The sequence below is a fragment of the Malus sylvestris genome, chromosome 5 (assembly GCF_916048215.2).
Source record: "Malus sylvestris chromosome 5, drMalSylv7.2, whole genome shotgun sequence".
In the NCBI taxonomy this organism is placed as follows: domain Eukaryota; kingdom Viridiplantae; phylum Streptophyta; class Magnoliopsida; order Rosales; family Rosaceae; genus Malus; species Malus sylvestris.
In genome coordinates, this window is record NC_062264.1 from 5,397,418 (window position 1) to 5,469,506 (window position 72,089).

Sequence of the window (72,089 nt, forward strand, 5' to 3'; positions counted from 1 at the left end):
CGCTTTTGCCCATCTTGGACACGCGTCGATCATCGTCGTTTCTTTGTTTTGGGTGTGTTTTCTCCATTGTTCTTTCCGTTTCCATTTCTTTCTTTTACAGATTTATGGTTTTAAAAAAAAAGGAAAAAAAAGAGATGAATCTGGAGGGAAGTGGGGAATGCACTGAGCAAGTGCTTGGAATTTTTTTTTTAATTGAGTTGTAAATTTTGCAGATTTTAAATAAATGAGTCTCGGTAATTTGTTTTAGTTTTTATCTGAACAACATGTGCACTTACATGTATGTGTGGGTTAACTAAATTGATGCATATCTTGCCAGTTAGCATTATGTATTTGAAGGATTTTTTTTTTAAATAAATCCTTTATTAAACACGTTTAAACAATTGGTCTTTGGTTCTATATGTTTGATAAAAATTGGGTGGAAGGAGTAACCAATTTGATTGAAGTGTGTTATCACCATTCTGTTATATGCTTAAATGAATTGGGTTAGAACTTACCCTGTGGTTGTTTATCGATAGCAGCATTCTTCCAGTTGTGTTGGTTGTCAAGAAGGCAACCTACGCAACACAAAAAGAAATAAAATATTGTAACACATGTAATAAGCTATTGAGAAGAATTAAGTACCAGAGTTTACTATTTTATTCCAATTTTATTCATCTGAGGTTTGATTTCAGGATTATGTGTTTTATGTTTAGTTGTACTATTCACTATTCTAAGGAAAACTAATGAAAATGGCTTGAAAACTTTGAGTTTTAATGATAAGGACAAAATAAAGGGTAAAGTGAATAGTACCATGTTTGACTTTTTAGTGTAAAAATGTGGTTTTTCGTTAAAGTAAACAGTACCGTGAGTTTTTCGTTAAAACTCCCTAAAATCTATACATGTCATGTGTTATGCTGTTGTTGTATTCCATTCAAATCAATGCAGTTTATCTTGGTACATCTTTTCTCTACAACAATAATTTGGGATTTTAGTTTAAATTATCACTAATTCATTTTTTATTTGGCATTGAATTTTTGTTAATATGAACGGCTGGTGGCTATGACATGGAGGAAAATGATTCAAGAGCTTATGATCTTGCTGCACTTAAGTGTTGGGATTCTTCAACTCATAAACTTTATGGTAGGGTTCTAACAATTGGAGTTTTATGAGTTTGAGCTTTGTAGTAGCTGAAGTTTCATTTTCTTGGTCTTTTGGCAGTTTGATAATTACACTATACAACTTGAGTAGATGAAGAATATGAGTCAGCATGAATATGTTGCGCATCTGCGAAGATAGCAATTTTATTTGTTAAAAGAAAATAGTTCATAGGAGAATTCAATACATGAATGAATATATGATTTCTTATCGTCGCATACACTCGGTTGCGAGAGTTTGACTTTGACCGTTCTTTTTCCTCCTTAGCTTCTCTTTCCGTCATTGACAGCGGAGTTTGTACGGATCCCGAAGAGCTCTCTGCATTGTTGATCCCACATGCGTCTATCCTTTCCAAGGTATGAAGTTCACCATCCCATGTATTAGTTTGTTTCAGATTTTTTTTTTTTTTTTTTTTTTTGTATTTTTTGAGTTTTTAGGTGCATGTTCCGTAATCAAGATTCAAAGATAATATGCCACCAATCACAGCACTCTGAATTCTCTCTGTGTAACTCTGCTGCTGCACCAGCTGTTGCTCTCAGAAAAGTTGATGCAAGTGAGCTTTGGTTTTTATTTTCCGTTTTGCTGTGAACTTTCTTTGATTTATGTGATTTGATCGGTGATCTCCATCATGAATTTATGTTTGATTGTTTGAATTTTGATACGTTGAAGAGCAAGAGCTCATGAATCCCGTACTTTAATTGCTTTTTTCAACGTCTGTTCATCTTATTAAATTCAAAATGATCAGTTTAGTCCCGTTAGAATATGTAATATTTCTTTGTGCAAAATATATGTACTTTGGTTGGTGGGGCATTTGGAATGCTTATCAGTTATTTACTAAAGGTGGTTTAAAGGAACTAAAACTTCTTGGGATGCCTGTTTTAAAAGCATACTGCCCAGTGAAATGGCAACGGTCATGTAGATGCTTGAATTACATTGGACAGTGATGCGTTTCTCTTTGAGGCTAACTGTGTAATAAAAGCTTTTCATCTCTCTTCTCTTGACAGTTCTCATTCCTTACTATATGTTTAGGCACTAAGAGAATCTCATCCGTATGCAGGAACCATTTGAATGTTACTATATGTGAGATATCGAAGCTGGTCTTGGTTTGAAGAGGAACCACTTGATTGCTTTCTCTCTTCTTTTCTTTTTTCACATAAACAGAGAGGCACCAGGCCAAGCAACAGCAGAGAGCATCCCCACAAGCCCAGGGAGCCGAAGACCAGATAAACAGGATACAAATAGACGCCAACCATACAAGATTCCAACATCGTCCCATCTACCCAAGCAAAAAAACAACCCACCCATTACAGCGGAGGACACGGGAGACCGTCCTTGTTCAAAACACCCACGAGCGAAGATGGAGGTCTAACAACCCAGCAGAAGCCGCACATCTCCGAAGGTATATTTCTGGCGACAAAATCCGCCGCCCTATTTGTTGTCTCTCTTTTTGGCTGAAAATGACCACGATTTAAGTGGGGTTCAGTCATTCAGTATTACGGTTTGGTGGTATTCCTCTTTACTTGGAAGTGAGAAGTCTTAGGTTTGAATCTTGTGGATGGCGAATTCGATACGAAATTAGGTTGCTTATTGTATTGCTTAATCGAACTCCCCCTAGTGTATTTTTACATCGATGTACTTAAAAAAAAAAATTGGAGTTCAAGGCATTGGGCTTCATATAGCTCTTTGTTTTGCCCAAACGTTTAGTGAAGATGAGATATTAAATAAGTATGATACTAACTGGTTTTATACATGGTTTCTTTTTTGCTTAAAATGTTTAAAAAAAAAAATTAATTAATTAAAGATTACATTTCATAGATTATGTGAAATAGACAATGATGGGAGTACGATTCTCTCCCCTCCTAGTCTCCCTCCCCTTCCCTCTCATCATATTTGAACTGTTACGGTTAAGTCATGTCAACGTTTTGTGTTAATTTTTTAATAGCCAGAAAAAGACAAAAAACAATATGTGAGAAAAGGAGAAGGAAAATGATAAGAATATGAGAAGAGAGAATCCTCCTCCACAATGTTGATGCTTCTCTCTCTCAATGTGGTAAGAAATCTGTGGATAATAGTGCACTCAACTTGGATGAAAGCCCATTAAAGATAATTTTCTCATTGATTTTTTTTGTGGGCATCCCGGCGGCAAAGAGCTCATTTGAAGTCTTCCTGTGAATTTTTTTTCTTTTTTTTTTAGCAACGCAGTTGGTGAAGATCAAGGTATTAAATATCGGTAATATCGGAAATATCGGTAGTCCAGAAACATGAAAATATCGATGGAAATATCGGGATATTATCGATATCGATAAAAATAATATGGAAACCACGGAAATTGTAAGAAAAACTTGGAAATTTTTATTGAAACTTTGCAGGATATTTATTTAGTCAATTATCTATTAGTTTATCACAAAAAATTGTAAGGAAATGCATTGCATGATTGATTTAACTAATTTAAGTTGATTATATAGCGAGCTGGCAAACATTGTGAGTGTAGAAAATATGTAGTAATTAATGAAAGAAGTTTAAACACACCATAATCATTTATATATAATGAATTAGTACAATATTTTACACTTTATATACATGAGTGACTTAGTACCACATAGAGTTCCTAAGAGGTTCAAAATTTTCACTATCTTCATCATCTCTATGTGTAGAGTAAGTGTATTTTAGCATATTTTCACAAAAACATAAATGATATGGTGGTCAAGGTGTTGAAGGAGTAAAATGGGAGGGGTTCGAATCCCTTGGTGTTTTTTTAAATATAGAAATTTATCTTAGATAATAAATATTAGCTTGCAAGCCTTGCAGACATCTTAACGACCATATAAATATTACAGACTGAATATGTAATCACAAACACATCTGTAACGAGTTGGATAAGGCCCAGGTGAGTGGTTGACAAAGGGAGGGGTTCGAATCCCTCTATGCTCAAGATTGAGACTTTTCAGCATTTTTCAAGTATTTTTGGGTTTCATCTCGCGATATTATCGATAATGTTCTAAAAAACGCTAGGCGCTAGTTGGGCGGCGAGCTGGGGCCTAGCACCTAGGCGGATTTACGTAAAATTACTATATATGTTATAAAATATGAGTATATTTGTAATATTTTAGGGTTTTTTATGTTGATTTTGTATCATTTACTCAGTTTACATATTTAATTCATTATTGGACTTTGCTTTTTTTTTTTATTCAAATATTGGTCTTTGCCCTTCAATTAATAACAGCCTTGTTTTCTTATAAAAAATAAATTTATTCTCTAATGCTACAGACGAGGCAAAGAAAAGCATTGTTTCCTTGTTTCTACAAATCTCTACCCACTTTTATTTTTTTTGGACAAAGGTAATTCATTACCACCAAAGCACACAATATACAACAAAAAGCAGAGGCCCAATACAAATAAAGCACAAAACTAAAATATGGACCTTAAAACAAAAACCCAACCCGTTGAGCCCAAAACAAAAACACAAAAACAAAAAAACCCTAGCAACTTTGAAGCCTTCAGATCCGCGGACCTTGAATGAACACCTCTTGCAGCCACCAAAGCATCAACCAAACGAAGCCTCCTAGACGGAAAAGAAGAAGGTTCCACCCTCCACCAAACCGCAAAATTCAAACCCACAGCTTAATATCTTATCAGCCGGTGACCCTTTACACACAAACCCAGAAAATCTCTCTTTCTCTCTCTCTCTCTCTCTCTCTCTCTCTCTCTCTTTAGTTTTTCCAGAAACCTCTAGCAAGGCTAGATTCAGATGCAAACGCAAGTCGCGATGCAGGTGCAGCGGAGAGTTTGATGCAGGTGCAGCTCTCTCTCTTTAGTTTTACCAAAAACCTCTAGCAAGGCCAGATTCAGATGCAGACACAAGTTGCGATGCAGGTCGTCGCCATCGTCGTCGGTGGTCAGGTCAACTCCCGGTCCGTCACCTTCTTACCTCTTCGATTGATTCATGCATATGAATTGTGGTTGTGTTTTCAATCGCTCTGTAGCTTAGATCTTGATCTTAATCGTGTTTTTGCAAGGTTTTTGGGACGAAATCAGCACACCCATTTCCGGCGTTCTTCTCTGATTCGCACGTATCCAAAATATCGCAATAATTTCGGAAATATCGCGATATTATCGATAATATCGATAATATCGCGATATTTTTCCGAAAACCCGTCGGATACCTATTAAAATATCGGACCCGTGAAAAACCGATAATATCGGCGAAATATCGCCGATATTATCGGCATTTTGTTCCTTGGTGAAGACTGCATGAAAAAGTCAAAGAGGGTTTCAAATGCAGTTGCACTTACTGTGATATGGTACATTGATCAAGTCATTGAAATCTCCTTATTTTATATTTGGGTAAACTGCCATTTGATCTCTTAAACTATTATTTCAGTTGAAATTGACTCACTGAACTTGGTAAATTAATCCCCTGAATTATTTGAAATAAGCAAATTTACCCATTGTCGGTAGATTCCATCCACTATTTCGTCAAATTCAAAGGAAAATTAGTCTTTTCTTCATCAATTCTTACTTGTCAACTATAACCATCAATAAACTTATGACATTTGAAAACAATATAATGTGTAATGACAATTTGAGATGGTTCGTTATGTAAACGTTTTTTTTTTTATGTTTTCTCATTATTCTATATGTTTTTGAATTATTCTGTGTTCATGTGTCAAAATTTTATTGGTGGTTATAGCTGACAAGTAACAATTGATGATGAAATGACTAATTTGCCCTTTTATTTGATGGAATTGATTCCACAATCTAACGGTAAGGGGTTAATTGACTGATTTTAAATAGTCTAAGGCGTTAATTTACCAAAAAATAGTTTAGGAGGTCAATCAATTGGGGTGATAGTTCGGAGGGTCAAACCGTAATTTATCATTTTTATTTGGTAGTTGTTGCAGCACTGATATCATATTCAAAATTTTGTGTTATCTGCTGCTTTTTTAATCTCAATATCCCTTTTTTTATCTTTCTTTTGTTTATAATCCTTTTTTGCTGAATTATTGCTCTTCGAATTGTTTTGAGGATACCTAATTGCCCAAATTGTTGAAATTTGGTAATTTAGTGAGCTTTTATCTGCATTTTTGGTTTGATTTTTATTTCAGCTTAATCGAATTTGTAAGAAGTATCTTGGCATAACACAATTTTTATATGAATTCAAGAATAGTAAAGGAGAGAAAGGAGGTTGTTGTGTTTGGTGTAAAATTAATTTGTTTGTATTCAACGATGAAGTACAACTTTTTTCTTACATATTAGACCGAATTGGTTTGAGCATGATTCAAGTCTCAGTATAACCAGATATTTGTTTGTTCACACAAAAATTTTGTGCATACCTTCATGCGGTTTTATATAGAAATTACTGGATTTATTCATCCTGAATTCACTTTTGTATAATTCCACCTACATGCCATGTTTTTAGTCAGTGGATTTTGTTAAAAGTGTTACATGTAAAGATTGGATACGTTGAGGAGTCATTTTTCTGCATCTGGTGAAGAGGAATTACAATAAATCATGAAAGTGGCCATGATGTTTGAGGAAAATTTTTTACTTCTGACAAAAGCCAGGTACTTATCTAAAACATATTTAATTACTTACATACCTTGATTATCTCTCTGTTTGGGTTATGAATATCAATGGATTATAAGTTTACATGCTTTTTTTTTTTTACAGTGAAATTAGCTACAGTTCTCTAAACATGCTTACAGTGGAAACCGTGATTCAGAACAGAGTGCATAAGTCTTTACAAGCTATCCTACCGGTAATAGAGCTACGTCCTTTATCTCTGCTGCCTGCTTTTTAACATGGAGAAAAATTGAATTTGTACGTTAGAATTAGCGTTCTTCTTGATGTTCAACTGTCTGGAAAGAGTTCTTGAATTGTATTATGGAATTAGTTTTTTTTTTATTCAGAACAAAAGGTCAATAATTCCCTTCCTACATTCCACATGTATGCAAGTAGTATTGCTTATTGTATATAATTTTACATGTTTTATATGATTTTAAAAAGAATTACCCTATAACCTCCTCCACCCCTCCCCCCTTCTCTCCCCTCTCTCTTTCTGATCCTAGGCCTATGCTTATGTGGTTATATATGAAAACTTTCTGATAGGCACTAAATTCAGACATGCAAGATTGTGTGATCAGACCTCAAAAAAAGAGCTAGAGCAGGGATTTAGACCAAGGAGACCAAGGCATGGCCATGAAAGCCCCAAAGGAGAAACTTGAGGTATGTGTCGATAAAAACTTTTGTATATAACAATTCACCAAATGTTTTCAATGTAAATTGCATCACGGGCGCTACGCACCCCTAAATGTGTATTGTGTTAAAAAAAATTCATTGTAATTGTCAAGATATATTTTAAACGTATTGTACAAAGAGGAACTTTTTCCTTACCATGCACGTCTTAAAAAGTTGTCATGTTTTTCGTTTTAACTTTGCGTAAAGTAATGATTTAAATATTATTCATGCAATTGTCAAACAACGTGGGATTTTGGATGCAAGTTCCTACCTAAAGTCCATGAACAATAGTAAGTAGATGTAAATAAAAAAAGAGTAGATGAAAACATTAAGTACTCGTAGCAAAATACAAAACAACTTAAATGTCAAAATATAAAACCTACATTGCAATATGTACATTATTCACGATACCCATAAAATCTATATGTCACTGTTTCTTTTGAAAAAAAAGTTTACATATTGACATCAATGCTGCAATTTCTACCCATTTGTTCATGATTGATGCTTCAGATTTTCATTGCCAATCTATATGCCCGTACTTCTGTGCATGCGAGAGGCCTTTTTTTTTTGGGAACTTTAACGAAAAGCACCCGGTACTGTTCACTTTAACGAAAAACCACATTTTTACACTAAAAAGTCAATCATGGTACTATTCACTTTACCCTTTATTTTGTCCTTATCATTAAAACTCAAAGTTTTCAAGCCCTTTTCATTAGTTTTCCTTTTTTTTTTTATCACTGGCCCAACAATCTTTTATGTATGTCAAAACCACATATGTCATGTAGTAGCCTTGTATTACACATTTCTAACGCATCCTTCATTTGGTATATGGAACCATACAAACATTATTACAATAAATATATATATATATATACACACCACACACACACACTTCACCAATTTCACATAAAATAAAACTCTGTAAAAAAATTAACTTATAAAAAAACCTGAAAGCTAAAATTATATTCAAGACCTAATATCAATCGGCAACAATTAATTGACTACTCTCTTTCATGACATGCTTCAACTGGAACAAAGGTTCTAGGCAATTGCATCTTTTATCTGCATGCCTATGTTTCTCCAAAGAGAAGTGAAGAAAAGCTTTGGTCATCATTGAATATCTGTAACTGTAACAGAAACAAAACAATCAGAAGCATGTCATTCAAATTCTCGATTGTTACTAAGACAATTAATGAGGATGGAATTAGAAGCATGTCATTACATTTGTAGACTGTCATTCCAATGTGGATGTCAAGTAGACTCTATTAATATTGAACCTATCAGATGAGAAATTAAACAAAAGAAAAATCAAAAGTTTCTTAACAGAACATGCTTAGGGATGGGTAATAGGTTGCTGATAAAAAGAAAAAAAGGACAAATTTTATCCACACATCACTATACTATAAAAGAAGAAAAGAAAATGATCACAAAGTATTGTTTTCTTGGCAATTTCGTGAACAGAAAGAAGCAGGATACATAAGGGCAAAACAATCTTCTTACTTCTACATAAAAGCAAAAGAACAACTATTATATTAGTATGGCCGGGGAACAAATCCAATTGGAAGTTTATACGTGACTAAAATTATAAGCAAAGTTTGGAATTCACAAAAATTGCTGGGCAAATACTAAGACTTCCATTTCAAAAAGTTACGACAAATAACTTTGATAAATTAACTACAACTAAATTCAGATCACATATCTGAAAAATCAAGAACTCCATCCTTTCTTATGTGCGATACCGAAAATTGGAAATAGTATGAGAACCTGCAATTGGTGTAATGAAGAATTCACACACCTTTTGACGAACGGGGGTGGAAGTTTACAACATCATTTGACTTCATTTCTACTGCAGACTCGATTAAGCACAAACACAAAAATTCAAAATAAAAATTGATTTGAAAAATAGATAACTTTGTACGGCACAACCCATAAGAAAATAGATATGAATTAAGAAATGGATTTGGAGGCTTTACTCGATGACCTAATTAAGAACTAAAAAGATATTGCAAGCTTTTCTTCACGTCTCACGTAGCCTGCTATGAAGTAGAGCTTTTAGCATGGGTGATGTGAACAAAGGAATCATGCACACTCCAAGTTGATATAAAATTCATTGAATCTAACTAACTAATGTCGTCAATGTACCATACTAATTAGTAAGTTAATAAACTACCATTTGAGAATAAATGATTCAACTGTTGTCATCCAACATTCTGAAAACCTATCAATGGAAGATAAATTTTCCAGAGCTTGAAGTGATTTTTCAAAGTCAAATCCTTCTTCGTAAATCTGCAAAGAAACAAAGAGAATGAAAAGAGTGAATCGGCACATTTGTACAAATTAAAGTCGATTGCAAGATTCGTGCAATCAGAAACTGAAATATCCAATAATATAAGAAAATAACAAAGGAGTTGTAACGCAATAATGGAAGTAACTAATATCCAGCCATTCCCAATCAATCAAGAACTAAACTAAACAACCCAAACAATGAAAGAATCAAATTGAAAAATATCTCATACATGAATAGGACGGAAGAGAGGTGTGAGGTTAAGAATCCTCTGAAATTTTGGAGAAATACCTTTTTAGACTGTCGTTGCAACTTCGTCCGCGTCGTGGTCGGGACTCAGCGGCTCTACCTCTGTAAAACTGAAGAAAAAAAAATACAATAGATGTCAACGGCCATGCCATGTGCTATTAACATGTTATGCATATGAGAGCTTCACATCAGAATTACCAGTGGAACAATTACCAAACGGCTGTGAACAATGAGCCGGTGTAAATACTCCTCTTATATAGGCTAAATGAATAATGAGATTGTTGTAAAACCCAAATAAAAGGAGTTTATAAAGGGACCAATTAGGACAATTTGGGAGAGAGGACTCGATTGTTGCCTGTGAATTGATATGATAAAAAAGACAGAGACAATAGAAACGAAAATACCACTCAAACACCCAATGGCATTGGGATATATCCTTTGTAAATGGGTTGAAAGCCTCATCACCTCTTTATGCTGCAACTCAAAAAAGCACGATCAAATCTTGGAATTGAGTAGCAATAAAAGAATCTAGGAGACTAAAAAAGTTCCCAAATAAATTAAAACTGCAAAAAAAAAAAAAAAAATTTGAATACATGAGATGATTGAAGAACTAATGGAGGAAGAAAATGAATGGAGTTTTACGCTGGCCAAAGGTTAAGAGGGAGGAGCGGAGTTTGATGCAAACTGGCACGGGAAGTTGTGAAACAGTGGGAACATGTTGTAGCAGTTGTGAAAGAGTGAGAATTGTTATCAAACTACCCTTTGGGATGATGAGTTTGGTTTTTTTTACCAGTTTGTCCTTATTTTCTGATTTTTTTTGGGTTGGATTGTGAAGAACATAAGGATATTGTTGGTATTTTGGAATGTTTCACCAAACTGAGGCTCTCACTTTATATATATAGATACAGTTTTCAATCCCGCAGCATCGCACAGACATAAATTTCTAGTTAGGTTCTATTTCCCTATAGCTAGGCACTTTTGGTATGGAGAAGAGCAAGTCATTCCCTGAATACACTGCAGCTTACTCCGGCGAGTTCGACTTCTGTGAGCAGTTGAACTCGTACAACTTCAACGGGCCAACCCAGAAGGGAAGCGGTTTCGCAACATCAACTAATCCAGAACTCCAGAGGTAGAAGAGAGTCGACTCATACAACGTGTTTACTATGGAAGGTGAGGTTAAAACACGTCTAAGAAACAGCTTTAAGTGGATCAAGAACAGGTTCGTCACCGATGTTCTTTAAGATGGATGAATTCGAAATCCATAACATAAGCCTTTCTTGTAGTCACAAGCTACTTGTTCTTTCTTGGTTGTACACGGTTGGTTTCATCTGTCATGGTTATTATTGGTTGTACACGGTTGGTTTCGTCTCTCAATGCAAAATTGCACTAAGACTACGGTGATATTATGTTGGTGGCGGCCTTAGGATGCGGCTATTTGAACTGTAATACGTTTTTGTAATAATAGATCCATCTAATTTGACATGGCAAAGAATTAAATCGCAAGGGTATATTATGGGAAAGTCATGCTAACAGACCCTCACCCTTTTGATCGCTTAGTAACCTGGAGTTATTAATTAAAGCTAGAAGCAAAGATGTACTTGGTTTTCTACAAATGTCATGTTCAGTATTGTGGTTTCGGTTTTATCAATGTAATCATGTTTGTTCTCAATTTTAGTCGAATTTCTAATTTCCGTCAATTGGACTAATAGAATTAGGCAAGGGGAATCACTACAACCAAAAACCTCGCCAGACGAAAAAAATTTGTCCGCTCAAAGCTGATTTTATCATCGTAGCCTTTAACCAACGGGGGTTCACCGTGAAAGATTAATCGGGCAAAACCTGTTGCACGAAGCCTAAAACGACGAAAATACAAGTCCATCGGGCAAAACAAAGTTAGCATGACTAATATACTCGTCGGGCAAACGTGCGTTGACTGAATTGACCTGACGAAATCTTCTTGCCTGACAAGAGCATCTCGTTTACCAACAAAATATTAAATAATGTAAGAAACTTGACGCGACGAAAGACCAACTCTAAGAAACCAAAAATTAAAAATAATATAAATTTTGTGTGACCGGCCAACAAATCGGAGTTAAAACGACTATTAAATCGTGATTTTTCATTCTAACCGTCGAATGATTTCATCCCATTACCTAACATCTAAATGTTTTTTTGGGCAATTTTTCGCCTAGAAGATCTCAAAGTATATGCAAACATGTTTGACGGTTGGATCATGGAAACTAGTTTTGTAGAATGCGTGTCCTATCAAAAGAATAGATTCCAAAACATTTACAGTTTAGTCTATACTTCCATTAAGTAGAATGTAGGCTTTTGTTGTATCCACATGTTTGATTGATGAACATCTTTTTTCATTGTATTATTCTAGGGTTGAGGATTGTATTTGTAAAAATCAACAAAATCAAAGCTCAAATGACTGTTAATGTCACGCCCGAATCTCGACATACTTCCAGGATAGACAAGTGACGTCACCAAATACCCGTAACTCAACATACCCCGCCTCCGAAATATGTACAAAGTATAATTCAAAATCCAGATGCATAATAATTTTTCGTACACTTTATGGCTGCATCTAACCTCTTCGTTAGACTGCCTACGTACCCTCAATATGGATCAAGACATTCTTAGTTCAACTTCACTATAACTCGACATATAACACTGTCTGTTCAAGCCAAAATGCATAACATTCCTCAATCAAACATTTGGACTTGACAAGCATGAATTATTCGATTCAAACTACATAACAACCCGCATGACAATCAAGGTTTCTATTTCATCCATCATATAAATCATTATGTTTCAACATAAAATCGCTATTCATATCATGTAATATATCAAAGAATCAACAAAGCACAATAGTATCCTCTAGTCGCATTGATCACTGATCTAATCATATTAATAACAACCATATTCAACATCCTTCCACAATCATCTCAAGTAAAACCATTCCATGATATCAAGGAGGCACAATATTAACATTTAATTATGTTAATCAATCAATCAGATCACACCTCAATGCACAAAATTAATAAAGGACTTTTACATAATTCCCTGCCTGGATTTCAAGTAATAACTTGATAATTCTAATTTATATTCACAAGATCTATTGTGGGTAATTCCCATTCACTCGAATCCAGGGTACAAATCTAACTTATGGAAATGAGCAAGAGTAGAGATTCCAGACCACTTAACGGAATCCAAATCAGGATACGATTCCTGACCATTACTCAACGGAATCGCGGAGTATGAGGGATTCCAGACCATCTTTTAACGAAATCCGAGTGGATACAATTCCGGACCATCACTCAACGGAATCGCGGAGTACAATGCATAACAACCACTAAATGAAACCCAGGTTGGATACGACTCCGAACCATCACTCAACGGAATCGCGGAGTACAATGCATAACAACCACTAAATGAAACCCAGGTTGGATACGACTCCGAACCATCACTCAACGGAATCGCAGAGTAGGAGGGATTCCAGACCATCTCTCAACGGAATCCGAGTGGATACGATTCCGGACCATCACTCAACGAAATTGCGAAAGACCAACAACCATATATACAACGGCTCAAGAAATGAGACAAGCACAAGTTACTTAATTTACAAAAGCTCAACCAAGGGAAATAAGGCACAAATACTAAATTTAGAACGAATCAACGAAGCGGGAGATGAAACCATATCAAAGCAACAAATCCCCATCACCACAGGTTGCTAGTCCTCACATTTCATCAAAACATGCCAATCAAACCAATCAAACCATATTTCAATACATACATGTCAAATCTCATTTCATAAACTTAAATCAATGGCTAAGCATTAAAAATAACAATTCAATAGAAAACATATTTATAAAACCTAGTCATATCCACATAGGATAACAATTACGAAAACAGAGTAATCACCAATATCACATATATTAAAGTCACCCACCTAAGGTCCACACTAACGCACTCTAGCATGGAATTCAAGGCATCAAGCTCTATCACCGCCAAAAACAAAGCACAAGTCCACATTTAGATTTCTCTCGATAAATTCACATACCCAAAACTCTCATAAGTCTCCCACAATGACTTTTAATGAGAATCAAACCGTCGATCAAAGGTATGGTCCATGATCTTACATCACTTGCTCCGTAAGATCCAACCACTAGATTTTCACTAGTTAGTTCCTAACGTCCTTAAACAATATCTACAATAGCATACTTAAATTTGATGTCAATTCAATGGTAAGATCGTCAATTACTAGAATATTCAAGTGGTGGACCTTATCAAAATTATACTCAACCAACAGCATTTCATAAATCGAATGTCACACATCGGAAAATTCGATTTTTTCCAAAAATTCTCAAATTATACAAGAATGAAGGTCTCAACAAGTAGAGCAAACTTTATACTTGTAGCCGAGTTCAATTTGGTCGGGAAGGCCCTCAAATTGGCTCGCACCCGTCGAAAATCCTAAGGTGGGTGTTCTTCAATTCGGCTTCCTTGGTGTTCCAACACCCCAACCACCAGTTGGGTCTTATTCCTGGGTCCAAGGGAATTTGATTGAGGGTGATGGTGAATGGTGATACCCGCCGGAACGACGAATCGCCATCGAGAACTCCCAGGTTCTCCGTTGGAGTTCTACCCGAAATTGGCCTTAAAAACCCTTGATTTTGAGCGAATTTGGTAAATGAGAGGTTGTGTAACAAGTTGCAGGTGGTGGAGGGGTGAGAATGGCCTGAAATTTGGTGAAGATTGGCCGGAATTCGGCCGGGTTAGAGCCGGGTTTGTGAAATGCATGGGTTGACCAAAATGGGGAAAAAGAAAATGTCCCCTTCCCTTATTGGTCCTTTCTCTCCTCTAAAAAAAATCTGATTGGTCTCCTTTTTAAACTAACTTAACCTTTAACTCACATGTGGGAATTAAATAATTCCCACAATCTATAGTTCACAACTTCAAACATTCGTAACTATACCGTTATAACTCGGACTCACAAACGGCTTTCGCCTATGCGTTCGTGGGTTCGAGATCTATTTAAAAACACTAGTTAAAACTTCAAAAAGTCAACGAAAGATTTGATTACGAAAATTCAAACCCGATAACTATTCGATTTAATTCCCAAAATTTACGGAATTAGAATTAAGTAATAAAAATGACGTAAACGTGAAATACGAACTTAAATTACGAAATACATAATGAATAGTGAAATTCCAGGGACGGGATTTCACAGTTAAATTGTGATTTTTCATTTCTAACCGTCGAATGATTTCGTCCCCTATCTCCAAATAATTTTTTTGTGGTGATTTTTGTTGCCAGAGATCTCAAAGTATATGCAGTCATATTTGACAGTTGAAGGAAACTAGTTTCGTAGAATGTTTGTCCTGTTAAAAGAATGAATTCCAAAACACTTAAGAGTTTACCTTATACTTCCATTAAGTAGAATGTAAGCTTTTGTTTTATCCACTAGTTTAAATATTTAAATTGTTGACCGATCCGTTCATCATATTCTTCTAGGCTTGATGATTTTATTTGTAAAAAAATCAACAAAAAAATGGAGCTAAAACAACCATTAAATCATGAATTTTCATGTCTAACTGTCAAATGATTTCATCCCATTACCTTATCTCCGAATGTTATTTTGGATGATTCTTGGCGTAGGAGATCTCAAAGTATATTCAAACATGTTTATATCCCTTCCAACTACTAATTCTAATATTACCATTAGAATCTTATGTATGCGTGTTCCGAACCCCCACAATTGGCTACCGTATTCCTTCCTCTTCTCGCACTTACTTCTCTAATTTTTATCACCAATACTACTCCTTAAAACTCAAGAAAAAAACTATTTTGATATAGGCAACAGCCACCCATAAACCTCACATAACACTTTAAATTTAGGGTTAATCTCAATTTACTACCCCGAAGTTTCATGATTTTCAACATTTGGTACATAAAGATTTTTTCGTCCCAGAGTCATACCTCAAGTCTTAATTTTGAGACAGTCTTGTACATCTGTTAAGTCTGCCGTTGACTGATGATGTGGCGCCCACGTGAACAATGATTGGGAGCCATGTGTTAATATGGGCCCACATGAATATTAAAAATTTTAAAAATTAAAAAAACTAAACCTAAACCATCCATCATCGCCCAAACCCCTGCTTCCTCATCCATCCTCGCCGACTCAGTCTCCCTCCTTGCTCCCTCTCCCTACTCGGTTTAGCTTCTCCGTCCCTCTCCCACTCCCACTCATCCTTCCCTTACCACCTCCCAACCTGACTCATCCCTCCCCTAATCGCTCCATAACAGACTCGGATTCCCGATTCGGATTCTCCACCATCGTGAAAACATAAAATTTATAGGCACAGCATGACTGGATTTTGTCTCGGCGGCCTAATCTTCCGCTGCCCGATTTCTCCTCCGTAATCTACAACCTCCCCCTAAAATCTGTTGACTCAGAAGCTGCTATGTGAACTTCAGTGACACCACGTGCTCCAATAAGCTTTCCTCTATCTGCAGCCTTGGCACTGAATCCGACATGTAGAAAGTGGGGACACCGCAAATAGAGGGGGAGGACATTTCAGATTCTTTGGCACCCCGTTCCCATCAGTGGCATCCATGTACGATGACATTGCCCCTTTTCTTGCTGCCTTTGACCAAAAAAAAAGGAAAAGAGAATTGGGAAATTGGCTTTGGTGGCTGTCGAAAAGAAGAGGAAGAAAGAGAGGTTGTGAGGGTGGAGGAAAGGGAAAGCCTAAATCCCTATGGCTAATTTTTTTTTTAAATTTTTCTATATTTTTAATCCTTTTATTTTTCTATTTTTTTGAATTTTTAAGTTCCACGTGGAATCCTTAATGACACGTGGTGCCCAATCATTGTCCACATGGGCGTCACGTTATCAGTTAACGAGAGACTTAACAGCCAGACTAACAAATGTATGAGACTATCCCAAAATTAACACTTTAGGTATGACTATGGGACGAAAAAAACTTCATGTACTAAATGTTGAAAACCACGAAACTTGAAGGTAGTAAACTGAGATTTACCCTTAAATTTATAAGGCATTGTGCTGAGGGTTCTTTTGTGCAGTTATAAACAAATGTGAGAATAAGCATGCACATGATAAGTTTAAATTTAAAAACACTTGAAATTATCAACTTGATAAATGTAAAAATAAAAAAATAAAAATTAGTATCCGGTCCCTAGTTTCTATTGTTCATCGACTAAGACCTTATCAGTTTTTAAATTTTGATCAAAGTCCCTAGCATTAATAAAAATTAGTAATTGGTTTAAAGTTTTAATACTCACACCCTTATCAAACTCCTAAATAATTTTCAATTCAAACATTTCCAAAATATAAAAAATATAATTAGAATAAGTTTGTACCCTTAAAATTTTGGGCAAATTACATAAAACTATCTCAACTATTAGATCAGTCACAGTTTCATACCCCGTCTATAAAAAATGTCAATGTCATGCCTCATCTATGAATTTGTTACAATTTCATACCTTCTGTCAGTTGTCTGTCAATTCCTCTGTTAAATGCTGACGTGGCTTGAGGCGGGACCCACCTCAATTGGTGGGGCTTTTTTTTTTTTTTTAAGTTTTGAATGGGAGGGGAGGTGGAAAGAGTGGAGAAGAGGGAGGTGGTTGGGAGGCTCGGGAGGGAGAAGAGGGGTGGGGGTGGGGGGGGGGAACTGATGGGGAAGATAGGAAGGGGATGGTTTTTTTTTTTTTTTAATATTTAATTAATTTTTTTTAATATTCAATTAATTTTTTAATAAAAAATGGGTCCCGCCTCAAGCCACGTCAGCATTTAACGGAGGAATTGATAGAGAACTGACGAAAGGTATGAAATTGTAATAAATTCATTGATGATGTATGACATTGACATTTTTTAAAGACGGGGTATGAAACTGTGACTGACCCAATAGTTGAGGTAGTTTTATGTAATTTACCCTAAAACTTTTAATCTTATATGTACCCATTCTTAAATATACCAATTTGTTATATGAAAAATATACCTTTTTTAAATATAAAATGTACGGAATTTTTTTATATAAAATTCATTCAATTTTATGTCTAATTCATTTTTAAAACTTATATGGGTACATTTTATTTCGTTGATTTGAGAATATATCCATGTCAAGTTTAATAGAAGAAATTTAATAATGTTATTAAGCCTAATATCCTTCTTTTTATGAAAAATGCACCCATGTTTTGCTACAATAATTTTTTGGTTAGTTTTGATGAACGTACCCATGTATATATAGACACACACACACACACACACACACACACACACAAAATACATTGGAGAGTATAATTTATCTTTAATATTTTTAATCTCATAAATTATGGGTTTTATTTATATTCTCATTGATATAAATAACTACAAATTTCATTTTTAATTTAAAAATATAATAACCTACATTATTACATTAATGTCAGGGACTTCGATAAAAAACTAAAAACCACAAAGATTTCAGTCAAAGAATATTAGTAGTTAGAGACTGCATCCAAAATGTCTCTAAAGATTTTAGTCAAAAATTCCTAAACATTTTCTCTCTCAAATTCTAACTTTGGCACCGGAGATTCTTTGACCAAAGCCCTCCTCCACCCCCCCCCCCAATTCATCGTGGGTGCGTGAGGCTTTTGACCTTAATCTTAGGTGTTATTATTTTGCAGGTGCATTTTCGTCAAAGGAGAAGACGGCGAAAATTTGCATCCGCAATTGGGAGTTATCTTTTTAGTGAAAATTTGATGAGGAGTGATGAGAGGGCTTTGAATAAATACCATTGAGTGGGTCAGTAAAACAAAGCTTTCAAAACATTTCATTTAATAACATTTCTAACCCCTCGCTGTAAAACATGTATACTTTCCCAGAAAAATAGTAAACATAATTATATATGTAAGCAATTATCTCAAATCACAATCCTTTAACACTTTTCAAAACATGCCATGTGCCAACAACATAATATAGATGCATCAATATAAATCAGGTGAAAAAAATAAATCAACCAGAGACCCTACAGTGGTCCTGTACGGCTGATTCTAAAGCTCAATATCCAATCCAGCTGGAGTCACCAACTGTGACCTGTACGGCACTGTCGGAGTCACCAACTGTGACCTGTACGGCACTACACTGCACATAAGTCAGAACTACCTATAGTAGTCTGTTCGACTAGGATGATGTAATAATACGCTCTAGTGCTTCTCTCATCACAGCTGTATAATAAATCTAGAATCACCTACAAGTCGGAACCCTCTATGGTCTGTACGACATGTCGGAGCCACCACTAGTGATATGTACGACATGCACCTACTTGGATCCAAGGTGAGCGTGTGGTGCGGGGTGAATAATATAAGCACTAACACCAGGGGTGCAGGTTATGAGCTCTCAACACAATTCACATCAACAATAAATCATATGAACCATATGAACCATATAAAACTCACCTGATGTTCACCTGTGCGTCCACAACACCATTTAACATATAGGCATCAAATACTAATTCATATAATTCATATATATGCATGCATGGCATTTTAAAACATATTTTCATTTATATTTGATTTCTGGGAAAATCAATAGTATATAGGTAAATACAGAAAATTAACTGCCCACTCACTGATATGTCGAATGGTCGTAACCCCCGTGACGCCCTTGAATGCGCTCGTCCTCGGGATAGGTCTCACCTATATGCGAAACAACTATAACAATGTTATTTTTAAAGCACATAACCAACAATTCGAAATAACTTCTCATACGATACTCAAATTGGGTATATGAATATACCACAGTGATCTACACAACTCCACGAACATCCCCATATTTTAGAAATATTTTTGGACTTCCCACGCGCCCTCACGAGCCGGCCAAGGCACGGCCAGACGCGCCACCCACGCGCGGCACGTGCCTAGCACACGGGGCTGAGACTGTGACGCCGTTAGGAATATTCCTCGGAATATTCCGTTAAAACCCAACGGTTTCCGTTAGAACTGACTGACTGTGTGAGAATATTTCGTCAGACTTGACGGAATATTCTCCCGTCTTCTTCCTCCAGCTCCGGCGACCGTCGCCGGCACAGGAAACTGGGTAATTTTTCAAATTCCTTTTTCTCCTTCGATTCTCAACCATCTTTCATGCAATTGGTACCAAAATGAAGCTAGTAACATGTAGAATCACGTTATACAAGTTTCAAAGCTTAAATTCCACTAGATTTTTCATGAGAAAGGTCGATAGCTCGGCTCACCTACAAACTCGTCGTTCTAAGTCCTCCGACGTCCAAATCTTCCCAACGAAGTACCTCCAAGCTCGTGAGAACCTCCTTAAGCTCACTATGAGCTTGAAATTCCCTGAAAACCAATATTTCACTTGTGCATGAACAATGCACATTTTCAGGGTTAGGGTTTCTACGTGATTTCGAGGGTTTTAAGTTCCAAAACTAGTACCATTCGAATCAGGGAGTTGAAAGGATAAGGAAACTCACCTTTTTGGCGTCGATCCGTGAAGAATTGAGGGTTTTGGCCCTCGTTCGTACAAGTTCGAGAGAGAGAGAGAGGGAGGACTGAGAGGGAAAAGAGAGACTGAGAATGAGAGAGGGTACATGAAAGTGAGAGAGAGAAGGGATTGTGTAGTCCACAATACACCCTAACCACACAAAATGTACATAACTTTTAATCCCACTTAAATTTTCCAAAAACTTAGGAAAATATAATTATTCAAATTACATATCACACATATACCTAATAGTCATTAAGGGCAATTCTGTCATTTCATATCAACAAATATGAAATTCCGGAACGGGCTGTGACAATGCGCGTGAAAATCCCGGTGTGGCTCGAGTGTAATTTTGTTATTTTCCTCCGAAAGTCTACGTGTCGCCTCCATATAATTTTCTTGATTATTTTTTGCTCCACACCTATTAGTTCACGTAATGAAAGAAAGTAATACTACTACCCCGAGGACGTAGGCACACTTACCGAACCTCGCAAATATTGTGTCTCATTTACTTTATATTCCAATGCACACATACCGTCGATAATACAACAATTCCGATATATGCAGCAGCCACCCAAAAACCTCACACTTAAATTTATAACGCACTGTGCTGAGGTTTCTTTTGTGCAGATAAAAAAAAATGTGAGTAGGGATGGGAAAAATACCCATGGGTATGGGTAACTGTTTAGACAAACAAACGGTTATGGGTATAACCGTTTATCCATGAAATTTAAATGGACGGTCATGGGTATTATCCGCGGTTATAATGGGTATCCATCAGTTATGGGTAATATTCGCAGTTACAACGGGTATCCATTTACCCATTTAATTTAATATATGTAAAATTAAAAACCCTCAGAGAATAAGTTACAACCTCACCACTCTCTCTCTCCGTCCCTCTGTCCCTCCGTCGCTCTCTCTCTCCGTCGCTCTCTCTGTCCCTCCGTCGCTGTCTCTCTTCGTCCCTCTCTCTCTTCGTCGTTCTCCTTTCTCCCTCTGTCGCTCTCTCTCTCAGCCTCTCGACTTCGACTCGACCACACCTCGGCGACCTCGCTCAGACAACCTCACCACCCTCCTCGACCTCACCTCAGACAACCTCCTTACCTCAGAATCCGACCACACCCACATCACACAGACCCTCTGATCTCTCTCTCCGTCACTCTCTCTCTGTCGCTCTCTCTATCCGTCCCTCTCTTTCTCCGCCTCTCGACTTCGACTCGACCACACCTCGGTGACCTCGCTCAGACAACCTCACCACCCTCCTCGACCTCACCTCAGACAACCTCCTCACCTCAGAATCCGGCCACACCCACATCAGGTAAATTTTGGAATTAATTTAGGGTTTGTGAAATTTAAATTAGGATTTGTGAAATCTAGTCTTGATTAGGCATTGTTCTTGATTTTATTAAAAATTTGCATTGTTCTTGATTTTATTAAAAATTTGCATTGCTTAGACCATCTCCAACCCTTGGGCTAAAAGCCAAATTTTTTAGCCCGGAAAATTTGGCTTTTAGCCTAGAAACATCTTTTCTGCTCCAACCCTTCTGCCCTAAAATTTTAGCCCGGAATTATTAAATAATGAACTTAGGCTAATTTTTTTCTTAAATCAATTTTTTAAAAAATAAATAAATATGTAGATTATTGTAAATTAATTTTATGAACATTTTAATCTAAAAAAATTTAAATTCCGATAAACATTTTGCATTTAGCCCGGGGGAAAGCTAGGGGGTATTTGGCCCAGAAATAACATTTGGCATTTAGCCTAAAATTTTAACATGGGTTGGAAAGTGTTTGGGGGGGGGTAATTTGGCTTTTAGCCCAGGTTTGGAGATGGTCTTAGGAGTGATTTCAATTTTTACTCCCACTGCAATTTTTTTTTGTTTAATTCGTGAATTCAATCTGAAATTATATATTTTCCTGCTTTTTTGCAGAGTAGCCGCCAAAAGCCTGAGGATTTAGTTCGAGAACCTCCATAAGTGGGTTTATTTTCTCGATGCATAATTAGTTTGAATTATATTAATGTAATTTAATTTAATATGCTTTTTAATCTTTCACATTGCACAAACATCGTTGAATGATGATAGAAAAAAAGAAGTAAAAATATTGAATTGGAAATCCATTGTTTAAAGAATTTACTTTTATGAATTATTCAAGAAAATGTCGCAGAAGCATTTACTTGCTCTTAATGCCAAATAGGAATTGATTCAAACAATATGATTGTTTGCCATCAGCTGCATCATGGTAACTAAATAGGAATTGAGGTGTTGTCTGTTTAAATTTCAAAATCTCATTACCGTGCATTCGATGAAAGAATAAATGAATCTAGCATAGTTATTGGCAATAGCTTTGGCTTTGGCTTTCGATGATTTTTACCATTCTTTTTCCTAATTGTGTTTATGGCTCATTACAATCAGCTTTGGCTTCTTGTGAAATGTCTTGCGCGTTTGATGAACGGATATGCAAAATGCTCAAAATTTAGAACCTTTATCTGTAAAGCCTCTATGTTGATATTGGATTTCATTATGCAATTCTAGAAACGCAGATTATGGCTTTACTTGCTGGAGAAGAATTAGGTACTTAATTCCTGCTAAGATTAGGTTGAAGATATCTACTTTACACTTTCCTGGTTTAATAGTTAAACTTGGCTGGAAGATTAGATGGGAACTTGCGTCTCTGTTCTCTAAGACTCTAATTCTAGACCAAATGTTGTCCGGCTTACTTGCGTTATTGTTGGTTTGAACGTCAACTATATGGAAACAAAAGTTATGCAGTTTGGTAGCTCTTTAATTATTTATTTGCGCACTATAACACCTCTTAAATTCTGCATCTCGTTCGTTATATGTACACTATTTCCACTTGCAATATAATTTGTGAATTGATTATCTGTATTTGTTTCAGCAGAAACTCTTTTCGTATGAATTATTTGAAGATCTTTAGATCTTCAAAAAGTCTTGTATCCAACTGTTTCAACTAGTTCCAAGATGGAGACTCAAAGCGAGAACCAAGATTTTGAACCAATTAATCTTCAACAAGGCCTCTTTTGGTGACAACGAGTCGATGATACTTTGTGATTGAACGTGTTCGAAAGTGTTTAGTTTCGGAATATTTTGAAGCTTTGAATTCTAGTATTCAAGATAATGACTACTTTTTGTTTTTAGAAGCTTTGCTTTTTAATCATATGGATTATAATTAAAGACTTGCTTGGGTGTAGCAAAAAAATATCTTTCGTAAACTATTATTTCAATTATTGGAATTATACGAGAACTTAAATGATTAAAATAGGGAAATGTATGCTAAAATTTATTTATAACGGTGTTTAATTGTCAAAAAATGAAAATTATGACAAATTTTTCTTTTGTAATTTTCAAATTGTTAAAAAAAATAATGTAGACGGGCGAAAAAAAGGTAAATGGGTAAAAAAGGATAAATGGGCGAAAAAATGGGTAAACGGGTAAATGGTTATGGTTATGGTTAAATGGGTACACGGTTATGGGTATTGATAACCGTTTATAAACGGTTATGGTTATGGGTATAATCATTTATGTAATTACCCAACGGGTAAACGGTTATGCGGGTATGAACATAAACAGTTATGGGTAAATAACTGCGGTTACCTGCCCGCCATAACCATTGCCCATCCCTAAATGTGAGGATAAGCATGCACATGATAAGTTTAAATTTAAAAACTCTTGAAATTATCAACTTTATAAATGAACAAAAAAAATTATCAAATTAGCTGCTAATGAAATGGCAACTAAAAGATATATTGGGCTGCTCCAAAAATATTCTAACCACTCAACATTAAGCTCAAAAACAAATCATGTTAAATACCAAGTACTACCTATATATATGAATGACATACTTACTCAAGTTGAAGTCTCTGAAACGTTTGACATTATGTGATTAAGAGTATGAAAGACAAATTTAGACTAAAATAATTAAACCGAAAACATGCACTAGTCTAAAACATTACAAACTCATACGTTCTATTAAGAATTGCCAACATTACTCTAACAATAAATAATATAAAAAGGTTCAACAGTTTAATTGTCTAAATTAACTTCATAATTCATTCTCAGTCTCACAAACTCACTTGAACGAGAAGTATGTATATAGGGGTTGAATGCGAGATATAGGCTGTATCTCTTATATAATTTATCCTTAACGAGGAAGATCATCAGAAATTGTTAAACCATTGATGGTGCAACTATTAGCAGCTATTTGATCCTGCATATTTGCAGATCTTCCTGTAAAAAATGCCGGACGCTCAGGTTTGGGAAGACTAATAGTTTCAGTTTTCAACATTAAAACAACTGATGACATGGTCGGCCTACTGTTTGCATCCTCTTGAACACACAATAGTCCAATGTGGATGTATCTCAAAACTTGATCTGGCCTGCATGAATCTTTCGACAGTATTGGATCTATCAAATCCAACCCTTTTCCTTCATTCCATGATTGCCAAGCCTGTAAAACAATAATTTTTAAGGATGTAATTATAAAATAGTATACTACTCTTCTCTTTGATAGCTTAGCCAAATAATAATTTGGGAATAATGATGTATATATAAATAATGCTTATACCAAGTTATTAAATACTTACGTGTGCTAGAAGTGTAGGAAAACGGCAGTCAAAGCCTAAAAAGTTCTTTCTCCCCGTGGTGATCTCAAGCAGGAGTATACCAAAGCTAAAGACGTCTGATTTTACTGAATATATTCCTTCTATTGCATATTCTGGAGCCATGTAACCACTTGCATGTACAAAAGTAATGCGTTGAGACTTTTTAGTTAGAAAAAACAAATATATTTTTTGGTCAGTCTATGGTACTTTATTAAAACAATAATATACCAATACTCTTCAATTTTAACGTTAATATTGCAATTCAATAACGTTCAACGCAATTGCAATATACTACCTTGATAGTGTAATCTAATATCCACACAGTAACTGACAACCTTTGTAATCTAACCCTTGGTAATTTACACATTTATACAAAAATAAAATTAATCAATGGTATAAGGTAATTCATTAAACTTAAATCTATGGTCTAAGATAATCCTTAACGTTTATGATTAAGATAATTCTTTGAACTTAATCAATAGTCTAAGATAATCCTTAAATTTTTTATTAAAACCAACTGTATCTAACACTAAGACCATTTGTTGAACTTAATCAATGGTCTAAGATAATTTTAAAATATTATTATATTAAAGGGTACCGGTACCTTTACTTTTTGATGAGGTACCGTAGATTCCTCCAATTTTATATGTGAAGGTATATAGGTTGAAACTTAAATAGGATCGAAGGTTATATAAATTGAAACTTACTAAGTTCCGACGACTCTTTCGGTATTTCCTTGAGTTTGACCATCAACTCCAAACATTTTAGCCATTCCAAAATCTGATATTTTTGGATTCATTTCACCATCTAACAAGATTTTGCTAGCTTTTAAATCACGATGTATAACTCTAAGCCTAGAATCTTCATGAAGATACAAAATTCCTCGAGCGATTCCTCCTATTATCATGCAACGTCTCGACCAATCCAGCTGTTCTCGTTTCTTGGGTTCTGCATGGGTAACATTTATCAAAGACAAGTTAAAATTTACAGCCAATTACACACACACACACACGCACACATATATATTGTAATCAACAAAGGAAAATATTTGGTCAAATGATATTCACAAACCAAATAGAAATTTGTCAAGACTTTTGTTGGGTACATATTCATAGACAAGTAAGGTTTCTTCTCCTTCCAAGCAAAATCCCAGAAGCCTCACAAGGTTTCTGTGTTGAAGTTTGGCTACCAATACCACCTCATTCTGAAATTCTTGTACCCCTTGTGTGGAGCTTTTCGATAGCCGTTTTACTGCTATTTCATGTCCATTACCAAGTGTGCCCTACAATATGTAATGTGAACTAAGCAGTAAGCATTGTAAATACTATTTATTATATAGTATACTATGTAATCAAAACTAATTAAGGTCGTTTAGTCAATCAATTATTGTAAATAGATAGACAGTTCATAATATATATATATTTTTACCTATTTTGATCATTTAGTTTTATACAGTTCGATGCGTAAAAGATCATATTTTTTTTTGTTGATTTTTGCATAAATATTTTTTCACATAGCGATGATCAGGAACTATTTTCGAGTAGGAATGCCTCCATAATTTTGTGGAGCGAAGGATCTCATGCAAATAGACATTTTCATACCTTGAAAACGGCACCAAATCCTCCTTCACCTAATTTGTTATCATCTGAAAACTTGTTCGTGGCAGTTTCAATAGTTCCCAATCTAAATTGCAATGACTCAACAGTCTTCTTCATATCATTACCAACTACAAACATTGACTCAAAAGATTAGATGTCTTAAGTAAAAAATTTATTAAGAAATTGAAGTAATATATAAATACTTTTCAAATCTTTTTATTAATTAATTACCTTTTTTCTTTTGTCGTTTGGAGTGGTATCTCTCTTTGACTGTTCTGAGTCTCTTGCGAAAGAAGCATCCCACAACTAACGAACAGAAAGCAACTGAACCAAGAGTACCAACGATGATTATCATCGATGAGGGTTTGCTGCTTCCTGTATGAATACAAAATTATAATAAATATATCTCTGGGCCTACCTAACAATAATCAAAGAGTTAATCGATTTTTATTTTAATTATTTGCTGTAAGAATCATCTTTAAAGGAGAATATAAAAATGAACGATTCATATTATTACGTCGGGAGATGAAACTCAACACGGTGATTTGTGGCATTTGAAATTATATACGAGGGTAGCGATTCTTATCAGTCACAAGAATTGTAGAAAGCTTGAAGGATATCATCATTTACCAGATCTGTTTGTCAGCGAAGGCGGCGGCAGCGACGGTGAAAGCATAGGCGGCGGCGACGGCGACGGTAAAAGATTAGGCGGCGGCGACGGTGAAAGCGTAACCGTCGGAGTAGATGTTTGTGACGACGGTGTGTTGGCAATTACCGTCGTCGGAGTACGAGTAGATGTTTGTGACGACGGTATGTTGGCAATTACCGTCGTCGGAGTAGATGTTTGTGACGACGGTGTGTTGGCAATTACCGTCGTCGGAGTACGATTAGATGTTTGTGACGACGGTGTGTTGGCAATTACGATGGGAACGGCATCTGTGGTAGTACTGGGCAATGCAATAAGAAGTACGGAGAGAACGTAGAAAGGGATCATGTCACGTTGCTTGGAAAAACCAAGGGATTTTGATAAGACGATTAATTTGTTCAAGTTTTGCTTAAGTGTCTAAGTTACAAGTTTATAACAAAGTCAATGCACGCGGCGCTTGACTGACCTGACTCCTGAGTCTAGGGGTGGAAAAAAATACCGAACATTCCAAATTGAACTGAAAAAATCCCGAAATCGAACCAAGAAAATACCAAACCGAAAATCCTAAAAATTTCAGTATCCAATACCAAGGTTCTAAAAAATGCTAGGCGCTAGTCGGACGGTGGGTAGGGGCCTAGCGCCTAGGCGGGGTCTAGGCGGGCGCCTAGGCGGATTTATGTAAATTTATTATATATCTTGTAAATAAATGCCTATTTACACTTAAAAAAACTATACTTGTATGAATAATAGAACAATGATAAAATGTAAAATATAAGTAGAAGAATATATAAAGTACATCCACCCAACAAGTTTAACATTTAAAAATCAGTAAGCATATATAGATAATGTAACACATTATTTAAAAGAAAAAAAAAAGAAGAGATACATATAGGTAATGTAAAGAATTTTAAGTACATAATTGAAAAAAAAAAAGAGTAGATAATAATATATAATATATTTGTTTAATAATGGGAGTAGGTAACATTTTTAAATATAATTCATAAGCCTAGTGCCTTCCTTTTGACGCCTTGGAATTTGATCTGACAGAGGGGATGGCTTTTGACAGAGGGCAGTGACTTTTGACACATTGGAAATCGGTAAGGCCTTAATTTGGGGTTTCTTGTTTCATCTCCCTTCCATTTTTCTTCGATTGCTCCGCCAGAATTCCCCATCTTCTTCACCTAATTAAGTTTCTCGTTTCCTCTCCCTCCATTCTTCTTCGATTGCTTCGCTTGATTTCCCATCTCTCTGCCTAATTTCCATCTTCTTGCTCTGTATATTTTTCCAAAACCTAATCATGAGTCCAGTCAATTTCCTCAAGCACAGCGAAGAAATCCTCTCCGGCAAAGAAATCTGGGCTTCCAGGTCAAAGTTCTTGTTTTTTTTTTCCTGCAATTGCACTGTTATCTGATTCCTTCTACATCTCTCTCACATTTACTCTTCCCTCACGCTCTCTCGGCTTCTCTTTCGTCACCCTCGCAGTGTACTGAAACGGAATATTTTAACAAAACCGCTGCGAAGGCCGCTTAGCCCGACGCCTAGGCCGCCTAGGCACCACCTAATACCCTTGCCGATTTCCTGAACGTTTTTGAAATAATCGCGGCGGAGGCCCGACGCCCAACGCCTAGGCGGCCGCCCAGACCGCGTTTTAGAACACTGTCCAATACCGAATCGATCCCAAAATTTCAGTACCGGAATCAATCTCACATTTTCATTCGTTCGGTAATCCCGAACCGAAAGTACCTCTTTGCCTGTGTTGGATTTTAAAACTTCACTGTCTGATACTAGTCTATTTGTTAAAAACGATGATAGAGATGTTATTACCAAGGTTCTAAAAAACGCTAGACGCTAGTCAGGCGATGGGCTGGTGCCTATCGCTTAGGCGGCTAGACGGATTTAGGTAAATTTCTTGTATATCTTGTAAATAAGTGCATATTGACACTTAAAAAAATTTATACTTATATGAAATTCATGGATAAGATAATAAAATAATGATAAAATACAAAAAAAAGTATCTAACAAGTCCAAAATTTAAAAACATATTAAGCATATATACCATATAACTTAAGACATTTTGAATGATTATATCTAATTTTTTTTAAAATAAAAGTAAAAATCCCATGTAATAGATTGGGTGGTTCATAATAAAGAAAATTCTGATGTCAATATGGGTGGTTTATAATAATTTACAAAATATTTTTTAGAGATCATATTAATTTATTTTTTAGAGATCATATTAATTTATGTGGAATTTAAAGAGAAATAAAAGTGTCAAGTATGTGGATGTGGAAAGGGTACACTAGGACGCATAAAGATGGGCTCTGCACCAATACTTATTGGTAATGACATTTTTAGCATGACACTCCATCAGTTTTTATGAGAAATTGACAGCCTATGACTTTTGACAAAAAGCAAGCAATTTGATGCTAGATGTCCAAATTTGATTGGAGAGAAACTAAGAAAAAAATTTAAATAAGAAAAAGTATGTAGAGTGGTCATGTGGTGTGAAAGGAAGAGAGAGAAAGTCATCGTCTTCGTCATTCCTCTTCGCCAAACCGAGAACTAGTAGAAACCCAGAAAGGTGATCTGCATTCTTGAAAACATAACAAAACTGAAATTCCTGGATCGCCTAGGCCACTCAGTCGCCCGCCTAGGCCGCCTAAGGGTGGCCCAGGCCGTCCCTCGACGGCCGCCTAATCCCTGTCCCGATTTTACTCCCGATTTTGAGTTAATCCCCACGGCCGGCCACCACCCAGCGCCTAGGCGCCCGCCTAGGCCGATTTTTAGAACACTGGTTATTACTCTTTTGTTGTATGTTGATGACATAATTTTGACTTGTTTAAGTGCTTCAAAGATTCAATCAGTTGTTACAAGCCTTGCTGAAATCTTTGATCTTAAAGACATAGGAAGGCTTGCATATTTTTTAGGACTACATATTCAATATCAACAAGATGGTTCTCTATTCATTAATCAGTCCAAGTATGCTAGGGAATTGTTGAAAAAAGGCTGGCATGGAACACTATAAGCCTATATTTACACCATCCAAAGCTCATACACAATTACTTGTTGCTGAAGGAACACCTATCGATCCAACTCATTACAGAAGTTTAGTTGGTGCTCTGCAATATGACATTTATAAGGCCTGATATAGCCCACTCAGTTAACATGGTCTCTCAATCCATGACTAATCTTACAGATCTGCACTTTCACTTGTTTAAAAGAATATTGAGATATTTGTAGGGTACAATTGATTGTGGTTTGAGGTACACTAAGAGTGAGGCTAGCTATGTCCATATCTGCTTTATCTTATTCTGATTGGGTTGTTGATATTAACACCAGAATATCAATAACTAGTTATGTTGTGTATTTGGGTTCTGTTTATACCATACTTAAGGCCTCTGTATTTAGATCTCGTATCAATACTCGGGGGACTCAAATGTAACTATGTAATAAAGAAATGGGTAAATATATAATAAGTGATGAACCCTTATTCTATAAAATGACCCTTCACCCTCATAATTGGGAGAAGCTCCTCACATCCCCTAAGCTCTAAGCTCTCTCAAAGCTCTCACTCTCATATTCAGAGCTCTCTCTCCTTCAAAAATACAATAATCAGTGTGGATGTAGCCCAAACATTGGGGTGAACCATGATACATCTTGTGTTATTTACATTTCTTGCAGATTCACAGTCGAATTTACGTTGTTCCAAGACCTCCGGTTTTATGCATCAACATTTGACGCCGAATCGATACGAAAAGTTGTGACGGTTCTCTTTCATTTTTTCACCTTCGCCGTGGATCTGCAAAACCCACACAGAGACACAGACACAGCTCTCTCTCTCTGAAACTTCCAATTTACAGAGCTGTTTCGTCTTCCACTGTTTCCATCTCCCAAAATCTCTCTTCCATCCGCACGTTTCATCTGAAAAATTCTCTCTCTTGCGGTAGAAGGAAACAGGGAGAGATAGGTTTTGCCATTGCAGACAGAGAGAGAGAGAACACAGGTAGGCAGGCAACCAAGCAAGCAAATTAACAATGCCATTGCCATTGCCAAGGAAAAGAAAACGGCACTGAGTCAACTCGGCCGAGTTATGGGGTGCTGCGAGTCGTCTTTTATACATGCAGGTCAACACCAGCACCATCGCTTGGACACCTTCAGCTCCACCGCCACCACCAACCGCACTCCTTAACCGTCCAACGGTCGAGCCAATGTCGCCGGAGCCGGTGCAGAAGCAGTGCCTGGATTCTTAGAATTCTCGCTGGCCGACTTGAAAAGCACCACAAATAACTTCAGCTCTGACTTCATCATCTCCGAGAGAGGTGAGAAAGCCCCCAATGTCGTCTACAAATGTCGCCTCCAGAACCAAGATAACCGTCGTTTGATTGCCGTCAAGAAATTTTCTAAATTGGCCTGGATGAAGCTTGGGACGTTGGGAAACCGAGGCATAAAAGGCTTGCCAATTTGATAGGGTAGCTACGACGGCGACGAGAGGCTGCTGGTGGCGGAGTACATGCCTAATGATACCCCTGCCTGTACAATCTGCACTTAAATCCAAACCCTTCATTTTTCGAACAATCCCTTCGCGGCAGTCAGCTTTTATGGTTAATTCGATTCTAATTCGTATTGATGTGAATTGGGACTGGTTCTAATTCTATGATGTTAGCCCGCATCCCTCTCCAGCTCTCGGCCTAACGCATCCAAACCCACCATAAAACCACACGTCTTTCTCACTGGGTTTGTAGAAATTAAGGAGGTGGTTACTGTAAAGATAAAGAATTGTTAGATTGTGACAAGTGTCAAAAGAGGAAGGGATAAGGTGGTTATGATAGTTAAAACAGTTAGTGTAGAATACTTAGTGAGTAAGGAAAGTCAAAGATATATATACTTGTATTATGTACTGTAAGATTCATTCAATCATATATGAAAAGGATAATTCAGATACAATTCTCTCTCTTAAATTCTTCTCTTTCTCTCTCTAGATTACACAGGAATTTCTATTGATGTTCTTCACAGGATGAAGTCTTACATGGTATCAGAGCCGATCCTTGGATTCTGAGGAAAAGTACTGCTTCCGCTCTTGATCTTTGACGTTTGTAGTGATCTGAATTGAAGTTTTTGCTGTTATCTTTCGAGCCGGGCTTCGTATTTGTCATCGATCTTATTTGCACAGTGTATGCAATCATGCCCGCCAAGTGTTTGTTGAAAAGTATGACTCAACCTTTACATGTTGTATTGGTGATTTCTTTCTGAATCTTGATCTCGATTTGTGTTCTTTTCTTTTGCACTCTTGTGACTGCTTCTTCATCCTTTGATCTTTCAATCTCTTCAAGTAAATTTCTTGATTCTCTGTTACATTCTGCGACACAATGGTGACCGCTGCACAATTGACCATAGTTCAGTCTCCGATCACGAATCTGATTCCAACTGTGTCCACTTCTGTCACTGTTAAACTTGATGATACAAATTATCTTGTTTGGCACTATCAACTTCGATTGCTTCTTGAAAGTCATGGCATTTTAGGCTTTGTGGATGGTACTAGGCGATGTCCTACTCGATTTGTTGAAGATGCTACACTTGAAGGTGTTGAGACTGATGCGTTTCAAATCTGGAAAATGCATGATCGTGCAGTCATGCAACTTATCATTGCCACATTGTCTCCCACAGCTATGTCGTGTGTTATTGGGTGCTTGAGCTCTAATGACATGTGGATTAGCCTCAAAGATAGGTTCTCCACTGTAACTAAAGCCAGTATATTTCAGTTAAAAACGGAGCTGCAAAACATTAAGAAGGGTAATGACTCAGTGTCTACATATCTGCAACGTATTAAAGATGTGAGGGATCATCTTTCTGCAGCTGGTGTCACCTTTGAGGATGATGATATTGTGATATTGGCACTGAAAGGTTTGCCTTCGGAGTATAATACTTTTAGGACAGTTATAAGGGGCAGGGAGAATGTCATCAGTCTTAAGGAATTTCGGTCTCAGTTATTGGCTGAGGAAGCAACCGTTGAAAATAACTCGATCTCAGAGTCTTTTGTTACTGCCATGGTTGCTCAAAATACATCTGGCAAAGGCAAAGCTCTCATGCTACAAGAAGGCTCTTCTAGTGGTTCCTCTCAGTCACAAGTGTATACTGGTGGTTCAACACCTCCTGGTTATAGTGGTCACTCTTCTCACTACAATGGTGGCTATAGTTTTAATGGCTTTCGAGGACGAGGTAGAGGCAGGAACAACTTTCACTCTAATCCCAAGTACAACACAGGTCCTTCAACTTCGAGTGCTGGAATCCTTGGTCCTGCCAAACCTCATATCTCCACTTGTCCTGAGCATGGTTATGAAGTACCTACGTGTCAAATATGCAACAAAAGAGGTCACATTGCTGCCGATTGCTTTCAACGACACTCTTCTCCATCTGCACCATCTTCTAAAGTGCAGTGCCAAATCTGCTGGAAATATGGACACACGGCAGTTCAATGTTATCATCGAGGCAACTTCACTTATCAAGGAAGATCACCACCCTCAACTCTTTCTGCAATGAACACTACATTTTCTCCTTCTGTACCACAAGAGCAGTTCTGGGTTGCTGATACTGGGGCTACTTCTCATATGACTTCAGATCTTTCTAATCTCAATCTTGCAGTATCTTTTTCTGGCAATGATACAGTCACAACAGCAAGTGGCTCAGGTTTGCCAATCTCTCATATAGGTTCTACTACTCTTCATACACCTCAGTATGCTTTTGAGTTAAAGAACATCTTACATGTGCCTCAGTTATCACAACATTTACTATCCATATATCAGCTATGTAAAGATAACAAATGTCGATTTATCTGTGATGAATTTTGTTTCTGGATCCAGGACAAGATCACAGGGAGAATCATTCTTCAGGGGCTGTGTAGGGAAGGCCTCTATCCAATACCATTTCACATTCCACAACATCTCATCATTCAAGCACAAAAGCACAATGCATCATTTCAGCAACAAACCTGCTATCTTGGCAGTCAAGTCAAAATAAATTTGTGGCACCAAAGATTAGGACATCCTTCCAACATTGTCACTTCAGCAATGCTAAAACAATCCCATATTCCTATGTCTTTAGATCATGTGTCTTCTATCTGTCAATCTTGTTTGGAAGGCAAATTTGCCAAGCTTCCATTTCTATTTCCTGCAAATAAAACTGTCCATCCTCTAGAGGTCATCCATAGTGATGTTTGGGGTCCTTCATCCACTGTTTCCATTGAGGGTTACAAATTTTATGTAAGTTTTGTGGATGAATGTACCAGGTTCACCTGGATTTTCCCATTAATGAATAAAAGTGAAGTTTTTGGTGTTTTTGTTCATTTTCACAGTTTTCTGATCACTCAATTTTCTGCCACTGTGAAAGTGTTTCAAAGTGATGGTGGGGGTGAATACTCCAGTCATAAATTCAAACAATATTTACTCCAAAAGGGTATACTTCATCAAAAGTCATGTCCCTATACTCCTCAACAGAATGGTCTTGCTGAACGGAAGCACAGACACATACTTGAAACAGCAATCACTCTCCTTCAAACAGCATCCTTACCACATAAACTTTGGTTTCATGCTTGTGCCATTTCTGTCTATCTTATAAATAGGATGGCATGTCAAACACTTCAAATGTCATCACCATTTCAGTGCTTGTTTGGAACCTCACCATCCATCTCCCATCTTAAAATTTTTGGCTGTGCTTGTTTTCCACTTTTAAAACAGTTGAATTCCAGTAAACTGCAACCTAAAACTTCACAGTGCATATTCATAGGCTATGCAGGTCAGTATAAAGGCTATCTTTGTCTCAATCCTCTTACCAACAAAATCTATGTGTCTAGACATGTTTTATTTGATGAGACTACATTTCCTTATTCTTCCATCATTACATCCAACAGTGCATCATCTCACATTTCATCCCCTTCACTACAAGTACAACCTCAAGTTCTTCCTTCATTGGTCAATTCTCATAATACTGTAGTTTCACCTATTCCACTTCAAGCTTCAGAGTGTTCAACTTCTACCCCTCCTACTGCCTCAGAGTGTTACCTGTCCACACCACTTCCTAATTCGGGATTTGTGGAATATCCTACTTCTCTTACATCACCCACTGCCTTACCTGCAGATTCTACACAGTCCTTGCTCCCTGATGATCCAGATTTTCAACCTGAAGATCTGTCAGTTGTCTTTCCAGTTCCCTTAGTTAGTTTGCATCCTATGCAAACTCGCTCTAAAAGTGGAATATCTAAGAAGAAGGTCTTTTCAGCAACAATTCAGTCATCTGTTCAAGTTTCAGAACCTGCTACTTTCAAGTCTGCTATTAAAATTCCAGAATGGGTTGCTGCTATGGAAGATGAGATCACTGCCTTAAAGTCTCAGCATACTTGGTCCATAGTTCCTTTGCCATCTACTAAAAACCTAGTCGGCTGTAAGTGGGTCTATCGCATCAAAACCAATCCTGATGGCTCAGTGGCAAGATATAAGGCACGGTTAGTTGCAAAAGGTTATAGCCAAGAAGAGGGTGTGGATTACAGTGAGACCTTCAGTCCTGTAGTGAAACCTACCACTGTTCGATTAATTTTGGCATTAGCAGCTCAGTTTCAATGGTCCTTGAGGCAACTGGATGTGAAGAATGCGTTTCTTCATGGTGATCTACATGAAGAAGTCTACATGTCTCAACCACAAGGCTTTGAAAGTTCAGTTCATCCCTCTAATTATGTGTGCAGACTTCATAAGTCACTCTATGGCTTAAAACAAGCTCCTCGAGCTTGGAATGAAAAGTTTACAAGTTTCTTGCCAGGTTTGGGTTTTAAAGCTTCTTTGGCTGATCCATCATTGTTTGTGCAGCACACTCCTCTTGGTACTGTGGTTCTTCTTTTGTATGTGGATGATATCATCCTTACTGGCAGCTCATCTCAGTTGATTGATGATGTTATCCAAGCTTTAGCCAAAGAGTTTGACCTGAAAGATTTAGGCCAGCTTCATTATTTCTTGGGGTTACAGATTACATATCAGCCTCAGGGTCTCTTTGTGTCACAAACTAAATACATCAAGGATCTGCTAGAAAAGGTTGACCTCCAAGATTCCAAACCTTGTAACACCCCATGCTTACCCTATCACAGGTTGTCTAAGACAGAAGGGACTCCTTATCACAGTCCACACCAATATCGAAGTATTGTGGGAGCCTTGCAATACTTGACATTTACAAGGCCTGATATTGCCTTCTCTGTAAATCAATGTTGCCAGTTTATGCATAATCCTATGGACTCCCATGTTGTGGCTGTCAAGCGCATCTTGAGGTATCTCAGTGGCACGATGCATTATGGTCTTCAGTTTCAACCAGGCAAGCTTCAACTACAGGCTTATAGTGATGCCGATTGGGCGGGTGACCCAAATGATCGAAGATCCACGTCTGGTCATATTGTCTATCTTGGTTCGAGTCCTATATCTTGGGCATCGAAGAAGCAACACACGGTTTCCAGATCATCAACAGAGGCAGAATATAGAGCGTTGGCAATAGCAGCAGCTGAGTTAGCATGGATCAGGCAGGTTTTATGTGATCTGTGTGTTCCTCTTTTCACTGCACCGGTTCTTTATTGTGACAACATCTCTGCCATTGCATTATCTTCTAATCCTGTCTTCCATTCTCGAGTGAAACACATTGAAATAGATTATCATTTTGTGCGGGAACGTGTTATTCGAGGAGATCTCCATGTGCTTCATGTGTCATCCAAAGAACAGTTTGCCGATATATTAACCAAGGGACTGTCTGCACCCTTGTTTCAGCATCATTGTTCCAATCTTATGCTTGGTTCCTCCAAGCATATGATTGAGGGGGGATGTAAAGATAAAGAATTGTTAGATTGTGACAAGTGTCAAAAGAGGAAGGGATAAGGTGGTTATGATAGTTAAAACAGTTAGTGTAGAATACTTAGTGAGTAAGGAAAGTCAAAGATATATATACTTGTATTATGTACTGTAAGATTCATTCAATCATATATGAAAAGGATAATTCAGATACAATTCTCTCTCTTAAATTCTTCTCTTTCTCTCTCTAGATTACACAGGAATTTCTATTGATGTTCTTCACAGGATGAAGTCTTACAGTTACTGTTTGCAAATGGGTTGCTAAGAATCTTTCAGCTGACAGGATTTTGTGGGTCAACCCACGACCACGTGACCCAAAGCCAAGATCTAATACAGATTGCCTTCCTCGACAGGACTGCTGGAAGCTCAGAATCTGATCCAGACCAATCCTCTGCCATCCGATCCCTCCCGCCACTCTCTCAGAACCTACAATTGGGGCAGACCCGCCTAGGAAAAACGGGTCAAGTCATCTGCTAGAGTCCATTCACGCTACGGAATCTCGGTCCTCGTCACCGGTGCGGCGGGCTTTGTTGGGACTGACGGGTCGGCGACGCTCAAACGCCGCAAAGACGGGATCCTTAGTCTGGATTGCTTCAATGACTACTACGACTCTTTGTTGAAGAGGGCTCGGCAAACACTTTTGGGGCGGAGTGGGGTTTTCATTGTGGAAAGCGACACAGAGAGCATGACTACTTTACAAACCAGGGTAGACTCTCACAGCAGGGCAGACTCCAACCGTTGTGGATACAGCTATGTAGTTAAAATGAGAAAACCATGTGAAATCATTTTTTGATTTCTAAGAAAGCAAAAGCAAGTGAGAGACACACGGGTCGATCGAGAAAAAGAGAAAAGCAAAAGTAAAAAAGGAAAAGCATTTATGGGTTGTCTTCCATTTGGAGGATCCAGCTGAAAGAAGCTTTCCCATCAATTGTTCTCACTTTCTTCGGATTCCTTTCTACTCATTCCTCTCGGCGCAGAGGCAGACCGTAAAGATTAATTGGGTGCACATGCATGACAGCAGCGCACGGACAGAAAGCAGAAAGCAAAAGCAAGGAATAAACACCCACAATGCAAAAGTAAGAAGTAAACACCCACCAGAATGATGTGATTTACTTTCCTTATTTTTTAATGAGGTAATTTATTTTTCTTATCTTTCAGAGACATCTGTATAAACCCCATCAAAGGGTAATAATAATAATAATAATAATAATAATAATAAATAAAAACGGCAAAGCCTAAAATAAATGGGCTGGAATGTTATGTGGAGGGCGAAGACCCATATGCCCAAAAGAGCCAAGCCCTCTATTATCACCAACCAGGTGATCAAAAGAACATCCAGTGCTACAAAAAAATTATTCGGCAGCCTACCGCTATTACCACCAACCAGGTAATCAAAAGTACGCCCAGTACTCCAAAATTATTCAGCATACCGCTGCTATTATCACCAACCAGGTGATCAAAAGTACGCCCAGTACTTCAAATTATACATGAGCATTACTCATATCAATCATACATAAACATTCATGAGCATTACTCATTTCAATCATACATAAACATTCATGAGCATCACTCATATCAATCATACATAAACATTCATGAGCATCACTCATGTCAACATTCATGAGCATCACTCATGTCAATCAACTTCAAAAACTTCATTTACAGAGCTCTAGCTTCAAAAGCTTCATTTACAGAGCTCCAGCTTCAAAAGCTTCATTTACAAAGCTCCAGCTTCAAAAGCCTCATTTACAAAGCTCTAGCTTCAAAAGCTTCATTTACAAAAGTTCTAGCTTCAAAAGCTTCATTTACAAAAGCTCTAGCTTCAAAAGCTTCATTTACAGAGCTCCAGCTTCAAAAGCTTCATTTACAAAAGCTCCAGCTTCAAAGCTTCAGTGCAGGGTATACAAATACTGCCTCCGAACAACCGCCATTTCGGCCCATACATAGATTCAATTTGAAGTCTCCAGCCAACAGACTCTATTGATCGAAGACTTGGAGGACTACACTATGTACCATATATTGGGCCTCAACTGGGCCTCATGAAAAATACTTGAGGGACTTAGCCCATTATTTATGTACTGAGGAGCGAACCCTTATTCTATAAAAGGGACTCCCTCACTTTCATTAGAGAGCACCCATTATTCATGTACTGAGGAGCGAACCCTTATTCTATAAAAGGGACTCCCTCACCATCATTAGAGAGCATCGCCGCCTGCTGAGCAACCGCCTCGCCGCAAGCATTAACTCTAGCCCATCACCATATATTGGGCCTCATAAAAAATACTTAGGGGACTTAGCCCATCATTTATGTATTGAGGAGCGAGCCCTTATTCTATAAAAGAGACTCCCTCACCATCATTAGAGAGCATCGCTGCCTGCTGAGCAACCGACTCGCCGCGAGCATCACTCCTAACCCATCATTTATGTATTGAGGAGCGAGCCCTTATTCTATAAAAGGGACTCCCTCACCTTCAACGCCACAAGCCGAACCAACCAAGGCAACATAAGCCACAAGCAGAGCAACCTCGCAACATGTGCTACTTCTAGTTAAGCATCATTTCAGATTGGGCACCGCCTCATATCGGGTATCAGTTCTAGACGACATCTAGTTAATTCGGCCCACACATGGACTGAATTTCAAGTCTCCAGCCAAAAGACTCTCTTGACTGAAGACTTGAGGGACTACTGTTTATACCATACTTAGGGCCTCCGTATTTAGATCCCGTATAAATACTCGGGGGACTCAAATGTAATTATGTAATAAAGAAAGGGGCAAATATGTAATCAGTGAGGAGCCCTTATTCTATAAAATGACCCCTCACCCTCATAATTGGGAGAAGCGCCTCACACCCCCTAAGCTTTAAGCTCTCTCAAAGCTCTCACTCTCATATTCAGAGCTCTCTCTCCTTTAGAAATACAATAATCAGTGTGGACGTAGCCCAAACATTGAGGTGAACCACGATACATCTTGTGTTATTTACATTTCTTGCAGATTCACGGTCGGATTTACGTTGTTCCAAGACCTCCGGTTTTTGTGCATCAACAGGTTCCAATCCAATATCTTGGCAGTCAAATAAGCAATCCACTATTTCCAAAAGTTCAACAAAGGCAGAATATAAGGCATTAGCCCACTGTGCAATTGACATTTTTGGATTAGATCTTTGCTCAGAGACATAAATCAGTTTCTTCCCTCACCGCCTTGTTTGCATTGTGATAACTTGTCTACACTTGCCATATGTTCTAATATTTTATTTCATTCCACGATTAAATATTTAGACACATATTATCACTTTATCAGAGAAAATGTTCAAAATGGTGATCTGGTAGTTCAGTACATTCCAATTGAATAACACGTTGCAAATGTTCTTACCAAGGGTTACACATTCCAATTTTTATGAAACATTGTCACAATCTTCGTATGAGTTCTATTGCTTCAGTTTCAAAGTTTTCCATTCAGGATCCTTCACTTATTGCAAGATGTTCATCCTAATCAATTTGGTTCTTATTTTCACATATCAGTTGGATTCATTAGTTGATACAATCTCAGCTAGAAGCCTTCTAGCTTTGTTTGAGGGGGGGGTGGGGGGGGGGGAGTAAAAACCATAAGACATTTTTCATTAATCCATTGGTTTGGTTAGTTATAGTGAAGTGGCTTAGTTAAGGGCAATTGTGTAATTGTCCAGTGTATGGTTTCTATATAACACAATGTATGCTTTAATTACTTTCATGATGTAGTAACAAGACAAGTTCAATTCCTTTCTCCCTAAGTTTTCCCGCTCATCTCTTTCTTCTTCTCTCCTTCATCTCTGCTTCTCTTATGTTAACACAAATTAGACATAATTTGATTCGAAAATTCATGAGTTGTGACAAAGAAAATGAACTTAAGATCCTTTGTCACTCAAGTCAAAAGCTATATAACCAGTTGCACCTTCGAGCAAGAAGTTGTCTATACATACAGAAGTTATGGATTTTTAGATCGTACATAGCAAAGCATAAATACAAGAAGATATGTAATGTCAATGGCTTTGGGCAAGAAGATTTACACATGCTGCAAGTTTCATGACTAACTATACAATAATTTATAGCTAATCCCAGTAGATTATTTCTTTTGGAAAATTCTCTGTTTGATAATGCATACAAATTATAAATCATTTTACAACATTGAATTTGCAAAACTTAATACTATGCAAATCACTTTGGTGACTCATTAACAAAAAATTATATTATATTATATGTATATACGTGTGTGTGTATATATATATTATTATATTATATGTATATATAAAGCTAGAGGTCGCACTTGGTGCGATGACAAGTGCCTTCACCCATGAGCGGTAGGTCTCGGGTTCGAGACTTGGGAGCAGCCTCTCTATAAATGGGGGTAAGGCTAGCCGACATTCACCTCTCCCAGACCCTGCTTAAAGCGGGAGCCTTGTGCACTGGGTACGACCTTTTTTATATGTATATATAAAGCTAACGGAAAAGTGAATGGTGATTTTGGTGTCACCAAGTTTCAACAAAAATATTTGGACAAAAATACCCATAAGACAAAAAACTTCAAAGCATCCCAAAATAATGCATCAAATAAGATAGGGGCATTTTCGTCATTTTAACAGTATTTTTTAATACTTAATTTTTTGTGGTTTTGTTTTTTAATTAGTACCTCACAATAGACTAGCAATAATGTAATTCAATTTGTCTATTTTTAAACACGTTCAAAACATCTTAAGAGGTGTGTAATGCCGGTTATAGGGGTGGGCACTTGAAACCGAAAACCGCAACCGAAACACGAACCAAATCAAACCAAACCGAACGGTTTGGTTTTGCGGTTTCAAAACGGTTTCGGTTTGAAACCGAACCGAATAGGGGAAAAACGGTTTGGTTTCGGTTTCGGCCCTCCGAAACCAAACCGAAACCGAAACCGCATACCTTTATTAAATGTTAAATTTTAATTGGTTATTTTCATTGAGTCCATACATTTAGTATGGACTCAACCACATCATAACATGGCCACATAACATAACCTTTTATTTTCTTTCTTCTAGTCCCGTAGTCCGTGGACTAAGACTTTGTGTTCTCTTTCTTAAGTTTCTCAAGTTTATTCATCTTTCTCAAGTACATTTAGTATGGACTTTCTTTATGTTACACTTTCTGTGTGTTGCAACTTTACTAAAACACATCTACCACCTTTTGTTATTAAAAAAATTTCACACAGTTTGATTGGTAGGTTCTACCAAAACTAGAGTTATTACTTATTAGAATCTTTTTTATGTTTGGGTTTGCAGTACTGGCATTGGAGATTTGATGTGCTCTTAGTTGCCTTAAGTTGAATTATTTTGTTGTGGTCTTTATGGATGTGAATTTTGTTGTCATCAATTAGGTAACCATAATAGTTTTTTTCAAACAACGAAACCAAACCGAAACCGTTTGAAACCAAACCAAACCGAACCAAATGGTTTGGTTTCATTTCGGTTTTAGCCTCAAAACTGCATCGAACCAAACCGCAAAAACTTGCGGTTTTGGTTTTGGTTTCACTCAAAACCGTACCAAACCAAACCGTGCCCACCCCTAGCCGGTTATAAAAAATGTTATTCACACACGGATAATAATGTGATTAAATTAGTTGTCAAATTAATGTTTTTTTTAACAATCGATCTTATCTACACTAAGAGGGAGGGGGGATGGACTTAGCCTCACAATGGGTTAGCAATAATGTGATTCAATCAGTTGTTTATTATATATTACTTTCTCTATTCTTAATGTAAATTCTATAGAGACCAATTTTATTATGTGAATTTAGCTGTTTTAATTGGTTTATGAGAGATTTGTTCTAGCATGATTTAAGATTATTCATTTACTTCTAATATTTGACTTTCTTTTTGTCAATTTACGCATATAAATACATTTAAAACATATAAATTGCGCGTAGCATGTCGCAATTCAAAAAACATAAAGGCTAGTATATACTAAAAGAGAAAACGGATTACTATTTATTCTACAGCGTTCTTCCCTTTTATACTTTCAGTTGCTCTTCAAGTTTTGTTTTTTATGTCCATTACACAGTAAAATGACGGTTTTGACCTTGGATGTCCAACTTCTTCTTCCTCAGAAACCGCAGAAATCCAAAACGAAAAAAAATGTGCTCTGCAACACGATTGACGATTTCGATCTCCGCTTCATGAGATCTCTTTGATCTTTGCTTCCCCATCTGTTCGATCTCCTCGCTGCCCCATCTTGCTCCCAATTTTTGTAACCTTTGACAGGGAATTAAATCTCACTTCTTCTCAACTACCCAAAAGTCAAATATTTGATTTTTTTTTTGCTGTTCTTTGTTACTTCTTTGTTGAAATTTGGTGGTTCATGTTATCATCTTTAATAATTTCTAATCAGATTACAAAAAAGAAAAACACACCAGTAAATTTGGGGAAGAGAGGAGTAAACCAACTGGAATTTTAGGAAGCACTGTGCTTCTGGTTTTCATCGCGCAGAGGGAAGACGAAGAAAGAAAGGAAGAGAGAGAAAATGTTGAAGTTTAATTTTTATTTTTTTATTGTGTTATTGATTTTTTAAAAGGAGATTTGGAGAGTCCTGGTGCTAGATCCGTAAATGGATCGGGTTTAATGGGTTTGAGTCGGGTTCAATCCGACTCGTTAAGCTAACGGGTCACCCGTTTCAACCCGTTTCACCCGTTAACCCTTTTTTTTTTTTTTTTACACTGTGTAAGAAAGAAATCTTAACATCCTAGTGCTTGTGCTAACCACCTCCTTCTTTCATTCGGTTTGTGTGCATATGCAAGTCATGGAGTGATTTGTTGAACACCTGGAGCTTTATTACGAAACAACTAAGTGAGGAATGATGTAACAAAACAACCGAGTGAGCAATCAGCATATAACAGAGTTTTGTATTGAACTACATCAATCAGCAAATTCTGATCACAACCCAATTCATCATTTAGCATATAGATATGAATTATTGACATGTAAGAGAGAAAGTTGGTGAAACGTGCATCAATCGATAAACATGTGCACACCAAAACATTCAGGAAACAACAAAAAAATCAAAGACCCAAAATTTTTCTGCAAATTCTAATCAAAACCCAATGCCCGAGAGGCCGAGACGAAGGACGCTCTCAGCTCCTTCACCACCGCTGAGGGGGCTTCTTCGTCATGGAACAAAAAGTAGCTCTCAATTCTAATAAAAAACTGAGAAAAATAGTCGAAAAATATAATATGCAGAAACAAAAAAGTAATCGCCATGGAAGTTCAGGTGAAAGGGAATCGGAACTTACCGGAGAGAGAGGGTGTCAGTACTCAGTGAAACCTTAATTTTTGAGGAAGAAGATGAGGGAGAGAACGGCAGCCCCGAAGAGGAACGTGCAGTCTGGGTTCGAACGTGAGCGAACAGACAGAGAGCTAGGTTTTCTATTCCAACTATGAAATTACACAAAAGTTCTCCCTAATGGGTGTTAGGCTTGACAATTCCTGACACGACCCGATAACCCAACACGACACAACACGAAATTAGCAGGTGTTCGGGTCGACATGATAACGAATGGGGTCGTTATCGGGTAACCCGATAAGCACCTGTTAAGATAACGGATTGGTTCGGGTATACACTTGGGTAACACAATACACGATAAGCAGAATATTAATTTAATAATTTTATAACCCTAAAAAAAATACTATAATAATTATATATATATATATATATATATATATATATATATATTAATTTAACAATTTTATACCCCTAAAAACTATGATAATTATGCCCCCAAAATATTAACTATAATAATTATATATATATTAAATTTTAAATTAAATTTTATACTCCTAAAAATTATAATAATTAAAATGCATCCGCCCTTTGAAGAAAAAGGGAGGGAAAAAGTTTTCAAAAAAAAACAGGGAGGAAAAAAAGAAAATTATAAGAAAAGGAAACAAAAAAGAGAGGGAAAGATGGGTGTAGAGTGGTATTTTGCTTGCTACATAGGGCGGGTTTTTCCACCGTGGTCTCTCAAGTGTGCACTTGTTAGGATAAGATTTGACAGCTGTGTTCTTGACACGTGTACGTCATTTATCTCTCTCTCCTTTTTTTCTTGAGAAATTTTTCATTGTAATGGGAACACAAATAGTATACCATGTATTTTAATAGAAGTGGTGAGAAATTTTATTTTTTAAGTTATTAACTTTTTATCACACATATCCCACTATTTTTATAATGACACGTGATGCACTACTCCGTGTACCGGTCAATTATACGTACAAAATAAATAGATTTAAATCTACTTAATATATATATATATATATATACCATTGAACTAGATGGGACACGAATTATACGAAACTAATTTCAACGATCCAACCGTCAAACTTGTTTGTATATGCTTCGAGATCGCATTAGCAAAAAATCACAAAAAACAAACATTCAGAGATCAAGTAACGGGACAAAACTTTTCAACGGTTATAAACGAAAAATCATGATTTAACGGTTATTTTAACTCCGATTTTGATAATTTTTTACAGCTACACTCCTTGACCCTATATGAATACAATGAATGAATTTGATCTTCAATTTAAAATATTTACACTAGTGGATACCACAAAACCTTATGTTATACTTAATGAAAGTATAAATAAACTCTAAGTGTTAGTGAATCCAACGTTTTGATAGGATACGCATCCTACGAAACTAATTTCAACGATCCAAACCGTCAAACTTGTTGTTTATGCTTCGAGATCGCATACGCCAAAAATTGCAAAAAAACAAACATTCAGAGATCAAGTAACGGGATAAAACTTTTCGACGGTTATAAACGAAAAATCACAATTTAACAGTTATTTTAACTCCGATTTTGATGATTTTTTTACAGTTACACTCCTTAACCCTATATGAATACAATTAATGAACTCGATCTTCAATTTAAAATATTTACACTAGTGGATACCACAAAATCTTATGTTATATGAAAAGTGTTAGTGAAGTTATATATTAAATTAAATTTAAAAAATTGGTGACCATTGGATTGGCTAAGATTTAATCTCAGCTGTGCATTGGGCATTAGGTTGGACTTTGGATCCTCTTCTCTTCTTAGTCAGACTTCTCGAATCTTTGCCGCTCAGCTCTGCATCTCCCTCACCTTCGCAAGTCGCAACCTTCCTCCTCATCCTCTTCCGTGTAGCGGCCCTCTCTGTGAAATTCAGCTTTGCATCTCCGTTCAAGGTTCGATTTGTATTTTGTATTTTGTAGTGCCTGATTGTGATTGTGTGTAATAGCTGTAGCCTCTCGGTCTCACTATGTGAACTTCGCAACCTTCCTCACCCTCTTTCAAGCATGAATGTCCTCAGATTTATTGTATGTTAGGGGATATGCTGCAGCAGCTTCCATTAATCCATTTAACTTAATTAAAATTAGTAATTTAACACCAACCCATTTCTTCTTCGTATCAAAAAACGACATGGGAATCATCGTCGTACGATGAAGTCAGACACGACCCATTTGTTAGGCCTACTATGAACTCACCTTCATCGCCATGGCTGACTCGCTTTCCAGCTCGGTTTTTCTGATGAGCTTCCCAAAAAAAAAAACTAACACAAACACTATTTATTATGGGGTGTAGGATTGTCGTTTTAATATTATATATGTGCATAACTCTTGTACTCATTATTATAAAGATTAATACAATGACGCCTCAAATTTATTGTGGTGAATTTATATTGAATTGAACAAATATTACATGAATTTCTCTTATTGCAGCACATATGCATGAATCAAAGTAGTTAAATGATTACAATTCAGCATGGGGGATTAGGTAAATATTTCTCCATGATGATCGATAAAAATTGAGGATTTTGTAAAAGGAATAACAAGCAAACTTTGAGTTCCATTGGCAAGGTTTAAACTTTTGAGAAAGGCTTCACAACATTGAAAACAAAAACTCTTTCATTTTGCATATCCTTGCACATTTAATATTTTGTAATAGACTAATAGTGTATGAATGTATTCTTTTAGGCTCTTAATTTCGAGTGTAGATGTAATACTTAAACGACAAATGTATTTTAATGTTTGAAGTAATATTTATGTAGCAATGTATGGTATGTGCAAATTTAAGAAAAAATATATATTTTTCTTAACGGGTCATAACGGGTGTGACACGACACGACCCGTTAAGGTAATAGGTGTTACACGAAAACAACACGAACACGACATACACGACCCGTTTTCCAGGCCTAATGAGTGTTAATGGGTGTTAATGGGTGCTAACGGGTTTCGCAGGTTGACCCAAAATGACCCGTTATTTAACGTGTGACTAACGGGTTGACACGTTAACAACCCAACCCGTTAAGCACTCACCCAAATCCTAGTTTTAAAGGGTCGGGTTCGGTTAACGGGTCGGGTTCAAAATGCCAGCCCTATCTGGCGCCATTGCATTTCCTAATTCCCATATTAGTTTGAGAATGTTTATATTTTTCTGATTAAACATTTAAGTGATTTATTTTCTTTGATTTGTAAATAAATAATTGCTTATAGACAAGGTTCTAAAAATCGCTAGGCGCTAGTCGGATGGCGGGTAGAGGCCTATTGCCTAGGCAGATTTATGTAAATTTATTATATATCTTGTAAATAAGAGCCTATTTACACCTAAAAAAAAACTACACTTGTATGGATAATAAAAGAATGAAAAACTGAAAAAATAGAAGTAGAAGAATACACAAATTATATACATCCAAAAAGTTCAATATTTAAAAAATAGTAAACATATAATCATAATAAGGAGGATTTGGATGATAGACTACATTCTTCTTGTTCATGAATCATGATCCTTGCATTGGATTAGACATAGACTAAATTATATAACCTTGTTGTATATAGTTTATTTCTTTTCTTTGCATGTATCCCCTCAAAAGTGCTACAATTCGTTTCACTATTGGATGAACTTGTAGTAAATCCATCATTTGCAAATTAGGTACATCATTTCCATAAGTATACCACCATGAAACCAGAAAAGAAAAAACACACAATTAATAAAAAAATATAAATAAATAAATAAATAAATATATATATATATATATATATATATATATATAACCGCCTAGGACTGCCTAGGTGCCGCCTAGCTCTCCGCCTAGGTCGCCTAGCTAGCTTCCAGCCGATTTTTCCAAACGCCTTGCCCAAAATTGGGGCGGGGCTCCACCGCCCAAGACCTAGGCCTAGGCCGATTTTTAAAACAATGCTTATAGATAATCAATTATATTAAACACAAATAATTGCTTATATTATTTGATTTTTCGACTTTTATGACTTCTTCCATAATCCAAGACTAGCTAAACGTACATTGCTTCATTTTCAGGTTTGTTGATTTTGCAGTGTCAATGTCATAGCCGTTTATTATTTTTACACTTTGTAGGTATGCTTCACCACTAATCCCGGAATTGAGGATGTATGTTTTTGTGTCATTTGATATTTGTTCTACATTTTCGGTTGATTAAGTACTAATTTTGTTTTAATTTCATATTAATTTCGTCTTCAATAGATTAATTAAAAGTTAGAAGGGCGGACCCAGTGGTTTTTGAAAAAGGTTGGTTGTTCAATTTTTTAGGGGTGTGATATCCACACACATCCCATTTTACTTCTCACACACCTTTTTAATTTTCGGCCGTCGGATCGGATGAATTGAAGATCAACGGACAAAAATTATCAAGGGGTGTGTGAGAAGTAAAATGGGGCGTGTGGATAGCACACCTCATTTTTTATTCCAGTGTGTATGGTTGTTTGAACAGATCTTTGTCTAATATAAACAGAGCTAACTAAATGCCTGTTTTTCTGCATTCTATTTGCTTTTTTAAATTCATTCCTTTTTGTTGATGAATGTAATTTGGTTTTGCAGGTCAAAATTTTCCAGTAAGAAAATTAAGCTTGAAATTGAATTGAGGTATAAATGCTTCCACTTATTTAGTGTGTTCAATTGATTATTACTTTGAATGCATAGTGGTTTGGAATATCATTTAGTGTTATAATATTTTTATATGATGATCTGGAATAATTTAGATTATAATATATTTATATATGCTTTCATGATGCCCTTTTATAATGTTTTGATAAAATTAGAAGAGTGATATCTAATCTGAGGGCTATTTTTTGTTTACTTCTACTATCCAAGTGGTGTTGTGTAAATGACTGTTTATTAGGAAAAACATAGGGATTGTAATGAAACATCTGAGTAGAGCTCACCAGGATATCCAAATAATTAGGTCAGTTTTTGTTTACTTGGGATTCTTAAATTTGATTTTAGGGATTTTAATTTGAAATACATGGAGTACTAAATAATCGAATTGGAAATGCACGGAGTACTGAAACTATTTATAGGTTTGTTTTATTTAGCTTAAAATTAGACCTTTGATTGTTGGGTTTGTGTAACTATTCTGCAGCTCAGAGGAGTTAGACCAGGGAACAATGGGCATCCCTGATTGGAAAACTAACAGTAGAGTGACGCAAAGGTGTTTGCTTGCAACCCACTTTCGTCCTATAAGTTTTGCGTTTTACAATCAGTTTCTGCTTAAACATTTGTCAATTTTGCAATTTTGTGTAAATCCTGCATCTCAGGACAACACGTAGTATGCGAAATGTGAATGTTTAAGGGCTACCTAATCTAGATTCTGTTTTCCCTGGTCGATTTCTTCGCAGATTCAACGACTCACAATCATGGGTTCTAAATAGTAAGCCTCTGATCACCTTTCCTTTTTATTTGTTTCTAATTATGCAATCTTTTGGCCTTCTTTGGATTGCAGTATATGCATACGGTGGGATAATTTCAATTGTAATATGATTATATGAAGAAAGCACTCATATAATGATTTGAATTGGGACAAAATCTCCCAGGTTGTACGTAATGGCATGTTCAATCACATTCATCACATTTTGATCATGGAAATGTCTGAATCCATACATTTTTGCTTCCAGATTGGCAAGCCTGTTTTCACTTCATCAAAAATCTCTTTTGGAATACAAAATTATGGGGGAAAAGGCATATTCAACTTATGAGAAAGCAAATTTTAAAACAAGAAAGAAAATAAAATGAGCGGATTTAGCATGGTTTTGAACTGAATAGAGAGATTAATAAGAACACAAGATGGATTCATTGCTTGTTAACTGATGATATGATGTGTTGATGCACAAAATCAGTGGGGACTTTGGTACAACAGAAAATGTTAAGTTTGTGATCTTCGCTAGATTGCTCCGGCCACTAGTGTGGATAAGTATGTAAATGGATAGAGACAGGGAAGCAAACACAAGAAGTACGTGGTTCACCCAGATTGGCTACGTCCACGGAGTAGAGGAGTTCTCATTAATTGTGACGGGTTTACACAAGTACATAGGTTCAAGCTCTCCTTTAGTGAGTACAAGTGAATGATTTAGTACAAATGACATTAGGCAATATTGTGGGAGAATGATCTCCTTTTATAAAAGAGAGTTTCTAGCTTTGTTTTGACATTGACACGTGTCGTGTTGTGATTGACTTCTGATGTTGACACGTGTCGTGCTATGATTGGCTTTTGATGTCGATACGTGTCGCGCTGTGATTGGCCTCATTGACGGTATAACATTGACCGGTGCTTAGTATTTTCAGGATTGGTCAAGTATGGTACAAACAGTGCTCCCTTAAGTTCCCGAGTGAGGGAAACTCCTCGATTGGGGACTTGCAAGATCCAAGCCGCTGAGTAATCACGAAACTTCTAAGTACCGAAGTGTGGTATCGTCTTCATTTGCCTTATCTGTCTCATAGGTAGATGTGGCATCTTCTCTGGAAGTACTTTTCCTCCATCCAGGGATGATATCTTTAACCGGTGGAGATGCACAAGGTAATGTATCAATTTGACTTGAAGCTTACTTGTAGTTTCAGGCTTGGTCAAGCACGATACAAACCATGTAGTAGGAGTCCCCCAAGTCGCCGAGCTAGGAGATTTGCCGAAAAAGGTGACAGACAAGGTAAGCAATCAGAGTTCCAAGCAATCAGTCCCAGATCAGAAGTTTGATTTCGAGTTCCGGCTGATTATTCTCATTCTCCCTATCTTACAGGCAGCAAGAAGGATAAAGAGAAGAAAAATGAGAAGAGATGATATGAGATACTTTTGCTTTTGAAGAAATAACTTTCCAAAAGCTTATTCTTGAACTGGGCTGGAGGGTTTTCTGTTTTCCTCCAAAGTATAAGGCCGACTCAAGAATTTGAGGGTCAAAACAAGTCCATCAAATCTAGAGTACGTTCGATCCTGATGATATAGGATACCTTTGCTGTTGACAAAGTAATGGATGTATCGGCACGTGTTCTGTTACGCTTGTCTCTACATGCTTCCTTGTATCCTTCTCACTTGCCCTATCTGTTCCTCAAACAGATGTGGTATCTTCTCTGAAAGCATAGGACGTTGAAGATAAGTACTCGAGAGCAATGCCAGGTAAGTAATCAGGCAAGGGGTTCCAGGCAGTCAGTTCCTAACTGAAAGCTTGATTCCAAGTGCTGACTGATTGCTCTCTTTCTCCTTGTCTTGCATGTAAGAACAAGGTCAAAAGCAAAGACAGGGAAAAAGCATGATATAGGATACTCTTACTTTTAACCCTGATGATATGAGATACTCTTGCTCTGGTGTGGCTTGTTTGTAGAGGTATTATCGGGGGGAAAAGAAGTGGGAGCTGCGAGATTCACGTGTTTTAACTTTGTCAGAGCACTTTGAAAAAAGGGTTTGTGGCATCTGGAAAGCTGATGTTGCGTGTGAAGATTGCAGACAAGCTTTATCAAGGAAATCTGGCACTCGAAGTTTGGAGAGCGGTGCCTTTTCGGTTTTCGAACAAGCAATCCTGTCGGGGATCTGGCTCTTGAGATTCGGAGAACGGTGCCTTTTCAATTTTTGAGAAAGCAATCTTGTTGGGAGTCTGGCTCTTGAGATTCGGATAGCGGTGCCTCTTCGATTTTGAGCAAGTAATCTTGTTGGGAGTACTGGCTCTCGAGATTCGGAGGGTTGTGCCTCTTCGATTTTTAAGCAAGTAATCCTGTTGGGAGTCTGGCTCTCAAGATTCGGAGAGTGGTGCCTCTTCGATTTTTGAGCAAGCAATCTTGTTGGGAGTGTTTTCTCGAATGTGAGTAAAGGTTGGGCATTTTTGTCAGTCTGCCTTGCTACAGAGGACGAAGGTTGACACACATAGGGACTTTCCAATTATCAAGCAGTGGTGCTGTTCCTTTACCCTTGTGGGTAATAGTAGGGTAACTGACCTTCAAAATTTATGTGTCTAAACTTTGTCAGAGATCTTTGGCAAAGTTATCAGTGGTACCCGAGGAGCTGATGTTGCGTGTGGGGATTGTCGACATATTTTACTCAAGAAAATCTGCTTCTCGAAATCCGGAGAGTGGTGCCTATTCGATTTTTGAACCAACGGCCCTGTTACCCTTTCTTTTATAGGGGCACCAATTGTGTGCAAGAAGTACGTTCAGAGAGTTATTGCTTGTATGAATTTTTCCCCTTATTTTTGTACTTCAGAGATTTATTGCACCTCATTTCTCCTTCATCATTTCTGAGAATGTCTGGCCCATCCGACCGTTGTTTTAACTTGAACTTTGGTGAAGAGGCAGCCATGCCTTCTCAAGACAACATATGGCGCCCATCCTTCTTATCCCCTATTGGTCCTCTTACCGTTGGGGACTCTGTGATGAAGAATGATATGACCGCTGCAGTGGTGGCCAGAAACCTTCTCACTTCCAAAGATAACAGACTACTTTCCAAATGGTCTGATGAGTTGGTTATTAAGGATTCTCTGGCTTTCAGTGTTCAGTGTGCATGTTCTGTGTTTAATATGGCCTAACGCCTATTTGCTCGAACCCGCCAAGTTGAATCATTGGCGGCTGAAGTGATAAGTCTCAAACAGGGGATCAGAGGGCTCAAGCATGAGAATAAACAGTTGCACAGGCTTGCACATGACTATGCTACAAACATGAAGAGGAAGCTCGACCAGCTGCATGAATCTGATGGTCAGATTTTACTTGATCATCAGAGGTTTGTGGGTTTGTTCCAAAGGCATTTATTACCTTCGTCTTCTGGGGTTGTACCGCGTAATAAAGCTCCAAATGATCAACCTCAAGTGCCTCCTCCTTCTAGGGTAATGCCTAGTACTGAGGCTCCGAATAATCACCTTCTGGTGCCTCCTCTTTCTGGGGCTCTGCCGACTGCTGAGACTTCTCCTGAGGAACCTTTGTGAAGGCTCCCTCTTGTTTGTTTATTTTGATTCATGTATATGTACATATTTGTAACTTATCAGAGATATCAATAAACAAGCTTTGCTTCATTTCAATGTATTGTCTTAAATACACCAAGGCCTTCTTCACTAAGTTCTTTGAATTTTTTCTTTTGTTGAAGCTTGTATATTGAAGCTTTGTGAGTGAAGCATGTATGTTGAGGTAGTGCTCCATTAATTTCTCGAGTGAGGTAAACTTCTCGGTTGGAGACTTGAAAAATCCAAGTCACTGAATGGTCGTGAGACTTTCGAGTATCAAGGTGCAATAGCATATGGTAGGAGTCCCCCAAGTCTCCGGTCGAGGGAGTTGACGAATGAGGAATTTCCTTTCTAAGTGGTAGCCCAAAACTCCTCCTTCATATATATTTGTTATGAAAGTTGTTAAGTCCAAAGAAGATGAGGCCTAGGCATTTTTTTTTTTAATTTTTTTTTCGAATTTTTTTTTTTTTCAAATTTTTTTTCTTTTCAAATTTTCGAATTTACGAAAATATATATATGTATTTTTAAGTTTTGTAGGTGAAGCTTTGGTGTTGAAGCTTTGTAGGTGAAGCTTTGAGGTTGAAGCTTTGTTGGGTGCCATGAATTGATTTTACTTCACACTATCTTGATCAAGATAGTGTGAAGCTTTTGTGGTGGGTGAATCTTTTGTTGGTGAGGCTTTTATGGGTGAAGCTTTTGTGGTGGGTGAAGCTTTTGTGGGTGAAGCTTTTGTTGGTGAAGCTTTTGTAGGTGAAGCTTTTGTGGTGGGTGAAGCTTTTGTTGGTGAAGCTTTTATGGGTGAAGCTTTTGTAGGTGAAGCTTTTGTGGGTGAAGCTTTTGTGTTGAAGCTTTTGTGTTGAAGCTTTGTAGGTGAAGCTTTGAAGTTGAAGCTTTGTAGATGAAGCTTTTGTGTTCTGTTACGCTTGTCTCCACATGCTTCCTTGTATCCTTCTCACTTGCCTTATCTGTTCCTCAAGCAGATGTGGTATCTTCTCTGGAAGCATAAAATGTTGAAGATGAGTACTCGAGAGCAATGCTTGGTAAGTAATCAGGCAAGGGGTTCCAGGCAGTCAGTTCCTGACTGGAAGCTTTATTCTAAGTGCTGACTGATTGCTCTCTTTCTCCTTGTCTTGCAGGTAAGAACAAGGGTAAAGGAAAAGACAGGGAAAAAGCATGATATAGGATACTCTTGCTTTTGACCCTGATGATATGAGATACTCTTGCTCTGGTGTGGCTGGTTTGCATTGGTATTATAGGGGGAAGAAAGCTGAGTATTTCGAGAGGCTTCGTTGGGAGTGCGTTCTCAGATATGGGGAAGAGTTGAGCATTTTTGCAGGTCTGCCTGTCCGTGGAGGATGGAGGTCGACATATATAGGAGTCTCCCTAACAACAAGTAGTAATGTTATTCATTTACCCTTCTTGGTCATAGCAATGTAGTGGGAGCTGCAAACTTCACGTATTTTAACTTTGTCAGAGCACTTTGAAAAAATGGTTTGTGGTATCTGGAAAGCTGATGTTGCGTGTGAAGATTGCAGACAAACTTTATCCAAGGAAATCAGGCTCTCGAAGTTCAGAGAGCGGTGCCTCTTCGATTTTCGAACAAGCAATCCTGTCGGGGATCTGGCTCTCGAGATTCGAAGAACGGTTTCTCTTCGATTTTTGAGAAAGCAATCCTGTTGGGAGTCTGGCTCTTGAGATTCGAAGAGCGGTGTCTCTTCGATTTTTGAGAAAGTAATCCTGTTCGTAGTCTACTCTCGAGATTCAGAGGGAGGTGTCTCTTCGATTTTTGAGCAAGTAATCATGTTGGGAGTCTGGCTCTCGAGATTCGGAGAGTGGTGCCTCTTCGATTTTTTAGCAAGCAATCTTGTTGGGAGTGTTTTCTCGTATATAAGTAAAAGTTGGGCATTTTTGCCAGTCTGCCTTGCCACGGAGCACGGAGGTTGACACACATACGGACTTTCCAGTTATCGAGCAGTGGTGCTATTCTTTTACCCTTGTGGGTAATAGTAGGGTAGCTAGACCTTCAAAATTTATGTGTCTAAACTTTGTCAGAGATCTTTGGCAAAGTTATCTGTGGTACCCGAGGAGCTGATGTTGCGTGTGGAAAGTGGTGCCTCTTCGAAATCCGAAGAGTGGTGCCTCTTCAAATTTTGAACCAATGGCCATGTTGCCTTTTCTTTTATAAGGGCACCAATTGTGTGCAAGAAGTACATTCAGAGAGTTATTGCTTGTAGGAATTTTCCCCTTATTTTTGTACTTCAGAGATTTATTGGACCTCATTTCTGCTTCATCATTTCTGAAAATGTCTGGCCCATTCGACCGTCGTTTTGACTGAAACTTTGGTGAAGAGGCAGCTATGTCTCATCAAGACAACATATGGCGCATATCCTTCTTGTCCCCTACTGGTCCTCTTACCGTTGGAAACTCTGTGATAAAGAATGATATGACCGTTGCAGTGGTGGCCAGGAACCTTCTCACTCCCAAAGATAACAGACTATTTTCCAAACGGTCTGATGAGTTGGCTGTTAAGGATTCTCTGGCTTTCATTGTTCAGTGTGCAGGTTCTGTGTCTAATATGGCCCAACGCCTATTTGCTTGAACCGGCCAAGTTGAATCATTGGCGACTGAAATGATAAGTCTCAAACAGGAGATTAGAGGGCTCAAGCATGAGAATAAACAGTTGCACAGGCTCGCACATGACTATGTTACAAACATGAAGAGGAAGCTTGACCAGATGTAGGAATCTGATGGTTAGATTTTACTTGATCATCAGAGGTTTGTGGGTTTGTTCCAAAGGCATTTATTGCCTTCGTCTTTTGGGCTGTACCGCGTAATGAAGCTCCAAATGATCAACCTTCGGTGCCTCTTCTTTCTGGGATTCTGCCTAGTACTGAGGGTCAGAATAATCACCCTCTGGTGCCTCCTCTTTCTGGGGCTCTGCCGACTGCTGAGACTTCGCCTGAGCAACCTTTGTGAAGGCTCCCTCTTGTTTGTTTATTTTGATTCATGTATATGTACATATTTGTAACTTATCGAAGATATTAATAAACAAGCTTTCCTTCATTTCAACGTATTGTGTTAAATACACCAAGGCCTTCTTCACTAAGTTCTTTGAATTTTTGCTTTAGTTGAAGCTTTGTGAGTGAAGCATGTATGTTGAGGTATGCTCCCTTAATTTCCCAAGTGAGGAAAACTTCTCGGTTGGAGACTTGAAAAATCCAAGTCACTGAGTGGTCGTGAGACTTCCGAGTATCAAGGTGCAGTAGCATATGGTAGTAGTCCCCTAAGTCTCCAGTCGAGGGAGTTGACGAATAAGGCATTTCCTTTCTAAGTGGTAGCCCAAAACTCCTCCTTCATATATATTTGTTATGAAAGTTGTTAGGCCCAAAAAAGAGGAGGCCTAGGCAATTTTTTTTTTTCGATTGTTTTTTTTTTTTTTTTTTTTTTTGAATTTTTGAATTTTCGAATTTCTGAAAATATATATATATATATTTAAGCTTTATAGGTGAAGCTTTGTAGGTGAAGCTTTGAGGTTGAAGCTTTGTTGGGTACCATGAATTGATTTTGCTTCACACTATCTTGATCAAGATAGTGTGAAGCTTTTGTGTTGAAGCTTTGTAGGTGAAGCTTTTGTGGTGGGTGAAGCTTTTGTTGGTGAAGCTTTTGTGTGTAAAGTTTTTGTAGGTGAAGCTTTTGTGGGTGAAGCTTTTGTGGGAGAAGCTTTTGTGGGAGAAGCTTTTGTGGGTGAAGCTTTTGTAGGTGAAGCTTTTGTGGTGGGTGAAGTTTTTGTGGGTGAAGCTTTTGTTGTTGAAGCTTTTATAGGTGAAGCTTTTGTAGGTGAAGCTTTTATAGGTGAAGCTTTTGTAGGTGAAGCTTTTATGGTGGGTGAAGCTTTTGTGGGTGAAGTTTTTATAGGTCAAGCTTTTGTAGGTGAAGCTTTTGCGGGTGAAGCTTTTGTGTTGAAGCTTTGGAGTTGAAGCTTTTGTTGGGTACAATGAATTGATTTTCCTTCACATAATCTTTATCAAGATAGTGTGAAGCTTTTGAGAATTTGTAGTTGTCCTCCATTGATGAAGCTTTTGTTGGTGAAGTTTTTTTGGTGAAGCTTTGTTGGGTACCATGAATTGATTTTGCTTCACACTATCTTGATCAAGATAGTGTGAAGCTTTTGAGAATTTGTAGTTGTCCTCCATTGATGAAGCTTTGTTGAATTTCCCTTTTTTTTTTTTTTTTTGGGAAACTAGAAATTTGAAAATGTGGGAAAGACAGCATATACAAATTTTGCTTCCACAGTTTTGAGCAAGAGATTGTGATGCAAGCCACACCTTGTAGTAGTCGAAGGTTTGGATGAACCATATAAATTGAATTTGCTTCGAACAGTCTTGATCAAGAGTGTGTGAAGCTTTCTACGAGTTGTAGTTGCCTTTCATTGATGAAGCTTTTGTTGGCACCATAAATTGGTTTTGCTTCACACTGTCTTGATCAAAAGTGTGTGAAGCTTTTGAGAATTGTGGTTCAACTCTTTTGATGAAGCTCTTGTTGGCTCTATAAATTGGTTTTGCGTTGATCAAGAATGTGTGAAGCTTTTGAGAATTTTGGTTGCCCTCCATTGATGAAGCTCTTGTTAGCACCATAAATTGGTTTTGCTTCACACTGTCTTGATCAAGAGTGTGTGAAGCTTTTGTGAATTGTGGTTGAACTCCTTTGATGAAGCTTTTTTTGGCACCATAAATTGGTTTTGCTTCACATTGTCTTGATCAAGAGTGTGTGAAGCTTTCTACGAGTTGTAGTGTTTGCATTGTTACAGAGGAGAAATGTCTGATGCAGTTGCAAGAGGGCTGAATAGCTTGATCTTCGTATGCCATGCACTGAAGTTGTTGTTGGCTTGCAATAAAACTTTGTTGGTGACTATAACTCTTGTTGGGCATAAGTGTTCCCCTAGTTAAGTTGTCAAGCTTGAGGGTTTTTGATTATTTGTGAATGCTAGGAGTTCACATGTACAAGTTGTACCACTCGTCTTCTGGTAGGTGGAATGAATGGTGAGTTGCTTTCATCACTTGGTTAGTGGTACGAAGGTGAGTTCCTTCATCACCTTTCATCATATTTCATCACCTGGTTGGTGGCACGAAGATGAGTTCCTTCTTCACCTGGTTGGTGGCATGAATGGCAAGTTGCCAAATGATATTAGAGTATGGGTTGTACATTTCATCACCTGGTTGGTGGCATGAAGAAGAGTACGGGTTGTACATTCCATCACCTGGTTGGTGGCATGAAGATGAGTTCCTTCTTCACCTGGTTAGTGGCATGAAGATGAGTTCCTTCTTCACCTGGTTGGCGGCATAAAAGAGAGTACGGGTTGTACATTTCATCATCTGGTTGGTAAGAATAAGGGCAAGGTGTCGAGACACATTGTAGCAAGTGTCGAATGACACAAAGTATGTTGAACCCTTTCGAAGCACAGTTGGCTTATATATGAATGTGTTGGAATGTATGATTGAACCAATATACTGTGAAGCTGTTGGTTTATTTGTATAGTCTTGTTAACATATACTTAGACTTTGTTTTATGTTGGAAACATTTATGTTGAAGCTTTGAACCTGAGTGTTTCATTGCTAGGAATGTAAGAGGATTAGGACCGAGTTGTCTAAATCACCTCTTTATTGAATTCATGCCAAATAGTCTTCGTTACATAGGATGTCGAACGGTTGAAGCTTAACACTTGTATAATGTGAGTTTACTTGTAATAGTACTTCAAGTGATCAGCATTCCATGGATGGCCAAGGGTCTTGCCATCAGAGCTTCTAAGCTTGTAGGAGCCAGGGCGACTGATGCCAATAAGTTCAAGCGGTCCATCCCAGTTTGGACTAAATGTTCCTTCACTCGGGACTCTGTCGCAGAGTAATCTTTTCTTCAATACTCAGTCCCCCACTTTGAAAGAACGAGGTTTGACCCTTGAGTCATAGTAGTTGGAGATGTGCTGCTTGTAGGCAACATTCCTCAAGTGAGCTTGGTTTCTATGTTCCTCGACTAGATCTAAGTTGAGAGTAAGTTGTTTGTCATTTTTGCTTTGCACGTAGTTCTGGACTCGGAACGTTGCTTGCTCAAGCTCAATTGGGACAACTGCCTCTGTACTAAAGGCAAGTGAGAATGGGGTTTCTCCTGTTGATGTTCGATACGAAGTGCGGTATGACCAAAGAACTTGGGGTACAAATTTTGGCCAACAACCTTTAGCCTTGTCCAAGCTAGTTTTCAAAGTCCGCTTGATTATTTTGTGGATGGCTTTGATTTGTCCATTAGACTAGAGATGAGTTGGGGAGGCAAAACATAAGTTGATGTTGAACTTAGAGTAGAACATCCTAAACTTATTGTTGTCAAACTGTCGCCCGTTGTTAGTGACTATCGCATTGGGAATGCCGAATCTACAAAGGATGTTCTTCCATACGAAGTCTTCTATTTTTACCTCAGTAATGGTTGTCAAGGGTTCTACTTCAGCCCACTTTATAAAGTAGTCAACTGTAACAATTGCAAAGCGGACCTTACCCTTCCCTGCTGGCATTGGGCCGATCAAATCAAGTCCCCATTGAGCGAAGGGCCAATGGCTGATCATAGGAGTGAGCGGCTCGGGAAGGGAGTGACGAATAGTTGCGTAGCGTTGACACTTATCACATGAGCGAGATATTCTGATGGCATCTTGGTGGAGTGTTAGCCAGTAATATTCTTGGCGAAAAGCCTTGTGTGCTAGGGATCGAGATCCAATATGATCTCCGCAAACTCCTTCATGTATTTCCCGAAGGACAATTTTCTCCTCTGCGGGCGTAAGGCATCTTAGGTATGGTATCTTAGGTATGGTAGGTTAAAACCCCGCTTGTAGAGTTGGTCATTAATGATTAAGTAACGGATAGCCTTGTATCAAATCTGCTTAGCTTGGACTTTGTCATTTGGAAGGGTGTCATGAGCAAGGAATCTATAAATCGGGGTAATCCAATTATCCTCATGTTGTAAGTTGCACACTTCCGCAGCCATGGTGCTTGGTGTTGCCAACAATTCGACTTGAATTTTTCTCCCAATCTTGTCTTCCACCGCTGAGGCGAGGCGAGCCAAAGCATCTGCATGACTGTTTGCCGCTCGAGGAATTTGGGTGATCTGGTAGTGGAAGTGCTCGAGTAACAATTGTGTTTGTGCCAGATATGCTGCCATGGAGCTATCCTTAGTGTCAAAGTTGTTGGTGACCTGGTTAACCACCAATTGGGAGTCACTGAAGATATCAATTCGCTTAACCCCAAGGTGTTTGGCCAAACGTAAGCCTGCTAGGAGGGCTTCATATTCGGCCTCATTGTTCGACGCCTTGAATTTGAAACGAAGAGCATACTCCATCGCCACTTTGTCAGGGGTCATAAGGACTAGTCCTGCTCCATAACCTTGTTGGTTGGATGAGCCATCAACATATAGATTCCATGTTGGGGTTGTTGGTTCTATTTTCTGAGCTTCCGAGGGTAATGAAACCACTTATTTAGGCGTAGAAACAATGTCAACAGGATATGTGAAGTCGGCGATGAAGTCTGCCACTGCTTGGCCCTTCTCAGCTGGCTTTGGTTGGTAGGAGATGTCAAACTCACCCAATGCTATCACCTATTTGATCATTCGCCCGGAAGTGTCAAGACTTTGGAGTATTTGTCGAAGAGGATGATTGGTAAGCACGATGATGGAGTGTGCTTGGAAGTAAGGGCGAAGTTTTCGAGTAGACATGACCAATGCTAGAGCCAATTTCTCAATGTTGGAGTATCGTGTCTCCGCATCTTGTAAGGCCTTGCTAGTGTAATAGACAGGCCGTTCGACATTACCATCATTTCGAATGAGAACGAAACTTATTGCTGAAGCCGATACCGACATATAGATAATGAGAGTGTCACCAACCTCAGGTTTGGAGAGCAGATAGGCTTTACTCATGTAGTCTTTGAGGTTCTTGAATGCCTCGGCATATTCATCAGTCCATGTAATGTACTTCTTACTTCCCTTAAGTGTTTTGAAGAAAGGAGCACATCTGTCTGCGGCCTTAGAGATGAACCTAGTTAAGGCTGCCACCTTGCCAGTAAGGTTCTGGATGTCTTTTGAAGTTACCGGTTCCTTCATGTCGAGGATTGCTTTGATCTTCTCGGGATTAGCCTCAATGCCTCGTTGGCTTATTATGAAGCCTAAGAATTTTCTAGAGCCTACGCCGAAGGCACATTTGTTGGGGTTCAACCTCATTCGATACCTCTTCAGAATGGTGAAAGTTTCATATAGGTTGGTGATGTGTTGGTTAGCATGTTTGCTCTTGACTAGCATATCATCAACGTAAACTTCCATGCTCTTCCCAATCTGTTCGGCGAACATTGAATTGACCAGTCTCTAATAAGTCGCTCTTGCATTCTTTAGGCCGAATGGCATGACTTTATAGCAATATAATCCCCTGTCAGTAGTGAAAGCTATGTGTTCTTGGTCTGGAGGGTTCATGAGGAGTTGGTTGTATGCTGAGTAAGCATCCATGAAGCTCAGGATTTCACACCCTGCCGTAGAGTCTATAAGTCTGTCTATGAGAGGAAGAGGAAAGCTATCATTCGAGCATCCTTTGTTTAGGTCAGTGTAATCGACACACATTCTCCACAAGACCTTTTGGAGCATGAGATTTTCCTTGGTCGGATTCTTCTTAACAATGACAACATTTGCTACCCACGTTGGATAATTGACTTCGCAAACGAAGCCTATGCCTTTGAGTTTTTCAACTTCTAACTTCATTGCCTCGTATCGTTCAACGTCATAAGATCTTCGCTTCTGTCTCACTGGCTTGGTCTTGGGATCAATACTTAAGCGATGACAGATGATATCGGGAGAGATGCCTGGCATGTCCTCGTATGACCAGGGGAAGACCTCAGTGTTCTCTTGCAAAAAGAGATCAATGCCAACCGAATAGGTGGTGACAAGGTGGTACCAATCTTCACCATGCGATCTGGATAATCTTTTGAGATATAGACCTTCTCCAACTCTTCAACGGGTTGTGCTTGCTGGGTGAAAGAGTCATCTCGATGATCGTCGGGTTGATTGTTGCCACTGTGAAAATCCAAGTTGGCTTCGTCTGGGCTGGTTTTTATGACTTGGCCATGTATAAAAAGGGTTTCCTTGGGCACATGCAGGTGTTGTTGCTTGACTGAAATTGTTGTAACATGATCGTGCACTAAGTAGATCTCCTGTAATGTAACCATTTCCATAAGGGGTTGGAAATTTCATCAACAACATATGTGTGGATACCATGGCCTTGAGATCATTGATGCATGTGCGTCCGAAGATGACATTGTATGTCGTTGGGCAATCAACCACCAGGAAGTTAGTGGTAATGGTAGCTATGTAAGGGCCTGTACCAATGGTGAAAGGTAAGTGTATGCTCCCCAAAGGTTGCACGATATCACCGGAGAAGCTTATTAGAGGAGAAATCGAGCGATCGAGCAAGTGTTCAACTACATTAAGTGCCCTGAAAGCTTCAGCAAACATGATATTGACCGAAGCCCCCGTGTCTACCAGGATTTGTCGTACTTCAAAGTTGGCTATGTGAGCTTCCACGATTAGTGGGTCGTTGTAAGGGTAGATGATACCTCTTTCTTGCTCAGGATAGAAACATATTGGATCCCAGTTAGGCTTTTGATACTTGCCTCCCCTGATGTCTTCCACGTGAAACACTTGGTGGCCAGACCTTAAAGCTCGTTCACTATTTTTCATGGCCCTGTTGGAAGATTTAGATATAGGTGTGCCACCACTTATTGAATATATCACATTCACTTAGGGTTGGTTACGGTTACCCCTTGGAGGGTGAATGAGGAATTGATCAATTTTTCCTTCACGTGCTAAAGCTTCAATATGATCACGAAGGGTGATACATTTCTCGCTGTCATGGCCGTTATGCTCGTGGTAGCAGCAAAACGTGCCCGTGTTTTTCGTGGGCTTGTAATCCGAGTGCCTCTACTTTGGCTTCGGTATCATGTGTGCTATGCTGGGGTAAATGGCCACGCATGTGGCGTTCAAAGGTGTGTATGTCTCATACCTCGGGGTAGGGCTTGTCCTGACACGTGCTTGGCCCACTGTGTTGACTGTCCTGACACGTGTATGTCTCATACCTCGTGGCGATACCCTTGGTTATCGCAATAGTGTCCATTACTCCTTTTACTAAAATGAGACTGGTGAGGATGGAAATCTTTCCTTTTTCCCTGAGATTGATATGTCTGTTGACTTGGCGAAGTATTAAGTAAGGTAGGGGGAGGCACCACTGCCGTTTGGAAGGTTGAGGTCTTCTCATTTGGTTGGATATGGCTTCCACTTCCTACTTGCTGATAAGGGGTGGCTGTGGAGGGTTTCCCTTGATATGTCCTTGCCTCAGCGGAGGCATGGTTATAAGCCTGCACCATCACCTCAAAGTACGTCTTCCAAGTGTTGGCATTGATCATGTACTTGAAGAAACAATCACGTAGGCCTGCCGTGAAGGCCTTAAAGGCAGTCTTGTCATCTGCCTTCGCGCAGCGAGAATACTCATGGCTGAAGCGACCGACATACTCTCAAAGTGACTCATCCGGCTTCTGGTGAATAGTGTACAAGTCATCTGCAGAATGTAAGCGATCCGTCTGGAAGATGTGTTGAGAGACAAACAGTTTCCTCAGTTTCTCAAATGAGTCTACTGTCTCAGGTGAAAGACGGCAATACCAATTTAGAGCTCCGCCAGAGAGGGTGGAGGGGAAGAGAAGACATCGCTCTTCGTTGGTGTGCATCCGATATGCCATGGTGGACTCAAAGAGGTTAAGGTGTTCAATCGAGTCTTCCCTTCCAGTATAGAGTTGTAAACCAAGCTTTTGTTTTGTCTTTACTTGAAGGGGGTGTCGAGGATCCTTTTTGTGAGAGGGCCAGGCCTGGGTTGGTTCCAGTCAGGTATCTCGGCCTGACGCTCGGCCTTCAACTTGTTTACTTCCTCAAGGAGCTGTAGGACAAAGGGGTCCTGAGTGGAGTCATGTACCACTAGAATTTTCTTTCGTAAGTCTCCATCACCTCTTGGAAGTAGGAAAGTTTGAGCAAGAGCGTGTGATTTTTCCTTAGACTCGCCGTACTGACTTCTAGGGCGAGTCTGTTGGAATACATCCGAGTCCCCTGTACCTTCATGTTCCTCTAGGACCTATCGTTCCTTCCTTAGATTGGCAGCTGGCCTGGGTCGTGGGAGGGGACCGAGTCTTTCAGAAACCCTTGGGTTATTGATCTTCGAGCATATGTGGAGGGGATTCTCTCGACGTTGCTTTAGGAAGTCTCGGCAGTCACGATAAACAGTTTTCGATCCTTCTAACCCTTCTGCAATGAGGTGTCTTCCTCCACTTCTCTTGTTTCGGGTCGAAGCGGCTGGGTTGAGAGAAGTCTCATGTTGATCAATGTTTTGATGATTAGCTCGCTCCTCATCAGGGATACCCATGTCAAAGGAAGGTGACCCTCCGTGTTGGGGGCACCCAGATGATGGTTGATGTCCACAGGGGTAACGAGCTCGCGTGTTTGAGTACGCCTAGTTTCGTGGAGCATCTCAAAGAGCTTCTCATACTGCTCCTGGAAGACCTCATTCTTCATTGTTATCTTGTTGTTCTGAGCTTCTAGCTCATCGACTTTAGCTTGAAGAGCAACGCTCTTTCCTTCTTTCTTTCGTTGTTTCGCACTAGGTGCAAAATGGGTGTCATTCTTTGTGCTGTGACTTCCTTCGCTCCCCATGTTGGAAAGGGATGCCTAGTCAAAAGAGAGTGTACGAATGGTGGAAACCAGTTTGACAAAGCTGAAGAAAGTGGGAATAAGTGTCTTTTCCACATACGGCGCCAAATGTTGATGCACAAATCAGTGGGGACTTTGGTACAGCAGAAAATGTTAAGTTTGTTACCTTCGCTAGATTGCTCCGGTCATTAGTGTGGATAAGTATGTAAATGGATAGAGACAGGGAAGCAAACACAAGATGTACGTGGTTCACCCAGATTGGCTACGTCCACGAAGTAGAGGAGTTATCATTAATTGTGAAGGGTTTACACAAGTACATAGGTTCACGGTCTCCTTTAGTGAGTACAAGTGAATGATTTAGTACAAATGACATTAGGCAATATTGTGGGAGAATGATCTCCTTTTATAGAAGAGAGTTTCTAGCTTTGTTTTGACATTGACACGTGTCGTGTTGTGATTGACTTCTGATGTTGACACGTGTCGTGCTATGATTGGCTTATGATGTCGACATGTGTCGCGCTGTGATTTACCTCTTGGTTGGAGGGAAACTCTTCTGGGTCCTTGACGGTATAACGTTGACCGGTACTCAGTAGTTTCGGGATTGGTCAAGTATGGTACCAACATGATGAATTCTGACTTATTTAATTGTTATCTTTTGCTTGAATTGTAACTTTGAACACTTAGTTTACATGATAATTCACAGAATTGGAACTTACTTTATATGCACTGACATTGATCATGGTCTCTGGAACTCCATGGTAATTTGCAGACTTAGTATAAGTATGTAAACTAATTTATGCACCAACCCTTTTATTATCTGGTGAAAAATCATGGAGTTCCAAAGACGGTGATAAAAAACATTTTGAGTATAGCAAGAGAGTTTTTCCACATACCAGATAGTGAGACGTTGAAGACATACCAGAGAGTTTTACACAGACCACTAGGCTTTCCACCAGTTTCAATGTCACGACTGAAAAAATGTCTAAGTGGAAGGACTTCCTTAGACTCCATTGCTTACCACTTCAAGACTGTCCAAGAATGGCCTAACAATTGCCCATTGTTAAGGTAAATAGGGGGTGTTGATGCGTAAAATAACTAAACACACAAATTAAACCCTCTTTTTATCAAATGTAGTAAAGTATGTAAGTAGGGATCGTTCTAGGCCGGGGATTATGAGGAATTGCTAAATCACTTGGAAACTGACTTGAAAACGTAAAAACAAGGTTTAAAACACGAAACTAGACTAAAAGAATGCAAAACTATACTTTAAAACACTAAAACGAACCAAAAGATTTAAAACAGCAACCAAAGACTCAAAACTGCCTTAACAACACTTTCTGGGCAGTTTTGGGACTATAACACAAACTTGGACGACTTTTGGTTTTCTAATGAATTAAAACACTTAAAAAACATAATCTAAGACAAGTTCTAATTAATATGACTCAAAGAAATAAGAAGGGGTTGATTTTGGACGAAAATAATTAAATTAAGACAAGAACAAAGTAAACAGATTCTTAGACAAATTGAGGTGAATTAAAACAAATTGTAAATGAATTTGAATGAAACTTATGGATGGAAGGCTAGCTAGGAGGTTCTTCTCCACACATGTCACACTTGCATACAAAACGATTTCCAGTTGCTTTTCGATAAGCTATGAATACTCAACGCCCCAAATTAACCGTGAATTGCACTAATTAACCCTCATTTTTTTTTCACAAGTTATTAGGTTGGATGATTGCATACGACAACCCAAAACATTCCCTACAAGTTCCCTACATGAATTGCATAATAGAGATACAAGTAAGAATCATTAAGTTCTATGAAAAACATAAGCATTGACGAGGCACTCGTTACTATGAATTGCATGAAACTTATGCCAAGAATTTACTTAACGTGATTGTGACTAGCAACCTTCATTACTTGTGAATATAAGTTCATAACGATTAGGTGAAACTCCCTTATATTCTAGCGTTAAATTCATGCATGAAAATTAAGCGTGCACTCTTAACCAACATACACAAATCATTTTTTATATGATCGGATAAGTAAATTGAATTCACAACTTATGAATCACAACTGGATGTAATCAAATCATATTGCAAGTATGAACATAGTTTCGAATCACCCCCTAACTAAAAGGGGTTTAGTTCCTCATAGTCACAAAGCAAAGATACATAAAATTAGACATTAAAATCAAAGGAAAGAAAACACCTAAAATGCTCCAACTTGGATAGCAAGTGCATCAATGGATCTCCCTTCCTCCTTGTTGCGGCATGAAGCTTGTGGACAGATTTTTGGGTGGACTTATGGTGTAGAATGGATGGGGAATTTTGTGGAAGGGTTTAGGGTGAGAGTGGAAGAGTGTTTGATGGTTGGGGAGTGGTGGAGAACTAGGCAAAGAGGGTGGAAGAAGGTGGAGTGGCTGTTATGTTTTCTAGGCACTAGAATGGTGTTTTTGGGGTGTTTTGCTACCTAGAGGTTGTATGGACGAATTTTCTGTGATGAATGATGAATATGGGAGATTGTTCTTTGGCCAAGGGGTGTAAACATGTATTTATAGGCCCCAAAAACCTTAGAAAATCAGGTTAGGTTAAGGATGAAATGCATGGCAATTTGTGTGTGTGGTGTGCAATGGTCCAAGGGTGAAAATGAAGTAATGATGCAAAGTGTGAAGGGTAAAATGGAGTGGTGTTGTAGCTAGGGAGCATGAATGATTGTGTACATTGCATAGAGATGGAAAGGGAGGTGAAATGGGTCAACAAATGGGTCAAAGGTGCAACAACATGTGTTGCACATGACATTGGATTCCAAATGTGAATGATGGAGCATCAATTGGTGCATGTAATGGATGTAAATGTTGTCTAAAATCTAATGAGTGAAGGGAACAAGAGGTATCAAGCAATTAAGTGTAATAATTAAATGAATTGAAGCATGAAATCAGAAATTATGTAGGGGACAAGAGTGATCAAGCATGGCATGGGAATTCAAAGGGAATTCTATGTTGTTTTGCATGGCAATGAAGGCAAGTTGGGGTGACAAATTTTTGGGTTGACTTCTTCATCTTTTGGACCATAATTCTTCACATTCTTGGCCTCTTTAGTTCTCAAATTCGTCCATCCACTTTGGCCCAAATATGTGACATGCATTCCAAGCTCCATTTTGCTCCAAAATGCTCCAAAATGCATATTCTTGCCTACTTTGTCCATAAAATCTGAAAACACACGAAAATGACTTTAAACATTAAAATAACTAAGGAAACACGACATAAATGCACAAGAACAAGCCAACTAAGTCGCATAAATATGCTCCTATCAGGTGTGCCTCTTTTTCATCACCTTATGTTAGTACTCAAATATTGAGTAACGTTCTCTTAATTATCAAATTTATTATATTGTTAGAATTTATATGCACATACATAGTCTCACAAGAGAGTAATATCCAATTGAATATATTAGTTTAGTAAACTTCTTTTGTCAGCTTACGTTACAAAACAAAGACAATCGAGCAATGATCTAAATTCACAATCTAACAAGAAAATATCAACCTACTCAATTTATTTTATTTCTAATTAATTACATCTATGTCATCCAACTGAATGAGCTGGCGCTTTCTTTGTTCACAGGGAACAGGTGGGTAAAAACTGCACAAGTGCGAAAGAATTGGTGCTGAGATTGCTTGAGACCATATCAGAGAGCTTGGGCTTGGAAAAGAAGTATATTGTTAAGGCGGTAGGAAAGCAAGCGCAACATGTGGCTTTAAATTACTATCCACCATGTCCACAGCCAGAGTTGACTTATGGATTGCCTGGAGAAAGGATCCAAACCCTAATAAGCAATGGCGTCAAAAACCGGCACCACTCCATGTTGGTCATCATTGGCGACAAGTCCCATGGCCAGGTACTCCTAATTTCTTCTGCCTTTTTCCTATTTACTATTCCTATTTGATTGGAGGAGTTATACCAATGAATTGAATTGAATTCAATTGGGTAGAAAATTTTTATCAATTTTATTGGTTTTTGTTTTCACCTACAAATTATACTCACTAAGTAACACTAAAAACCTCAAACTAAGAAATATCATCAAAAAAGTTTTGAAAACTAACGGAAAATGGCTAATATGGAGTTTCATTACTTTTTGGGTTGCTCTATTATTGTTTTTTGTTGCAGATTTAATCCCTTCAACTTCAATTGCATCATTCTTGGGTCAAATGCTTATTAATATTAAGTCTTTGTCCCACATATGAACTGTCATAGAGGGGCCGTCAAATTATAACTGAGACTGCTGCAGCTGCTGCTCTCCCATCATTTTATGAAAAATTAGGTAAAACTTGGATTCATACAGTATTTAAGGTTTAAAGCTATAGCTCAAACCACACGTATGTTTTGTTATCTCATCGTTATCATTCATAGTTCAAACCATACATAATGTAAATTTTGACATAAACTTTACATGTTTGATTAATAATGCCTAATGTTTTTGTCTATGCAGGACCTGGTGAGTTCACAATTTTCAACTGCGTAAGTCATTTTTCTAACTTTCTATTATCCCTTTTATTGTTCTGATCTTTAGCAAGAGAATCCTTCGACAAATCCAACTATTATTTATTCACATTAACTACTATTTTAACAATTTGTAACAGAGAAATGAAAACACCTATTTATCAAAAGAAGAAAAGTGGAACAAAATGAAGAAACAAACCCATTAGATTAAAGAAGTTCAACACTACTTATTGTTTCTTATTAGAAATTGGGCTGTAAATAGATTTCCACATGTATATAAGTAATATAGCTTATCATGTGTGTGTGTGTGTATATTAAAAACCTTCCACATGTTTTATATAGTTCCAAAACCCGCAGCACCGCACGGGCACTCTAGCTAGTATAAACATATATCTGTTGCATTTGAATGAATTATTTCATTAACTTCTCAATCGATTTGAACTCAAGTAACCAATTTAAGAAGAAAATTTAACAAAATGAACTATTCATTGTTGTAACAGATCCTCCTATCTTATAGCAGTTATAACAATGATTTGCAATTGTATCAATGATTCTTTTGTAACAGAAAAGAAGATTCAACAATCATGCAGCAGAAACACCAATTTAATTGGCATATGTAATCATCTAATTGAGTTTAAGGTTTAGATTGACCGGCTCTGATACCACATATAAAGATACAAAGATTTCTAAAGAATTCCAAAATGATAGAAATTTATTTTCTAGAATTTGTGAATTCTCATATTTGGCTAACCTAAAAGCACAAGGAAATTTAAATACGGAATTTAATGTGTACCTAGAGTCATTAATTTCTATATATATGTGTGTGAGAGAGAGAATAGTTGGGAAATGTAGCAGAGATGGTGGTGATGGTGGTGGGGGATGATGGTGGTGGTGGCGGCATCGGCAGTGATGGTGATGACGATGGTGGATGGTGGCTGCAACAACAACGGTGATGATAGTCAGTGGTGGCAGCAATGACGATGGTCGGTAGTGGCGGTGATGGTTGATGGTGGTGGCAGCAACGGTGATGATGATGAATGGTGGTGGCGGCAATGGTGGTTATGGTGGGTGGTGGTGGCGGCAACGTTGGTGGGAGTGACAATGATGGTCACTCATGGTTGGGTTGAGTTTTGTTTTGTTTTTTTGCTTTTTTTTGTTTTTTAAACTCTCACTCATAGAAATTAGAAACAGTAATTAGTTGCATAGAATTTAAACTTAGGAATTGAAGGTCCCAAATTCCAAGTTTTTTTTTCACACGAAAATTGTAAATTTCTATGTTTATTCCAAATAAGGGTGTTGATGTATGTTAATTTATAAATTCTTACTTTTATACATATTTCAAATTTGAGGTCGCACTTGGTGCGATGGCAAGTGCCTTCGCCCATGAGCGGTAGGTCTCGGGTTCGAGACTTGGGAGCAGCCTCTCCATAAAATGGGGGTAAGGCTAGCCGACATTCACCTCTCCCAGACCCTGCGTAAAGCGGGAGCCTTGTGCACTGCGTACGACCTTTATACATATTTCAAATTTAGGGGTGGGCGCGGTGCTGTTTCGAGTGAAACCACAACCGAAACTGAAACATTTTACGGTGCGGTTTTGAAGCCAAAATCGAAATGAAACCAAACCATTTGGTTCGGTTCGGTGTGGTTTCAAACGGTTTCGGTTCGATTTTTGAGATTTTTATTTTTTTTTTCTCCTTGGATTTCTGGTTCTTCTGGTTTTAGTCCGAGAAGGAAGGGAAAATGTTGAGTGCGTTTTTTCTCCAGTCACGGTAGCAACCATATTCCAAAACTGGTCGCTAAAGGGGGCTTGCTTTTACAGGTTTGTGCTGGTTGTTTAGGATGAGCACAAGAATCAGCCATGATAAGAAAAAGGAAAGGGATGACATTCAGTTGAATAGAGGTGGGGAAAATGGAAAGATATGACATTCTAGTGTAGTTGAGTCTATACTATAAATGTATGGACTCTAATAAAGAACCAATTAAAACATGACATTTAATATATGGTGCGGTTTCGGTTTCGGTTCGGTTCGGTTTTGAAAACCCAAAACCGAAACCAAACCGTTTTCCTAACCGCGGTTTGGTTCGAAACATGGATTATATATGCACCTTCATTTTGTTTTCTTATGCGTCCTACTGTTACGAGATTAAATTTAATGGACATCCATACTAACAGCTTCGGTTTTCAAAATTTGTAGAAACCAGCTGTGATCTGTTGCAGGAAAGATTCAGAAAAGAAAACACCTCTACATACCGAAGATTATGTCTAACTTTAGCATACTTGAAGCCGGTATGCTATGCCATCAGCTGCTTCTAATTTTGTAAACAGTTAATACTATCTTAAAATTGAAATAATGAATCCTTATAATTGAAATGCCAATGATTCGAAGCTCATGGCTGAATTATTATAGTTTTGTAAGATTTATTGA

The 72,089-nt window shown here is 38.0% G+C and overlaps 2 protein-coding genes across 3 annotated transcripts in view; one reads left to right on the forward strand and one right to left on the reverse strand.

The window, feature by feature from the left end:
• Positions 1-24,522: 24,522 nt before the first annotated feature.
• Positions 24,523-27,750, reverse strand: LOC126620994 (cysteine-rich receptor-like protein kinase 44). Its single transcript, XM_050289348.1, has 7 exons — positions 27,261-27,750; positions 26,862-27,005; positions 26,634-26,758; positions 26,104-26,314; positions 25,740-25,980; positions 25,015-25,162; positions 24,523-24,878 (listed from the first exon to the last, which is right to left on the reverse strand). Exons 1-7 carry the CDS (start codon positions 27,622-27,624, stop codon positions 24,573-24,575), a joined length of 1,539 nt encoding a protein of 512 aa, XP_050145305.1. The 5' UTR covers positions 27,625-27,750; the 3' UTR covers positions 24,523-24,572.
• Positions 27,751-71,800: 44,050 nt separating this feature from the next.
• Positions 71,801-72,089, forward strand: part of LOC126620997 (uncharacterized) — a 4,803-nt gene continuing 4,514 nt past the window's right edge. Inside the window, exon 1 of one of the 2 annotated variants that reach the window (XM_050289352.1) lies at positions 71,801-71,950. In XM_050289352.1, the coding sequence (XP_050145309.1) occupies positions 71,923-71,950 (28 nt within the window). In that variant the 5' untranslated portion in view covers positions 71,801-71,922. The remainder of the gene's footprint in view (positions 71,951-72,089) is intronic. The other variant, XM_050289351.1, reaches the window with a different exon arrangement.

What these genes read in the sequence shown, in the direction of transcription:
- LOC126620994 (XM_050289348.1), bottom strand. Translation starts at nt 27,624, where the DNA reads ATGATCCCTTTCTACGTTCTCTCCGTACTTCTTATTGCATTGCCCAGT. An exon ending in TTCGCTGACAAACAGATCTG is followed by an intron (nt 27,006 to 27,260) that starts GTAAATGATGAT and finishes GTATTCATACAG; the next exon opens with GAAGCAGCAAACCCTCATCG. An exon ending in TTCCTACACTTCTAGCACAC is followed by an intron (nt 24,879 to 25,014) that starts GTAAGTATTTAA and finishes ATTGTTTTACAG; the next exon opens with GCTTGGCAATCATGGAATGA.